Source organism: Heterocephalus glaber, unplaced genomic scaffold (genome assembly GCF_053883595.1).
Source record: "Heterocephalus glaber isolate CG9 unplaced genomic scaffold, H.glaber_assembly_v1.0 deba00001472, whole genome shotgun sequence".
NCBI classification, from domain to species: domain Eukaryota; kingdom Metazoa; phylum Chordata; class Mammalia; order Rodentia; family Bathyergidae; genus Heterocephalus; species Heterocephalus glaber.
In genome coordinates this window covers 81336248-81408336 of record NW_028258315.1, presented here as the reverse complement: position 1 = coordinate 81408336, position 72089 = coordinate 81336248, and the positions used below count along the sequence as shown (strand labels likewise).

Below are 72089 nucleotides of genomic sequence, written 5' to 3'. Positions count from 1 at the left end.
AATCTTTTTGAAGTCTAATTAAAAAGTAGTCCTACTGGGCCGGGGATGTAGCTTAGTGGCACCACGTATGCCTGGCAAGTGCAAGGTCCTGAGTTCGGTCCTCAGTACCAAAGGGAAAAAAAGAAAGTAGTTCTACTGATACAGGAGAAATATAGCTCCCAATCTGCTAGATGTCAGATGTGCCGAGTTCATGTCCCCTGAAATCAAACAATGGATTTCAAGGGACAAAGGGGGTTAAGAGTAGGAAAGATTTATTCGGGAATAGGAATAGTTGCTGAGAGACAAGAGGGGTCCTGAGTGGGTTGCCACAGAGGTCACTTCTCCAAGAATGTTTTGTAGAACAAAGACATGAGGTAGGTACAAAATCACGAAGTAGATACAATGTGGGTCAAACTATAATCAACCAATAAGATTGCAAATATAGTCACTTAGCTAACACTAATCCAGTAGGGAAGTGGAGCATGTAGCAAGGGTATATGACAGACATCATTAACCTTGGTTTATCTGTGACTTCTAAAACAGGATCATTTTGGTGAAGGGATGGGTCCAGGTGTTCTGGTCACTCACCCAGGTGTCTGATGGATGCCTGGACTTAATGGACAAGGTGGTACCAATTACAGTATAATCTCAAGTTTCCATTCATCCCTTAGGAGTCTGGCCATTGAAACTTTACCTAGAGGCCTTTCCTTCTTCAGATGCACCTCCAGCCACAGTTTTGATGTCTTCTCATCTTTTGCATTGACTTCCTTGAGAGCCTGTCCCTGTCTCCCTATTAATTTCCACCCAGCTTAGCTGCCTATAATACTACAGGAAGAGTTCACTCCTGTCCATTTCCTAGAAGGACTACTGCCAAGGACTATTTAATTTAAATTTATTTCTTTTTTTTCCCATTAAGTTTATTGGTACATTTTAGGTATACATTTTGATCACATTCATCATTGGGAATTTGTACCTGTACATGATATTTCTTGGTTCTTGTTTTTTTCCCATTTCCCTTCCTTCCCTTCCAACCCTCCATCCCTCCCTGTTTATAAAATCTTTGTTTCCGTTTTTTCCTTCTTTTCTCACATTTTTTTCTTCCCCTTCTTCCCCCCCCCCCCACTTCACCCTTCCTTTGGGACCTTTTCTTTCTATTTTACATTATCTATTATACATTTTGGTCTTCATTTACACTTTCAGTTTCTCACACCAGAGAAACTATTTGGTATTTACATGTGTGCCCTATTGATTTCACTTAAGAGTATGGCTTCAATGTGCATCCATTTAGCTATAAATGTCTCTAGTTTATCATTCTTTATGGCTGAGTAGTACAGCCCTTAAATTTATTTCTTTTGGGTAGTCTCACCTGTAAGTATGTGTTTTCAGAGAACATTTTTCTTGACAGAAAATTAAAGTATATAATTATTTCCACTTCTTCCTCCCTCTTTAAAACAGTTGATCTGACCTCCAGAAAGCCGAAGGCATTACTTTCTCTTTTTATTTGTGATTATTTGATTCAAACTTTCTTATTCAGGTCACCAAATTTTGGCTTCTGACCCAACGAAGCTTTTTAAATAGTACTATATAGGGCCCCTGGGAAAATTCCAGATCCAGAACTTGCTTGCTTTTATACATTTCTCTTTCTTGAACATTTGAGTAAGTTATAAAATTTTGGCTATACCAGTAAATTATTTATAACCTCCAAGTGTGATAAATTTTCTCCTTTAAATATGGGCACTAGTATGGGCAATAGTAGATAATCTAAAGGATGGTATGCTTTCAAATATTTGTTTCAACAACTTTTTGTATGAGTTTAAACAACCTTAAAACTATATATTTTAATCATAGATAAGTTGGTTACTTTAATGTTACATGGATAAACTCAGCATGCTTAGCTTTGTAAAGGATTCTTTGGCAGATTTCAATGAAAGGATGCCCTCACTGGCTAGTACTCAATGTTTATGTTAGTTAGCTTTCTGTTGCTGTGACAAAATAACCACAATAATCATTTTATAAGGAAGAAAGATTTATTTTGGCTCACGGTTTCAGAGGTTGTAGTCCATAGTCATTTGAACCTGTGACTCTAGGCCTGTGATGAATCAGAACATCATAGTGGGGAATGTGTGGGTGAACAGAGCTGCTCATCTGTTGGCTGAAGCAAAGAAAGGGACCAGAGTCTCAATATTCCCCTCCAGTGAATGCTCCAATGATGTCATTTCTTTCTAGGCCCCATTCCTAAGAGGTTTCACCACCTCTCAGTAGTCATAGTCTGGCAGATAAGCTTTTAACACACAGCCTTTGGGGGACAGTTAAGATCCAAAACATATCTATGTCCTTGACTGGTTCTGTCTGAATTGAAGTTTACTGTATGAAATGACTTGCAGCTCTGTCATCTCGCAAACAAATTCCATATGCTGACGATAGCTAATGTGTTTCTTTTCCCAGGCAACATCTTGCATATTAAAAGAAATTACTTCAAGACAGTGCTATCACACAAAATAGAGAGTTAAGATGTGGAATTGTTAGGCATTTCAGCAAAACTTGTATGGAGAGAAACTTTTATTTTATGTTACTTAAATTTTATCTGTAAGGCAAAGCCAATCCTAGGCATTAATACTGAGGGAGAAATGCTCAAATGCCTTTACTTATGGCCAAAAAACTTCAGTGTAATCTTTGTAGAAAAGGTGCGGATAGCTACATTCTTTCAGGTAACTTTAGGAATTAGTGGTCATAGTTAACATGTTCATTAAAATTATGCCACAATATTGACATCTAAAATAAAACTTAAATAAATTGAACTAAAGCATTACCATTCTAATCATTTTATTATTCTCCCTTTATGGACCTTGAGTAAATGAAAATGCTTCTCTTGCTCTTTAAAGATAAGCGATTTCACTTCCCAGTCTGAATAGCATGACACTGATGAGCAGCTGTGAATGAATCAAGAGCAGGGTAAATATACAAAACATCAAATGATTTTTAAGCTCAACAGCCCATGAACAATAACTGTAATTAAACTCAGTAAAGAACAAGAAAAGAGCAAAGATGTAGAGTGAAAAAAAAATCACCAGCACAACAGCAAAACCGTCTGTAAAGATTGAAGGAAACTAGCAGAGCACCCAAGATTTGCTAAAGCCCCTTTGCTTTGCATTCACCATAATCAATCATTTTACATGTCAAATCTCCTTTTCTTCCCCTTTGAGCAATATAAAGGCTAAATTCAAGGTCAATATGCCCTTGAATGTATTTTCTGGATTTTGGAGTGTATAACAAATGACTAAGAGAAATAAAGCACACCTCAAATTTTGTTCCTATCTTCTTTGGGAAGGGGTAGTCATTTTACAAGGCAATTTTCTGCATTTAATGGAAACACAGCAACTGAAAGTGCATTTCGCAAAGGTAGTTTATCATTTCCCTTGTTTGCTTCCAGCTTTTTTGTATTCAACACATTTGATTCCGACATTATTTATGTAGTGTTTTTCTCACAGATCCCATTTTCTTGTCTTCCTGTCATTCTTTGTGGAATGGACCTGACAGTTCACTGATGCTTTTGTAGAGCTGACTGTTGTGTTTTCCAGATGCAACATTGTGAGCATGGTGAGAAGTCACACGAAACATATGCACACTGCAGCGTGATTAGTTCATAAGAGTGCAAGGAAGTTGAAGGTTAACATAATCTAAGTAGCCACTTCTGTATTTTTAATATGAAAGAAAAAGCTTTTGATACTTCTGACTTCTCCATTAAGAAGCATTTTTCACAATGCAAGCTTGATCAATTTCAGGAAGGTATAATAGCCTCACTGCAACTAATGGGTGTGTGAGAAAGATGTGAACAAAAATCAAATCAGTGCAAAGCAAAGGGTGATGACCCTGTTTTGTTTATAAGCAAGGAGAAATACAAACCCACTTCTCTCTTGTATGAAGTAAATAGAGTTAATCAAATAAAGTCATTTTATATTAGCCTGTGATAATCTCTTTCTGATGTGCCCATGACATTAGCAATAATGATAGGAAAAGGAATTCAATCAAAATTGAAAACAGTTGGAACCAACAAGTATGTTGTTATTGAATTTTCTGTTTTTTTGAGAGGCTAGCACTCAACTCTGCAGTATACTGAATATCCTCCACAGATTTCTGTCTGGGTTTTGTCACCATTTTGGAGACAGTACAACAAAAAGGCCAGATCTCGAGACTTATGGCCCTATATTCAAATTCTCATGGAACCTGTGTGACTCTAGCTAAGTTATTGACAATCCTTAAGACTCTTATTGCAAAAATGAGGATGATAATAACTAGTTAGAATTCTGGAAGAGAATGCAAGATAAAAATATATGGATAGGGCCGGGGATTTAGCTCAGTGGTTCCACCGCCTGCCTCATAAGCAGAAGGACCCGAGTTCAATCCCCGGTACCAAAAAAAAAAAAAAAAAAAATATGGATCATCATTTATTACTTGTAGAGGATGCAAGGTCAAATATAGTTTATATAGTCTAAAACCTATATAGTATATTATAAATGTAACATAGAATATTTCTTGTCAAGTATTAGGGGCTCAATAAATGTTAAACCCTTGCTCTATTCACTTTCCCTGTTTGTATCCTAAAAATAAAAGCTAGTATCAATTAAAAACTTTTATGTATGCTAATTTACTTTGATTCAATTTATTTCTGAGCACAGTTAATTATTTTAGATTTTTAAGTCACTTTACTCTGTATTCACTATTACATTAACTTTCTCTGTAAAGTAGCTTGCCCAAGTATGCCCTGTGATTAAGTGCCAGATGGATAGAACTCAGATGTGCTTTCTCTGGTCTTAACCACACTTAAACTTCTTTGCTTTCCTAATTTACTGCAAAGAGATAGATTTCTTTCAGCCAAAATTATTTTCTTTTTTTCTGGGCAGTGTGTTTGTCTGATTCCTGGTCTCTATGGATGATCTTCTATCTCTCAGCACATCTGCTGCCCATTATCAGTTATCTATTGCTCTGTAACAGATTAGCATAAAATGAAATGCCTTAAAACAACATGCATTTATTATCTCACATTGTCTGTGAAAAATATTGGTGGGACTTATCTGTGTCCTCAAATTCATAGTCTCTTACAAGCCTGAGATCAAGGTATTTGCCCAAACTGTATATGAGAGTTGGTTGGGAAATGATCTACTTCCAAGCTTACTCATTGGTTGTTGGTCATATTCAATTTCTGTTTGTCTCATGGAGTGAGGGCCTTCTGTTATGGATTGAATTGTGTCTTCCTAAATTCACATGTTGAATCCCTAATTCCCAATGTGACTGTATTTGGAGGTAAGGTCTTTAAGAAGCTAATTTAAAGTTTAGTAAGGTCATAAATAGGGGGCTCTAATTCAACAGGATTAGTGTCCTTAGGAGAGGATGAAATATCAGAGAACTTGTTCGATGTGTATATTGTACAGAGATGAAGAAAGGTGGTGGCTATCTGCACCTGAAGCAGAGAGGTTTTACTAACAGCTTATTGGAACTTGTCTTTTCTACAACTTTGAAAACATAATTTAATGGTACTTAAGCCACCTACTCTGAGGACTCGATTCAATTATTTGGTTATGGCAGCCTGAACAGACTAAATGTTTAGCTATTTCTAGCTTTATATCATGTGGACCCCTCCAACATAGAAATTTGCTTTATTAAAGCATTCAAGCTGAGAGATCAGTAGAAAATCTGCTAGCAAGTCAGAATTCATAATACTGGAAACCTAATTCTGGAAGTGATCTTTCCTCCAGATTATTCCATTTTAGATGTGAAAGGCAAGTTATTTGAAAGGAAGAGGTTCCTTGAACTTTGAAATACAACAAGGTGGGGATCACTGTGGCCACCTTAGGACCTTCTTAGCACATTTCAACTCTTAGGAGCATGTGTGAACTTTTAATTATCTCTGTCATTATGGAGCTAATGGCTAACTGTGGCTCTTTGAGTGCTAGCTAGGTTTCCTCTCAATCTAACCATCTATTACTTCCTCTTTGCCTACTTTTTTTTTTTTTTTGGTACCAGGGATCGAACTTGGGTCCTTGCTCTTGCACAGCGGGCGGTGAAACCACTGAGCTAAATCCCCGGCCCCCTCTTTGCCTACTTTTTAAGAAATATCTTACAGCCTTTCCACAGGTCTTTTCTTTGAGTATGAATGAGAAAAAAAATAGAGCCATGTCTTCTCTGGTGATTCTTTTCACTTATATACTACCCTTTGGGACTTGGGCCTAGATAAAATTTGAACATGTTTTCCATTTCCACCTTTACTTCACTCTGCTCAATCTGTTAGGACTGGAAATAGCTTCTCTCTCTTTTTTTTTTTTTTCCTATTTGGGGGAAAAAATGCTACTTTGTAAGGCTCTTTGATCAAGCTGACAAGGATTTCCTCTTTATATATTGGGTAGAATAAACATTAAAAAAACCCACTCTTTTTTGACAAATCCTACCTTTCATCATTGTCTTCCTGTAGATTTTAAAAATAGTTTTAAGTGGAACAAATCAAATCTTAACTCTAGTCCTGCTGTAATTGCTGAGTTCCTGCCCCCTAGCCTCAAAGTAGCTACATGCTTTGGGGTGTCGAGGAAAAGATCAGGTATGAGGATATACAAAAATAAAAAAGCACATTAATATTTTTGAAAACATAATTTGTTGCAAGTTTCCTTAAACAGAAGGCAGAAAAGATCTATAACCTAAAATTTTGTCTAATTTTTCTTCAAACACTAGGTTTTTCTCCAGGAAAACTGGTATGTATGCAAGGCACAGCTTGGAGCACAGCCAAAGCACTCTGTTGCTGGCAGTTTAGCAGTACATCTGTCCCCAGGCTAAGAGAAGGACTTGGGCAATCATAATTTTGTATTTGAATCAATTGCAGTTTCTTAATCATTGATTAGGAAAAGGAGTGCCAGGATTTTAGTGACAGCGTTTCAGAAAGTTTGGGAGCATGTGGTCCTCCAGGCTATGTGGATATGAACCAGAACCACCAGGCCGCTCATTACCTGAAACATCCTGAGTCACCTTGGCATCACAGATGCTGGGGCACGTGACCAACACAACTGCATTGCCTTTGTGTCTGCTTCTGTACACAGGCTGAGGCAAGCTGGGTATATGTTGGCCTGCAGTCTCAGGGGAGTTTGGAGTTTTTTCTGTCCAGAAACAGGATCAAAATGGAAATTATATCTTAAAAAGATCTTTAGAGAGCTTATTTTAGGGACCTGATCTTTCCATTATCTGCTGAGTTTGAAACTTCATTAACTGACTTGCAGCATGCAGAGTTTTATTGACCCTTTGGAGCACAGTGAAGAAATGTTTCTTGGAGTCTAGGGGATGAAAAAGTATTTCATATTGCTCCATGCAATAAAGGTGAGAAATTATGAATCTAGTTACACTATGCTATGAGAATGTCACACATGTAATATTTTTCTATACTTGGACCCACTGAAGCAGAATTCACTAGAGTGTATTTATCTTTCTTGGGATTTCAGCAACATACTAATAGTGTGCTATTTCAGATGCTACCAACTGTATTCTGTCAAATTCAAAATTCAACAAAAATTTACTAAGTAGTCACTACATTCTAGATACTTTGAAAACATTCACACACATATGTACTGGATAGGAATTCTGGAATAGCAATAGTAAGGGTTCCCTAATTCTTAATTCAAAACATGATTTCTTATAAGATAGGTTCGTTAAACTATGAACTAATTATTTGCCAAAAGAAAAGATGGTAACTCTGATAATGGAAGTTTTTCTGTCAGGAAAATTTATGTAATTCTCTAACATTGGCTATTAGGTAGGTATTTCTGTAGAAAATCATCTTATCTTACAGAATCATAGGATCAAAAATGATTTTAAAGACCATTTAGTTTAGCTCTTTAGGGCAGAATTCAATAGATTCTGTGAGATTTAGTGAGAAGAGAATAGGTTCATTTTTGTTTAATTCCAGCTTATTGACTATGCCTAAACTTGACACAGTTGGATGAAAATCATCCTTGGACTATTTGTTCTCCTCTCCTCTCCTCCCCTCCCCCTCTTTTCTTTTCTTTTGATTTGTTTTTGTTTTTGTTTTTGTTTTTGTTTTTTTTCTGGTACTGCGGCTCAAACTCAGGACCTTGTGCTTGCAGGGCAGGAGTGGCACCACTGTGCTAAATTCCTGCCCCCCTCTTTTCTTTTGAGACAAAATCTTGCTTTGTAGTTCAGGCTGGACTTGAACTCACTGTGTAACCCAGGCAGGCCTCAAACTCATGATAATACTGGAAAATACTGGAATACTGGAATTATAAGTGTCTGGCTGGTCTGTAATTTTCTACCTTAAAACATTCCATTTAGGCCCTTAGGAGGAGATTTAAAAAACCAATATAACTGTCAAGAAAGAATTCACCTGATCTAACCATATCCAAAGGAATGATGTTTTGGTGTTATCCAAAGACAGCCAGCATCAATCATTTTCTTTTTTATACACATATGTTGCACTTCTTATTAAATGGTATAGTGAAGAGTGTAGGAAAAGGGTTTTGGGTAGACTTAGTGAATGCTGAACAAGTGGTGATAGTGAAAATGATGTTCTGGGATTTCCTAGGTCAAGTCATAAAATGCCTTGATACTTCTCTGTGTCTCTTGGGAGGCCTGGTCATAAGTTTTCTTTCCTCTTTGAACTCAGATTACTGTAATAAGCCTAGGCCAGAGATAGCACCCATAATCCCTCTGTAGTTCCTTTCATGGAGAGTCCTGCTGAACTTCTTACTCATAGGTGGTAGCAACTGAGTCAGCTGAGTTTTGAGCTAACTCTAGCCTTGGCTACCATTTGGCAGAAAGAACATGAAATACCCCAAGCAAGAAGTGCCAAGATGAACCAAGTCAACTCAGAAAACCTCAGAAGACAATAAATTGGTGTTTCAGACCACTAAAATTTAAGGTTGTTACCTAATTGTGTATGTGTTTTTTCTGGGTCTAATCAATAACATGGAATTAAGATTTAATCCCTCTCTCTGAATCTTAGAGAATCTATTGAAAACTAGATGACCTTTAAAGCTCTTCCAACTCTAAGGTTCTATAAGAAAGGATGATTTTCTGTAGAAATATCTCAATATCAGAATAGGTGGCCAGTGGTCTTGAGGAGTAGATCTGCCATTGTAGTGCCCATTGATCATGAATGCAATTAATTGTAGATGGAAGTGTTCTCTCAAGTTTAACAAAAGTTTTCTCATATATACAAAGATCTCAAAACACTATTTAAAAACATCACAACACATAGATCATTATCTATGGCAAAAATATGAAATCATGGTTCCTACTATGGTAAGAGACAAATTTGGGAACTGAACAAAATTCTATGTGACCAGTATTTCTTATTTATATATACTTTACTATCAAATCTAGAACTATGAAAGCCAAAATAAAATAATCAGTCTTTTATATTCTGATAGCTTTTGACTCACCATTTACAGTATTTCTAATTATATTTGTTTCTTTATTGCTTTTAGAGGGGCACCATGTAAAAGGTACTTTATGCAGATTTGATTAAAATCTCAGTTTTGAAACATCCTCATTTGTATGATTTAGGCCAATGCTTTTTTATTTCTTATAAGATGATTTTCATCAAAAGCAGAAATTGCAGTTTTGTCTCCAATGCACTTTGCTAATTCTAATTGTTGGTTTGTTATTCATAGAAACCAGGTTATCTTATAAAAACAGGATATTGCTGTAAGATTATTATGTGAATAAAACTGAGAATCTAACTGGAAACCACACTTTTTCTAGTAAACCTCAAAAATTACCATTCATAATATCATTATCACTGCTTTTCACTAAATTTTCTTGCCTTTAGATAGTGATCATTTTCTTCATATTGTTCTGACCAAATTCTAGAGGAAGCTAGAATTACTGGGTGAATTAATAACCATTTTGCCTTCTAGCATTTGACCATGAGTTGTTTTGCCCCTGCCTTGGTGTTTTCAAGACCTTACACAGTTCCTACTCAGAGTAGATATTCAGTAAATAACTCTATAATAGGTGAATGAGATGAGAGTCTAACAGAAACCATGATTAACTTACCTGGTATTTGTTACTCTTGATTAATTAATAAGACAATTTATAAGTTCCAGCATTAATTACAGCACGTGGTTTAAAAGCTCAAAATATATTTATTTCCGTATTTACTCTTTGTCTCTTTTAAAATGAATGATGTTTTATATATTTAAGAAATCATAGCAATAAATAAAAAGGTTTGGGAAAAAGGATACTTCCTGGTGCTTCTAAAATACATCATCTGGGTAGTCACCTGTTTTCTTATAGAATTAAAAAAATAAAAACATTTTTATAGGGCAACACTATTTAGCTTTGTGTTAAAACTTATAAGAAGAGGGCTGGGGCTCAGTGGTTCCAGCCCCTGCCTCTCAAGTGCAAAGTCCCGAGTTCGATCCCCGGTACCAAAAAACCAAAAAAACCCCAAAACTTATAAGAAGATAGTGTTTTGTGGTTCCACATCCATTTTGACATTTTTGTTTGCATTCATTGATAATCTTCAACAGAATGAGAATTCTAAAATATTTTTCTTTGGAAAAAGAAAAAAACAACAGCATGGTATTTTCTTTTTTTTTTCAGTATGGTATTTTCAAATGTTTAGAATAAAATAACTTAAAATATTTCTCTGTCATCAGAGTCTTTTAGAACAATAAGGTAAAGCCAATGATTCTTGTTAGGGTAGTGAATACTCTTTTAATCTCTATTACCAGATTCTTATCAAATTCATAGAAAAATCAAGCTGGTGTGGTGGGTGTTAGAAAGATCTTTTGTCCTTAGGATCAGAGATTTCTGTAAGAAATTTTTTTTCTTCATTTTTGTTGTCATAGTATATTTCTGGTAGAATCTTTACCTTCAAAGAAGCTGTTTCCTCATACCAGAGTTCTTTTTTGGAAAAATTGAATTCAATTTTGTTTCTGGAATGCCCCCTCTCGAAAAAAAAAAAAAAAAAAGATTTCTTATTTAAGGCAGTGCCATTTGCATTTAGATTTCCTCTTTTGGTTCACTACTGTACTTCTTCCAGAGCTTTGGAACTGACCTAATGTAGCTTGCAGAAAGTGGCAATTATAAATGAATGATTGTGTGAAAGTTGCAGTTTTGCCTTTCTTAGTATCATTAGAGACACTCTTAGGACAATTCATTGAGAATTGCTGGGAAAAGTAGCTTATTTCTCTTTTTTCTGTTTTGTTTCTAATCCTGGATATTTTTATCAATCAATATTGCCCTAACTGATAGCAGTATATAGACAGAAATGGGATATGTACATATATCCTTGCTGTTTCAGCAGACCTGGCCTACAAGACTGCTCATCATATAGTAATCAAAATTTCCCTCCTAGACTTTTTCTTAACAGTATTGCTGAGTTTATGGAGGAATTTGAGGCAATTATTCCACAAGCTCACATTAGTTAGTCTCATCAGGAAGAGATCCTTTGGAGAAATAGAATATTTATTTTGCATCACAGAAAAACTCTAAATATTAGTATTATGTTCAGCGTTCCTTTGCAACCCCTAATCCCTTGAGCCAGCTTACTCTCATAAACAGCTGTAGAGAAGTCTAGATGAGACTGGGTACACAATGAATTTTAGATAAAAATTTGTAGAGCCCCTCAAATAATACAAATATTCATGTAGAACAGGATTGCTATTCAATAAAGATTACTGAAGCAGAAAATAAGCAAGGACTCAGCATTTTCTCATACTGGTTGATATGTATACTGCATGCTCTCTCTCATTACGACAGAGAAAGAGAAAAGGTTTATTTTCATTTTGCAGAGTCCTGGCCTCTTTATATGTGGTCCAGATAAACCTGGAAAGTAGAAAGAACAATTTATACACATAAACCCTAACTGTTTTCTCTGATTGTGCTGAACCAACAAGACAGAATTAAGAACATAATAAATTCAGAACATTCTCTCCATGAAGGTAGAGTTGGCTGATCAGATTATGAATATATTTGATATATACACAGAACCCCGGTAGTACCAGTTATGTTGCTTCTTAAAAATCATAATCTCTTATGTTAGGCTCCTGAGAAATAGATTGAGATGGAGATAGTATGTGTGTTGGGGTTTATGGGAAAGTATTTTCAGGAAAAACATCTGTGGGATCAAGAGGCATGCGAAGGGAGAAGGTGAACTGCAATACAATAGAAAAGGGGCCCCAGGTGACCCCCTGGGGTGCTCTGCAATAGACACAACCTTTTACACAGGTCCAGAGTTGAAACAAGAGGACAGACCTTTGTGCTCTGCTTCAACTCATTGTTACTGCTGTCATCCCAAGGAAAGGGACCTGGCCTTGGTTGAGATAACTCTTGCAGAGGAACACACACTTGTGAAGGGTCTTACTCCTGAAGAGGGGCCCAGTGATGTACCACAGCACCCATTACACACATAATAAATTTTAGCCCCATGATCTAAAAGCCCAGGCGCTTTATTGGTTTAGGATACAGTTATGACTAGATGAGAGTGAATATTTGTATCATTGTTTTGATTCTGTATATTCACCCTCATCATCTGAGAAGAGAGGACTGTTATGAGGGATCTGCCCTTATCAATACTCACGTTAAACCTTTGAACAGTTTACAGTCAACCTGTCTTCCACTGGTTCTAAATGTAATGGGAATAATTAGGCATTATGGAATTATACACGTATGTATATTGTCAACCCTAAGTTACACAGTTGTGTACATGAGTTTCTTATGTGACTTATAAGGCACATATGCCAGAAATTTCAGTGTAAACGTGATACTTAGTAATTTCTATAAAATCTATATTCTACAATATATACAAGTTGACATCTACCTAGAATGTCAATAAACATCACCCTTTTCTCTTAGTTCCATATTCCATCTCTGTCTCTGGAACCCCACTGATCTGGCAGCACGCTCTGGAGGTCTGTGAGAAGCACACTCTTGAGAGTCCTACATGTATCCTGGCAGATCCAATAAAGATAGCAATGAAACTAAGGAGAAGTTGCTTGAAAGATAAGTAGGTTCTGAGTCTGCTGCATTTCCCTCTCAACTAGAGAGCAAAAGTGTTTGAATTGAGGCACAATATTTTTCTTTCTTTTCTGCATAGACTGATTAGCATTTTTTTCCCCCTAAACCAAACCTTTCTCACTCTCATTGAAAAATTTGTTCTGGCAAGCACTGACTCCTTTTTCAGTAATAAGTGGCAGCATTTTTAATAGGGCCATTTACTGTCTCTTATCAGTGAAAGACTGCATAAAAGTATTTTATGAAAATGTATAAACTACACAAAAGTAATAAATATACCTTTTGACGACAGAGACAGGAGAAATGTAAAAGGAAGTATGTGGAGCCTTTTTCTCTGCTTACTGTGCAAAGTAGATTCTGCTTGCATACAAATATTTAAATAACAAAATGAGTGTTCCTCACATATGTGTTCCTCACATACGCTCATTATTTATCAGTGAGTTACTTACAGAAGTTGGAATACAAATGGCTAATATTTTAGATATTCCAGAAATCCTGAAATATCTGTATACGCATGAGTGGATATATTAATCTATCTAACTCTGTGTCTTAAGGCTAATGTGCAAACACTGACTTTTGTCCACACTAGAAAAATTAAGAAACATTTAAATGATGGTTCTGTCTGTATGCCTTACCCTTTGCAATTAAAAAATATATATTTAATGAACATTTATGTGATGGGCAGTGTGTTAAGTTCTGACAATTACAATAATGAACAGAAGGAATTTGATACCTGTATTCAGAAAGCTTGTAAACAATGGTAATATCTTATTTTGTTGTAGTCAGGGTTATGGCAAGGGAATACATTAAATACAGGACATATAATTTATAGGATTATTTTATGATAATTACCAAAAAAGTCAAATGCAAAGGAGTGCAAGAGAGAAGATCCTCACACTAGAGGCCCAAAGAATCCAGCTGAGGGCCCGGATCCCAGCAATTTCCCACACAAGTCCAGCTAAAGGCTTAGAGTTCAAGGCAGTGTCCTCCATGAGTCCGGCCAGTGCCCTAGAGCTCACGACAGTGTCTCATGCTTGTCTGTATTGAGGATCTGCACCTGGAGGGCCCAAAGGCCAGTGGTGGAAGCAAGAAAACCTATGCCAGTGAGATGAAGGATTTGTGCCACCAAGCTGAGGGATCCACATTGGAGCCAGGAACTGATGCCCATGGTGAAGATCAGAGCTCCCCTGCCGAAAACAGCAGCCATTCCCAGTGACAGCAAGGCCCTGAGCTCCTCTGATGAGAACAGCCTAGTTCAGATCAGGAAAACTACCTGGAGCAAGCTTCTCCTAGAAAATCAACAAGCCAAGATCTTCCCCTCCAGTTCTCTTTTTATGTCTATTGGCAACAATCCTCAGGTGGATCCTCCACACCCAGACCACACTGATTCAGTTCAGTTGGGTGCTGCAAGTTGACCATTAGTTAATACACTACATATTTTAAAGGATTATAACCTTATTTGAGCACTTAACAGGCCAGGAAAAAAATGGAATGAGTTTTTACTTTTAGTACTTATTACTATCACTTTATAGCTTGGCAAAAATAAACAAAGCTGGGCATTAAAGTAGTGAAAGATATATTTTAATCAGTAATGTTATTGTGATAGGAAAAAGTTTTATGGTAACCTGAAGTGAACTTGAATTTGTAGAGAGGTGGATAGGTATTTAAAGAAAGAAGGAACAGGTAGGTTATGCAGTAAGTGAGGGCTCAGTAAAGTCAAAAAAGTGAAATTATATAGAATTATTGCAAATGCAATTGGGCCAGCTCTGTCTGCCAGCTAGCAGTGCTCCTGCTTGTAATTCATCTTCCTGCAGAGATCTGGATGCAGAGGCCCTAATCTGCATGCTCAGGTGTTGGCAGTGTTTAATTTTCACAGGCAGGACTTTTAAGAGGTGCTAGGATTTGAGTTGCTAGAAATTGTGTTAGCATTTGTTGAAGGCTTTACAGGCCAATGTTGAGGCCTGTTAAGGGGACTGAAAGAATTTGGGATTTGTTCAGGTAGAGAGTCTTTGTCAAACTGTATGCGAGATAGGCCATCCCTCTCCTTTTTGAGTTGAACATACTTGGGTAGGTAAATAGCTCCTCTCTGAATCAGTTGTTTGATCTGTACAGAAAGACTAATAGTATCTACCTGTGTATATTATTCTAAGGAAGACATATTGTATTGTATTTGAAAATTTAAAGATATTCCTTGAAGTACAAATACAAATATGTCCTGTGTATTTCTTTCCCTTTCTGCTCTGCCAGTGGTGGCTTGTAGACCATTTTTCTTTTGAAGCACCTCCAGAGACAGAAACAGATACTCAATGAAACATTTTCCCTAAGGGCTAAGTGAATATAAAGTTGCAAAGCAAAATTTTCTGCTCTCAAAGGCTATGTAATTATGAGCCTGAGAAAGAGGGAGGAAATGCAGATGGGTTTCAAGAATGTCACTGAGGGGATCTGATTCTGAGAAGGCAGAGGTGAGAGATGTTCTTTTGTCAGCTGGATAAAGGAACCAAGTAGAAGAAAAGCAGAGCCTCAGAGGTATCCTGCAGTGTGGAACCCATGTTCCCATTTTCTGTGGACAGCTCTGCCACTTACCAGCCCCGGACACCTGTATACTCTCTTTACCAGAGGTTGGCAATACGAATTTTCTTTGAAAAATGAGATGTGAAAGGAAAAACCTTATCTCCTGACCAAGGTGGAATTTAGAATTTCTCTCTGAACTGAGACAGTAAAAGATATACTACAAATGTTATAAATTCCTGAATACATGCTAAGATGTAATGAATATGCTAGAATTGTTTGATCAAACTGTGGTGGGGCTGGGGATTTAGCTCAGTGGTTTCCCCGCCTGCTGCGCAAGTGCAAGGATCCGAGTTTGATCCCTGATACCAAAAAAAAAAAACCACACACACACAAAAAACTGTGCTAATTTTGTGAAATATAATGAATATGCAGATATTATTTCAGAATAGTGTGCTTCCCCACCCCCAAGTCAGTCAACACTCTGTGTATTTGTTTACTTCAACCCCTCACAGGTCAAGCATGAACAGAACTATAGTTCACAAATATGCTGCTTGTTCTTCCCCGTCGAGGGGATCTGCCATATTTGCTCTTCACCACAGCGCCCCAGTTCTCACATGGATGGGCCACAGCACGAGTGAGCCATTTGGAGCTTATGAGCATGGGAGCTGTTTGGAACATTCAATTTAGCAGTAGCCGTCCTTGCCTCTCACAGAGACTGCCAATGAGAACAGATGGGCCATTCTACAACCCAGGCGGCCTGCCTGCTACAGATATAACTTAAAAGATTCCTTCTTGGAAATGCTTGTGCCTTGCTTTCTGAAAAACTCAGTTCCAGGTGGAAAACTGCTGCAAATCAAAAGACAGACCCTTCCTGCAGTGCTGGTAACTGGTCACCTCAATTTCTCTTTTCTCTGAGGAAGGACCCACCATCTGTTTCATGTAGCAAGTATAATACAAGAGAGACAGAACACACAAAGGGAAAATAATGTATATATAATCAAATACACACATGTTTATTTATGCATAGCTTTAAATACCCTGAGGTTTTGATCTTTCCTGAAATACTATTACACTCCAATCTCTTTGATTTATAGGGTGCCTTTTGAAATTTGTACTCATTTGAATAATTTTATTCCTATGAAGTGAGGTATAAATATCTTGTGTTTTTTTTTTTCCTTAAGGAGAGACAGTGGTGGAAAACAAAGCTACAGATGTCAATGGAAAAAATATTTTTTACAGAAAAATATTCTAGTCCTGAAAATCAAACTTTAATTTAGATTCCATAGCATGAGTTGGTGTGGATAAAACACAAAGCTTTTGTTGATTTCTATTTGCCAACTCACATAAGGACCTTGTAATGACATTCTTTCAGACCCTTCTGGTGGTCTAGCCAAGACTGCCGAAATGCTTTGGTCAGAGTTCTAATAAGAGTTAGGGACTGTGCTGCGTTGAAGACTCTGGCAGAATGTCCATTTTCTACTGTACTCTTTTGGGCAGTCATTATATGATAGAGTTTGCTAGAATTTGATTGATTTAGATGTGGCTTTGTAATTGCTTAAATTGGACATGTTCCCAGGTCTTAGCCCCAACCTAAAACAGATTTGCAGAGTATAGATTAGTCCTTTTAAGGTACAAGATTAAACAAAAAATAGGGCTATATTTATACATATAAATAATATTATAGTATTTATAATTCATCTTCCTCTGAGCATCTTGAAAATTTAAAAATTCTAGTAGAACAAAGATAAAGAATGAGCTAAATGCTTTTCTCTTCAGATTTTCATGCTGGACAACCAATAGTGCTAGTTTAGTTGATAAGTAGTTGACTGTGTTCCATGCAGCCCAGTGACTTTGGTAAAGCTATGTCTTTTTATAGTACTTATTGTCAAGCTATGTGATTATAAGTTCATAGTACAAGTAAAGGATCTAACTTTCAGAGTAATTGGAAAAAATTCAATTCAGTTTGGAATGGGAAGCTTTAAAAGATTAGCCCTGGAAGATTGTAAGAAATGGTTTAAATTTGGGATTGGCATTAGTGTGGAGAAGGATGTTTTAGACTGACAAATTCAAATGTGTTTAAAATCTCCATGTTCACTTTAAAATTAATCTTTTCTCTATAATCAGGACTTTCAACTTTCCTCCAATACTTCTCCATGATTTAGATTCTACTCCAAAAACAAATATTGGATGTCTATAACATATTTCATTTCAAACAGACCGATAACCCTTTAAGTTCAGGAATCAAAATACATTTTTATTTTGTTTTGATTTGTTTTTTGGTGCCAGGGATTGAACTCGGGTCCTTGTGCTTACGTGGCAAGTGGCGAAACAACTGAGCTAAATCCCCAGCCCCACATTTATTTTTTATACCCACAACTAGTAAGTATCTAGGTTGTAGTAAGGACACGATCAATATTTACTCAATTCAACTATCAACAGATATTCATGGGATACAGTTTGCTTGCAAAGCATAATAGGGATAAAACATAGTGCAAGTCAGGAGCTCTTCTGTTGTGTAACTTTGGAATAAAACATCAAGATTTTGTTAAACTAGTATGGAAAAATTATTTGAATTTATGATTTTAACATTATTATTATGCTAGCTCTGTAATTATTTAGATCATTTAATATTTGATAATGTCACAAGTGCCTTTATTTGGCAAGTTTTGTTGTTTCTTTTATTCCATATCATTAACTTTATTTCTACTCTTTTCTAAACCAATTTTTTACAACTTTTTCTCCATCTTGAATTTCTTCTAACTGTCCATACTTATTAACTTCCTTTATTCTCTTTATCTATTTCTTTTCTCCCCTTGTCTCTCTTTCTTTCCACATCCTTTCACATACCAAATACTATTCTTGAAAATTGTCTTTGAATTTCTCTTTCTGTTCATGAAAATCTGCATCTAAATCAACCACTAGATGTTAAGAAAAATGCATTAATCATAGTACCTCCTTTATTAAAAGCTTCAGGAATAACTGGTCTACCTGAGTGATTTAGTAAGGTAATTAGAAGTTTTTGGGTTATATTCTAGTATTGTGATGTCATTTTCCATTTCCTGATATTCTTTACTCTTGTCTGCTAGTGTGCTACTCCTAGATACCCGCTGCATTTTCATAAAGCCTACATCGTCTGTTTTCTCCAGATGTACATATTTTATATTTTAAAACATTAAACTTTTTATCTTTTATAATTAAAACATTTTTCAGATCCATATACTTGCTGCAGACTGAATTGTGCTCCTTGACAAATACGTATGTTGAAGTTTTACCCCCTAATTTCACTTAATATTTGGAGATAGAGACTTTTAAAGGTATTAAAGATAAAATGAGGTCCTAGGAATGGAGTCCAAACCCCTATAATGTAAGAACTCCTATAAGAAGAGACGTCAGAGTTCTCTCTCTCTCTCTCTCTCTCTCACTCTCATATGGGGATCACGATGAGAAAACAGCCTTATGTTAACTGGGAAGAGAGCCCTCACCAGAAATTGAATCAGGGAGCACATTGATCTTGGAGATTCCAGCCTAAAGAACTGTGAGAAGTAGCCAGGTATAGTGACACATGGCTTTACTCCCAGTACTCTTGAGAGTGAGACAAGAGGAACACAGGTTTGTGCCCAGCCTAGGCAACTTAGTAACTTAGGGAGACTCTGTCTCAACAGAATGAATGAATGAATGAATGAGGATGTAGCTCAGTGCAAAAAGCCTAATTTCAGTTTTTTTTGTTCTGAAAAAAATTGGTAAGTGAAAATAAATTTCTGTTGTTTAAGCCATCCAGTCTGTGGTCTTTGGTCATGGCAGCTTGAATTTCATGAATAATGGTCCTTTTTATTTTAATGTTATACTTTTTATTGTTTACGAATAATGTGGGTGCCCTATTGTATTTTAAATATATATGAAATCAAGCCCTATGTGGAAATTAATTGCCCTTGTGCAAGTTCCCTGACCCTTCTCTGATGTGCAAGTTGGAGGCTATCATAACACACAGAGTCCACAGTCCACTTAGCATGGGCTGTCATTCATGCTACTTAGTTTAATTTCATTTGAAATGAAGTTGGTGAATATCTTTCCATAGGAAACCCATTTCAGTGGGATAAATTGAGAAATATATTCACACTAGATGTGTTAATATAGGACACAAAAAAGTCTTGCCTTTTCACAGAGACACTAATCAACTTTCAAAGTAGATTCCCGCATTTCAAATTAGATTCCAGTATTTCTCTTTTCCTAAGCTCTCTTGAGTATTTTAATGGAGAGTCAGTCGGGAGCAAAATGATAATAATAATAATTTGATATTCATCATTGCTTATCATTTGGCAAGGACTGTAAAGTGCTTATAACACATTATTTAATCTTTATATTTTATTTGTGAGCCATATTGATACAATTATTGCTAGTCCTGTTTTATAGATGAGGATGCTAAGCCATTAAAAGGTAAACAATTTGACCTAATTCACACAATTAACAAGTGACACTGGTGAAAATTGAGTTTTATTCCTCTTTAGTCCTCTTGAATTTTATTCCATAGTCTCTCATTTTAATTATTGTCTGAAATATGTAGCATTCCCTTAATGCCAGCTCAAACAAAATATACTCCTCAACTCCCTAACAACATTTTAGTCAATGGTGAATGTGAATCATATACACAAAGATGGACCCATAAGATAACAATGGAGCAGGAATATTCCTGTTACTAGTATTATAGATAGCTAAGTTAGATAGAAATAGGCAGTCAGAGAAGTATTGGGCTCTTGAGGGAATCAGCACAGAAGATGAGACACATTGAAATTGTAGCTGAAGGTGAATCTGAAGAGGAACAGGCCTTAAGATGGAGAGACACTATGGCCAGGCCTGCAAGCTTCCCTAGAAATAAAGAGCAGCTTGAGATTATACTGTAAGTATCACCACCTGATCCAATGGGCTGAGATAGTATATCAGACACATAGGTAAGTGACCAGAACACCCTGACCCATACCTCCATTCCTTTCCAGGAATGCCTTTGTTCTTTCTAGGTTAAAAGCTATATATAATTTAAAGTTAATGATGCTTGCCATATACCCTTGCTTTGTTCCTTGCTTCCCTATTGAGCCAATCTTAGCTAAGCAACTGTACTTGTAATTGTGTCGGTTGATTATAGTTTGACCCGTGGTTACCGAACTTGTGATTTTGCTGTATAAAATATCCTTTACAAAGAGCCTTGGTGGCAACCCACTTCTGGGACCCATCTTGTTCCTCAGGAGTTTTCTCTCAATAAACCTTTCCTACTCGTAACCTTCTATGTCTTGGAATCTATTCTTTGATATTGCGAGACACAAACTCAGCACATCTGACATCTGGTTGAGAGTTACTTCCATGTCACCTCACCAAGTGACATGGTAATCACCCTAACATCACAGTGCAGTGCCTTACTAATGTGTCTGTGATTCTGGTGTAATCAAGTCTTGATTATACTATTTAGTATAAATAGTATATTTATATTAAATATACTAAATATACTCTCAAATACTAAATATACTCTCAAACTAAATATACTAAATATACTCTCAACTTCCTAGTTGAGAGCTCATGTTCTGCCAGTCATTATACTATTTATTTACTTTTCTTGTCATTAAAAATACCTGAAACACAACTTATAGGAGGAAAGCCTGAGTGGAAGAATGCTGCTTTATGTTTTCCAGGAACCAGAGAGTGAGAGAAGAAGCTGGGAGTGAGATATACTCTTCCAGGTCATGAATCCGAGGACATGACTGTTCCCACCAGATCCCACCTCCCCAAAGCACATTTATTACCCCATGATCCAGTCACCTTCAGAACACAGGAGGCTTTGGAGGCCATTTTAAATCTAAATCATAACCATGTGACATGGCATTCACTGCAGCGTCAGATAGATGCCTTTCTCATGTGTTTGTGGTGATGCCGGTGTAAAAAAACCTTCTGTACTGCCAGTCATATAAAAGTATACCATATAGAAATATGTACAGTACATAATACCTGATAATGACTGTTATTTCTTATGTATTTAATGCACTTCTTATTATTTTTGAGTGTACTGCTACTTACATTGTTTAAAAAGTCCACTGAGAAACAATGTACTGTGTTACACTGACAGCAACCTCATGCATCTCTAGTTTACTGTGTCCCTTGATTATATCATTATTGCTTGCGTTTGATTTTATGTATGTTGTTTTATTTATCATGGTCCTATGAGCAAAAAAGGGCTGTGTCATATATTTAAATATATAGCCTAGTTGTGTGGGAGGCTAAATGATGTAGGTTTGTGTAAGTACACTCTGTGATGTTTGTACAAAGATGAAATCAGCTAATAGTTGTATTTAGGGATAATACTATAGACCCTTTCTCTCAGGAATTTAACTATTATTCAGAAAAATGTCTAATGGTAAAATATAAAATAATCACAAAGAAATATTTAAGATAGAAACAGAAAGCATGTCTTTCATTGATGTCATTAGAAATACTTAGGAAGAAACTAACACTATAAAATTACAAGTCACTAAACTTCTATAGGTTTCATTCAAAGAAATAAGGCAGTTTATGCACAGTGCCAGTTTTGCTGGTGTGATGATTGACTGCTAGAAGCTGGTATGAAAATAGGCCAGGGAGAATGGTGTGCGTTTTTACTATGCTGTCATTCTTCTTCATCAGTGCAGGGTAGCCCCTTTCCCTGTGAAAGATGATGGAAAGCTTCCACTCATTCCCACTGCCTACTTCTAACTTACTTTACATGTGTCTGTTGATTAAGGTAAACATAATCTTTGAGGTATAGTAGCTTTAATTTTGGTTTGATTCACTGCCAAGTGTTTCCTAAAGAGAGAAGAAAAATTTTTTTTTGTACATTTCAGGAAATAAACCTGTTATAATAAGCTGCCTACTGTGAAACGTATTTGTTCCAGATTATATACATGCCCCTTATTTCTTAATCAGTAAAAACAAAATCCATTTTGACAAAAATTCCTGTTTAATTACAATTTCCTGATCACTTTGCTTGTCCCAGCTGCTGTGCTAAGTGGAGACACTGGTTAGGAGGGAAACAGTTTGTGGTTTCAGCTTGAACCAGTTTGAATGTTAGTTTGTCACTTCCTAGTTGAGAGCTCATGGACATCTCACTCAATTGCTCTAAATCTCCAGCTTCTCCTTTCTAAAGTGTAGATTACAAGACCTACATTTAGGTTTGTTGCCACATAAATGGATATAGACAGTCATCTGAGTGTATAGCAGGAACTTGTAAATGAACTTATTTTTCTTCTGCCTTCCATGGCACATATTTGGTATTTGGTAGTTAAAACACAAAATTTTCTAATATTAATATATGACAAATACTGATTCCCATTTAATCAGACAAGATGAATATATTTTCAAAACAAATGAGCTTTTGGGGTGGGGATGTAGCTCAACGGTGCAGCACCTGCCTGGCAAGCACGAGGCCCTGAGTTTGATTCCAGGTACAAAAAAACTCCAACAAGAAAACCAATGAATTTTTGTGTGAAACTTCAGTTGAGGAAAATTTATGTGCAATTTTGAAAAAAAAAAGTAGCCATTTCCATTATACACTGAAAGTGTAAAAACATATACTTGTTAAAGAGCTGAACTTTTTTTTTTCTGACTATATAGTGCTCTCCTATCTATATAGGAGAGAACGTAAGCACTAATTTTTGGTTGTATACCCAGAGCAATTTCCTTTCTTTCTCTCTTTTTAAAAAGACTTTTCCGTGTTCCCTGCTGCTGTTGCAGTGCTGTAATGTTTTTATAGCCCATTCATTTCATACAGGATTTCATCATATTCCATTTGACACCAAGTGTTGGAAGAACTCTCATGAGTTCACTTTGAGTCCAAGTATATAACCTGAATTTGGCAAGTCTAATTTAACATCGTCCACATCAATCTAAAAATTAAAAGGAGTCTGAGAGTGTTAAATCAACAATAGTTTTTCATCAAGGCAAGGAGACAAAGATGAAACGAAAGCTAAAGGGCTGTGTGCTTTTCAAGGAAAAAGAGTGAATTCCACAACAGAACATTTGTGTCACATAAAAATCCTCATTTGATCAAGTAAAGAGCTCTAGGGAGAAAGCACTGAAGATTTCCTCTAGGAGTATGCACTTGCCATTTGTAAAGTTCCTATAGTCTAACCATCTCTTCAGTATAAGTTTTACCTGGGTAATACATGGAGGAGTGGAAAAAGCTGGAGAAAAGTAGGACTCAAAATTTCAGTTAAATTTGTTTTCATTCATTATCTCATTCATAATCTTATAGAGTTAGTTTGTTCTTCTGTAAATTGGCTCAAACCAGCCATTATCACTAGAGACTTAATGAATATCAGAAGAGATAATGAATGAGATAATGAATATGACTGTATCTTAAGAATTTTATGTATTCTATAAATATGGTTTATAGGTAGTAAAATAGTTTTCAGACAGTAAAGTAAGTTTTTCATACACACATGTAAATATAAAATGTGTAGCAAAAATAATATCATGTCATACTGAGAATGTGGTGAGTAGAAGAGTGTAGGGCAGTGTATACTTGGAAAAAATGAAATTAATCAACTATGTCAGAACTGATCTTTAAGATGTCTGAATGCCAGGCAAGGAGACTGAGTTTTATACTGAGGATGATGATGTATTATGCAATGGTTTTGAGCAAAGAATGGAAAATTAAAACATAGTAAAGAAACTGCAGAATTTATGAAGCTTGGTGAGAAGGGTGAATCTGGTTTTTGAGTCTGGGTGGTAGACAATAACAAGTGCCTAGACAGAAATAAATGATATTCTGAATCCTGTGGCAATAGAGTAGAACAAGAGAGATTCCAAAGGAAAACCTTGCTGTGTTTTTGGTTAAATGTGACCTAGAAGCTTATGTATCTTTTTACTATGATGTCCCCAATACCTCTGGCAGTATTCAGTGTACCTGTGCTTAGTGTTCGTGTTTAGTGATGATTTTGGATGGAGGTGAAGGCATAAGAATGAAAAGAGAAAGGAGGTCCTGAGATGTTTATCTTGAGAGATTCAGAAAAAAGTTGATATAACTGATGATCTGTACAGAGAGTTGATAATTCTGAAAGAGAAACTAGCTTCAGAGAAATAAAATTTAAGGCATTTTGCATGTCAATAAGAAATGATAGAGCTGTCAAGGAAGCAGCTAAAGAAGCAAAATAGAAAAATGAGAGAATTTTGAGAATTAAGATAGAAAGCAAATTTGGTGAGATGACAAGTATAGTCCACAAAAGTCTTTTGAAATGCTTGGAATGTATAGACACAGAAGGTTTGCAGAAACCTTTAAGTAACATGAATGAAACTAGGTCTAGTTCTTGTCTTAAGCTTACCTGGGCTCTGTGAAGGTACTTTTGAAAGAAAGTCAATATTGACTTGAAATTTTCTTAGATAGCCAAAGGGGATGACATTTGTCTACAGATAATAGAATTCTCTCAAAGCTTATTTTCACTTATCTCTTCTCCAAATTCCACACAGCCCAGTAGTAGTTCCAGTTTTTCTATGCTGTCTCTTAAAATGCTCTTTTCATCTCAACTGTTTTAGTTTTTGGGATTTTTCCTTTTCTTTTCCCTTCTAGTGCTTCCTCCCCAACCCTATGGCCCTTGTCAATATTTCTTCAGTTCTCAGCATTATAAAGTGCACCACAACGAGGTCAATGTCCAAAGAAAAGGATGGTTTATCTTTAGGGACATGGAAAAGTGAAAAGATTATAAGGATTTATAGTTTAATATAATTCTTCCTGTCGTGACTGAAAATCCTACAGTGGCACTTTTGCCTTAACTCTGTGCTGAGATAAGAACAAGGAAAAAACAATAAGGAGACCAACTTCAAAGTTTTGTCAAGAAAATGGCTTTGGTTTGAGTCCAAAGTTTCACATGTAATGTGCTTTAGCAAAAGATAATATGATTGTTTTATCTTCAATATAACTTGATGATAACACCTCTAATTGCTAAAATTCCAAAATTATTATTTAAGTTATAATGGCTGCAGGTAATGGTAAACTTTCTTGGCTACCTAAAGTAAGATCCATAAAAAAAAAAAGGAAAATTCCAATTTTCCTTCTCCCTCCCTCCCTTCCTTCCCTTTTCTTCCTTCTTCCCTTGCTCCTTTTCTTCTGCTGATTGTGTTTACCAATCTAAAGTTTCTTTTTAATAATAACACTTTTAAATAAATATAATAAAGTACACAGTGGTATGAAGAAAACTAATTATATTTAAATGTAGTTATATAAATAATTTTAAAGGTTTCATGTACCTATATATAATTAACACATTAAATAAGAAGTAGTCAGTATAATATTTTGAGATAACTACACAATGACTACAAAGTGATATGAAATATTTGTGACTTTGTTGATGAAGATACTAGATACCAATGTTCCTATTATTATTATTTGCTGAAGTTTGTGAATATAGGACATTCTAGCTATCAAATATACATTGGCAAAAATCAAGATGTATTTTTCTTTCCATTTAATTTGATGAATTTTAAAATGGGAAGATTTGTATAGTCTCCAGGATGTGAACTCCATGATTTATTTATTGGCTACTTTCTAATTGCTAGAAGCTCGAGAATACTACTGCACAGGGAAGAATGGTGAGGTGCTTGTTGATTGAGATAATGACAAAAATAACGCAAACTAGGACCCATGTCTGTTTGTCACATAAATTATTCCTGGTAACAAATGACAGGCGGAAGATCAGTAATATTTTTTCTTTGGTCACACTCATAAAAATGAAAAGTTGACATGTGTAATCTGGATGGGAGACAGTGGGGTATTTGATTTAAGACTGGAACTGAGAGTTGTTTCTTTAATAGCATTAGATTGATATATGTTTACTCCATCTTACCCAGAAATGAATCATTCAGTTTTGAAATAAATTCTGAAGAATAACCATTAAGTAACTTTGGGATCAACATAACAAACTAAAACAAGTATGTATGAGTCAACTATGTGGGATTGAATCATTGCTTTTTTTTTTAATTCTGTGGATAATTGCATTGTATCATAGTTTTTAGTTTGGTAATATAAACATTATTACCTACTTCCTAGGGTTAAACAAATACCTAAAATTCTGAACAGAGTGTATAACATAGTACATGGGACTTAAGTGGTACTACTAATGTATTATTACTGTCAAAGTTTTCACAACTAATTAGCTAACTAAAAACTAAGTTCTTACTGTGTGTCAGTCACTGTGCCAAGCATCAAACTACCTCCTTATTTCAATTTATGAAGTAAAATCTATAATTATTACTAAATTACATATGAGGAATTTAAATTTTGAGACATAAAATAATTTTTTAAAAAATTTAAGCTGCACAACTAGGAAATACTAGAGTTAGAGTGTGAAACAATTTTCTCAAATTCTAAACTAACTCTCCATACCCAAACACACAAAAATTATATCCCATCATCAAATTTATGACAGTTCTGTGATGGACATGAAAGCCTTCTAATTATTAGACTATTTTTTTTTCCTTATGTTCCAGTGAAAAGTTAAAATTTGCATAAGTTGTAACATTATTTTCCAAGAATACTTATTTCACCCTGAGAATATTCAATATTTGAACATCCTGTTTCATACGTATATTAATGACAGGTTCTTTCATTTGGGTTTTTCTTTTTTTGTTCACTTAAGTTTTGAATCTTACTCCACAAATGAATTCCATTTGTTAAAATGTAGGAACAGTCTATTCTTTGGCTATTGTCATTCCACTTTGGATTTCACAAAGGGCTTTACACACAGTCACTTTTGCAAGCCTTTGGTGCAAAGCAGTGACTGCCTAATGTTATTAAGCATCTGAAGGGCAAGTAAATTGGCTGCATTTTCTTTTTTAAAAAGTTTCATTTCCATCTAGAACATGATTGCACATTGTAATATAATACAACAGAATAGTTGAAAATTTAAAAGATAAGCTTTAAAACAGAATACAGATTCATATACATCAAAGGCCATAGTTTTTAAAAAGGGAAATAAAAAGTGCATGTCAAAAGGATTTTTCTACCATAGTACTGAAAAGAACTTCGCATGTTTCTTAGGTGTTTTCAACTTTTTAAAGCTAGTTTAATCACAGCATTACTTTTATTTAACAATTTTCATGCAGTAGATTTTCAAGTTCAAAAAAAGTGTGTCTACTTTAGGAAATGAAAAATTATGAAAAAGAAAACTCAGTAAAAAGACATAAATATTGTTCAGTGGAATGTTTCATATTTTGCATGAACTATAATTGATGAGTGATAAAGATAAAGAAAGACTCTTACAAGGGTAGAAAATCACTATTTTAAAAAATACTTAAGGCCTTTCCACCACTCCCAGCCCAGAGGTGGGAGCTTGTGGGCCACCATTCCACCACTCCCAGCCCAGAGGAAGGGGCTTCCGGCCCCTGTTCCACCGCTCCCACCCCAGAGGAAGGGGTTTCCAGGCCACCATTCCACCGTCCCAGCACAGAGGTAGGGGCTTCTGGGCCACTCTTCCACCATTCCCAGTCCAGAGGAAGGGGCTTCCGGGCTGCTGATCAACCTCACAGCCCAGAGGAGATGAGCCACGCGGGCGCCAATAGCACACACACCCCAAACCCCAGCAAAATGAGAAGACACATAAACAAGTCTCTAAATGAGACTTCCAGATTACCTGCAGCAACCCCAAATGGAAATAAGATGGAACACTCTGATACTCAACCACCTGGACCCCCTCAACTGGCAATAAAGAGGATCTGGAAAAAATGAAATCAGAAATAATTTCTCAGATGCCAGCAGAAATTGTGCTCGTAGTGCAAGACATGATTAATAAATCTAGAGAGGACCTGAGGAACATGATGGAATCTCAACCTAGGAAACAAATGGAATCCATAAAACAGATACAAACAGATTTTCAGGAGATGACAAACTCCACTGAAAGTCTACACAGGAGAATAAGCCAGTGTGAGGATAGAATTTCAGATATAGAAGATAAGATTGCAATTAGTGACTAGGAAAAGAAAAATTGCTTCCACATTGTAAGGACCCACAAGAAATCAATCCAGCAACTGCTAGACAATGCAAAGAAGAATAACGTAAGACTGATTGGAGTCAATGAAGAAACAGGAGAGAGTGCAGATGACATAAAAAAGCTGTTAACAGAAGTAGTGGCAGAAAACTTCCCAAGCAGGGGAAAACAACATGACATACAGATAAGTGAAGCATATAAGACTCCAACTAGCCATGATCAAAACAGATCTACACATAGGCATATAATTGTTAAGATTCCAGAAACCAAACAGAAGAAAAAAGATCTACAAGCAGTTAGAGAAAAGAAACAAATCACATACAGAGGAAAGCCCATCAGAATCACAGCAGACTTCTCAATGCAAACCCTCAAGGCAAGAAGAGCTTGGAGTGATGTATTTCAAGCCCTAAAGAAAAATAGCCTCCAGGGCCGGGGATTTAGCTCAGTGGCTTTGCCGCTTGCTGCACAAGCGCAAGGACCGGAGTTCAATTCCCAGTACCAAAACAAAACAAAACAAAAAAAACCCCCCAAAAACCAAAAACAGCCTCCAACACAAATTGATAAACCCTGCAAAAGTATCTTTCAAAATTGATGGAGAAATAATATGCTTTCATGACATAGAGCACCTTAGGAACTTCATGAATAATAAACCAGCACTCCAAAAAATTTTAGACATTATCCTAGGAAAAGACAATGAGGATCACAACCCCAAGAAGCCCAGCAGAATTAATCCATTGGGTGTGACAAATTAAAGACAAAGGGGGAGAATCCAACAAGAAGAAAAGGTCATGACAATGATAAGTCAATATGTATGAGTTATAACCATCAATGTTAATGGTCTCAATTCATCAATCAAAAGAAATAGGCAGAATGGGTCAAGAAGCAAAATCCAACTATATGCTGCATAAAAGAAACACACTTAATTCAAAAGGAAACTCATAGACTGAAAGTTAAAGAGTGGAAAACAATACTACATGTGACGGGAACCCGAAAAAAAGCAGGAGTAGCTATCCTCTTTGCAGATCAAGTAGATTTCAAACCAACACTGATTAAGAGAGACAAAGAAGGACACTACATCCTTGTAAAGTGAACAATCCAACAGGAAGAGATGACAATCATAAATATCTATGCACCAAACACTAGTGCACCCAACTATATAAAACAAATACTAACGGACGTGACAAGTAATATATGCACTAATACAATAGTAATGGGGGACCTCAATAACCCACTGTCACAAATAGATAAACTAGACAAAAAATAAGTAATGAAATATTAGAACTCAGTCAAACTCTTGAACAAATGAACTGAACAGAAGTTTACAGTGTTCCACCCCACAGAATCAGAATACACATTCTTTTCAGCTGCACATGGTTCATTCTACAAAATAGACCACAAACTCACTCATAGAACGTGTTTAAGTAAGTGCAAAGAAATTGAAGTTATCCCCTGTATATTATCGATGAAATTGGAGAATCCATAGCAAAAGAAACTGCAATAATTTTATAAACACATGGAAATTGAACAACATATTTCTGAATAACCAATGGGTCACAGAGGAAATCAAAGAAATCAGACAGTTTCTTCAATTAAATGACAATGACAATACAACATATCGGAATCTATGGGAGACAATGAAAGCAGTCTTACGATGGAAATTCTTAGCAGTGAATACACATATTAGGAAAACAGAGTGAGCCCAATTAAACAACCTGATGCTAAACCTCAAGCTTCTACAAGAAGAAGAAGAACAGGACAAACCCAAAGCTCATAGAAGGGAGGAAATTATAAAGATCAGAGGAGAAATCAATGCAATGGAGACTAAGAGAACGATACAAAAAATCAATGAAGCCAAGAGTTGGTTCTTCAAAAGAATCAAAATTGATGAATCCTTAGCCAACCTTATCAGAAAAAGGAAAGAAAAGGCCCAAATCCCTGCAATTCGGAATGAAAAGGGTGAACTTACAACAGACTCAGCAGAAATCCAGAGGATCATCAATACTTACTTTGAGAACCTATACACCAATAAGATGGACAACACAGAAGAAACGGACAGATCCCTAGATATGTATGAATTACCAAAGTTGAACGAAGAAGACCTAAAAATTCTAAACAACCCAATATCAACCAATGAAATTGAAAATGTAATTAAAAACTTACCAACTAAGAAAAGCCCAGGTCCTCATAGGTTCATCACTGAATTCTACAAGACATTTAGAGAGGAACTACTGTCACTACTGTTTAAACTCTTCAATGCAAATGGAAGGGAAGCAGTACTCCCAAATTCATTCCTGGAAGCAAGCATCACCTTGATCCCCAAAGCAGAGAAAGACCCAACCAAAAAAGAGAACTATCGGCCAATCTCACTAATGAACATAGATGCAAAAATCCTTAGTAAGATACTGGCAAACAGAATGCAGAAGATCATCAAGAAGATCATATACCTTGACCAAGTGGGGATTCATCCCAAGGATGCAGGGATGGTTCAATGTACACAAATCAATCAATGTAATACACTATATCAATAGAGCCAAGGACAAAAACCATATGATTATCTCCACAGATGCAGAAAAAGCATTTGACAAAATCCAACACGGAGTTATGATAAAAACCCTACAAAAAATTGGAATAGATAGTCCCTACCTCAATCTGATAAAAGCCATCTATGAAAAACCAACAACCAATATCATACTAAATGGTCAAAAACTGAAACCCTTCACACTAAAATCAGGAACAAGACAAGGATGTCCAGTATCACCAGTCCTGTTCAATATAGTTTTTGGAACCATTAGCCACAGCAATTACACAAGAGAAAGAAATAAAAGGAATAAAGATAGGAAATGAAGAAGTCAAATTGTCATTATTTGCAGATGACATAATACTGTATATAGAAGACTCCAAGAACTCCACCAAAAGTCTTCTAGACTTAATAACCAAATTCAGTCAAGTAGCTGGTTACAAGGTCAACACAAAAAAATCAATAGCTTTCTTCTACACGAATGACAGACTCACTGAGAGAGAAATAGGGCAAATAATTCCTTTCACAGTAGCATCCAGAAAACTGAAATGCCTAGGAATCAACCTAACGAAACAAATCAGAGACCTCTGGGAAATTTAGCACTCTGTAAAGAGAGATTGAAGATGATATCAGAAAATTCACAGAGATCCCCTGCTCCTGGATAGGAAGGATTAATATAGTGAAAATGGCCATACTTCCAAAAATGCTATACAGATTCAGTGCAATTCCAATTGAGATCCCAGCAGCATCCTTCACAGACCTTGAGAAAACAATCCAAAAATTCATTTGGAACAAGAAGAGACCCAGAATAGCAAAAGCAATTCTAGGTAACAGAGACATGGCAGGGGGTATCACAATCCCCAACCTGCAACTCTACTACAAAGCTACTGTGATAAAAACAGCATGTTACTGGCAAAGAAACAGACCTGAGGACCAGTGGAACAGATTAGAAGATGCAGAAACAATGCCAGACATACTCAGCCATCTCCTCTTCAATAAAGGAACCAAACACCCTCACTGGAGGAAAGATAGCCTCTTTAATAAATGGTGCTGGAAAAATTGGGTTTCAATTTATGAAAGATTAAAACTAGAGCTATATCTCTCCCCATGCACTAAACTAAAATTGAAATGGATTAAAGATTAAACATTAAAACAGAAATGCTGAAACAGCTGGAACAGAGGTTAGGTAGAACTCTTGAAGACATTGGTGTAGGAAAAGATTTTATGAACAAAACCTCAGTTGCCTGTTAACTAGCACAAACAATCAACAAGTGGGATCTCTTCTTATTAAAAAGCTTCTGCACAGCAAGAGAAACCACCAGCAGTGTGAAGAGCCAACCCACAACGTGGTAAAAAAATTTTCACCTGCTGTTCCTCAGACAAAGGCCTGCTATCCCGAATCTATAAAGAACTTTAAAAAAAATCAGACTTCCCAAATTTAAAGACCCCATCCAAAAATGGGCATCTGAAATGAACAGACATTTCTCAGACAAAGAAGTAGAAATAGCAAATAAACATATGAAAAAAATGTTCAACATCACTTGGCCATTCGAGAGATACAAATGAAAGCAAGGCTGAGATTCTACCTTACTCCAGGTAGAATGGTTGCTATCATGAAATCAACCAACAACATATGCTGACGGGGCTGTGTGGAAAGAGGAACCCTGCTCCACTGCTGGTGGGAGTGTAGACTGGTGCAACCACTGTGGAAATCAGTATGAAGATACCTCAAAGAACTAGGACTGGAAGTCTCATTTGATCCTGCTATTCCCCTGCTGGGGATCTTCCCCAAATAATTAAAAGAATCATACCACAGTGATATATGTGCACCTATGTTCATAGCAGCACAGTTTGTAATAGCTAATACTTAGAAACAGCCCAAATGCCCATCAACTGGAGACTGGGTAAAGAAAATGTGATTTTTTAAAAAATGGAGTACTACTCAGCCATAAAAAATGAGAAATTAGAGACATTTGTAACCAGATGGATGCACATTGAGGCGATACTCTTTAAGTGAAATAAGTAGCACACCCATGTATAAAACCGAATAGTTTCTCTAGTGTGAGAAAGTGAAAGTGTAAATAAGGACTAAAAGGCATAATAGATAATGTGAAATAGGAAGAAAAGGGGCAAAGGGGAAGGGGAAGTGATAGGGGTAGGAGAAAGGAAAGAAGGGAATGGAATTAATATGAGAAAATGGAAAAATGGACAAAGTCTCTGTAAATAGGGAGGGATGGTGAGGTTGAAGGGAGGATAGGGGGATGGTGAAAAAATAAGAACCAAGAGAGATTATGTAAATGTGCAAATTTCCAATGATGAATGTCATTACATTGTATACCTAAAATGTTTAAAAAAAAGACAATGTAACAAAAAAAACCCTATTTTTATTTTAAAACCTATTTTTATTTTTAAATGTTTTTTACATTCTATGAGAAAACTACTATAATTTCCCAGCCTCTAAAATAAATCTTAGCCATTAATCACAAAGCATGTGTTTTTTTAAAAAATGTTTGGAAAATACAGTTTTTGACAAAGGCATTTCTTTTATTATGAGTGTTTCCTATTACAGTTCTCTTTCACTGAACCAATTCATAATGCAACTTAACAGGGTCTACGTTTTACGTTAAAAGCTAAAATGGACCTATCAGTGAACCAAATAGTCATATTACTTGTGGCTAACTGAAAATGAAATGATGTTACTAATTATGTTATCAGCATAATAAGTGTAGTTTATACATTTATTAAGGATCACACTGAGGAGTCATTGAGCCCTGTAAAAGCTATTTCTGTTTCTGTTTGTGTATTTGTTTTTTTATTCAATAGATGTATGTGTTTTGCTACTTGATAACCTGCTAGGGAAACCTTGATTTTTCCAATCTCTTGAAAGATAGGGAAAAATCTGTGTGATGCTCACTCTATCATGGTCTACCAGTGATGTAATTCTTGTTGAAGAATGTTTGAAATAACTAGGTCTTGATCCTGCCAGAAGTATCCACACCCAACGGCAAAGAAAACATCTCATTCATTTCTTTACTTGTGCACTCCAAAAATAATTATGGAGGACCTTCTACATGTGAAGCAGTGGACATGTGCCTTTGTGGAACTTATAATTTAGATTATAGGGGCTAGGCGGAGCAGACAGTCATCAATCAAAGAGTAAATTAAAAATTTAAAATGAAAATTTAAATAAGTCCAGCCTTTGAATTTCTTCTGTAGCTAGGAATATTGCAGTATAGTGCAATAAATGGTGTTAGGTTTGATTGGCACTTTATAATCTTTTAAATAATTTTTTTTGTTGTTGTTATGCAGGATTGAACTCAGGACCTTGCGCATGCAAGGCAGGTGCTGGAACCACTGAGCTAAATCCCTGGCCCAAATTTTCTTAATAGGAGATCAAAACTAATGACATGAGTGGGTTTGAGGCACACTGTGAATAAGCAGGTCATTTTTTTATAATGTGTATTAATGCATCTCTGTGAAATACATACTGTCTGATGAAGAGGCTCTGGAAATACGTGAGAACAAAAAATACACTGCACGTGCTGTCCCACATGTACTACAGGCAGAGATATTACACTGTAGAATGGCTCAAACTGTAGTCTTCCTAGCACTCCCATAGATAGGTGAAGTGCTAGTTACTGATCTGCCACACTGTAAATTCAAAATTTGAGATAAAGCATTTAGAAACTTTTTATTTTTATTTTTTAGCAATTTGTTAATGCCTACTGAATCTACAGTTTTAAAAAAAATAGGATTCCACCTTTCTGACCTTCTTCTTTATTTCATTTATCTAGTGAATCACTTTCATTTATTATGTTTTATAAAGTCAACTACAGATTACAAAGACAGATCTTTACCACAGACGGCTTAAGAAGCTCTGCTTTGGCAGACTTGGATTACCATTTTCCTTTGGTAAAATAAAGGCAGTTAGTTTACTCCTCACTCCCACTTTATTATTTACTTATTTACTTATTTATTTATTCATTTAATTCTACACTCATGAAAGAATGATAAAACATGAATATGCCCCATTGTTCCTCTTTGGCTAGTCCAGTTGAATGAAAGGAGACAGAGCTAAGGACCATTTTGAAGAGGAAGGATGGTATATGGGGTGAATCAGGCAATGGGATGAGGGAATGACCTATCAGTGAAAGAAAATGAGAAAAGAAAAATCGATAACTGCGTGTATGGATACTTTTAAATACAGATATAAGCTCAGTGTAGTACCTGAAACACAGAGAGAATGAAGTAAATATTTGCTGAATTAAAGAAGTGGTAAGTTTTATTACTGTATTGTGGGGGAACTGGTTAAAAAACAAAGTGAAGTCCAACATATCAGATGTAAATTCCTTAAGAAATTTATTTAAATTTAAAAGTCAGTCCCATCAAAACTGCAAGGAAATACCTTTGAATAAACCAAGGCCAGTTGGAATTCTGAATATTATGTCCCTGTTTGACAGGTTTTTCTATATTGTTGTGTTTATTTAACAAAGTGGTTTGAGTCAGGATATTCTCGTTCACTAATGATCTTTTTGTTGTGTACATGGGAGAAATTCAACAAGATATCAACAAAGTGATTAAGTTGCAAGCAATTGTTATGTCATGTTGACAACAACTTCAGAAATCACTTGTGATAAATGTACCAGTAGTACTTAAGTAATTTTTGTTTTATGCAAAATTTAAATGATATATTCATTCTCTGAAATTTTATGTATTTATTTTTTATATTCATTAAGTTTACTGGTACAGTTTAGGTATACATTTTTATTTCATTCATCATTGAGAAGTTGTACCTGTACATCATATATCTTGGTTCTTGATTTTTTCCATTCCCCTTTCTTCCCTCCCACCCATCCACCCCCCATTCACAAAATAGTTGTTTCCATTTTTTCCTTCTTTTCTCATATTTTTTTTTTCTCTTCCTTCCCCCCCCCCCTTACTTCCTCTTCCCTTTGGGATCTCTTCTACGTATTTTACATTATCTGTTATACATTTTAGTCTTCATTTACACTTGCAGTTTCTCACACCAGAGAAACTATTCGGTATTTACACGTGTGTCCTATTTATTTCACTGAAGAGTATTGCCTCAATATGCATCCATTTAGCTATAAATGTCTCTAATTTTTCATTCTTTATGGCTGAGTAGTACTCCATTTTATTAAAAAAAAAACCCAGATCTTCTTTATCCAATCACCAGTTGATGGGCATTTGGGCCATTTCTAAGATTTAGCTATTACAAATTGTGCTGGTATAAACATGGGCATACATATACTGCTGTGATATAGTTTTAATTCTTTAAGGAAGATACCAAGAAGGGGAATAGCTGGGTCGAATGGAACCTCTAGTTTTAATTTTTTGAAAACAAACAAACAAACACCTTTATTACATGAGCTACACCAGGAGAGAGGACTTATTTGCCTTTCTGGGCCTTGATTTTCCTCAGATAGAACTCCAGCTCCTTGCCCTCTAGCACATAGCCATCTGCTTGGCCACGTTGGCCTGGTCTTGATGCAACACAAGCAAGAAGCTTGTCCTGTTGGAACTGCTCCTCCAGAAGACTGCTGATTTTGGCATTCTTTTTCCTTTCATCATACTTCTTTTGAGTTTTCTTTGATCGTTTCTTGTTTAAAATCTCTTCCTCCTCAGGAGTCAGCTTGGCACCTTTCTTGCGGCCCAGAGGCAATGCATAGTGGGATTCGTACCACTGCGGGTACGGTGTGCTGTCAATGAGCACAATGCAGTTCTTCACCAGGGTCTTGGTGCAGATCAGCTCATTATTGGATGCATTGTAGAGAACATCAATGATCCTTGTTTTTCGAGTACAACACTCAGAGCCCCAGGAGAAGTTCCCCACATCCAGCCTCAGGGCTCAGTACTTCTTGTTGCCTCCTTGAACTCAGGACTGTGTGTATGTGGCGGATGCCAATTTTAGTGTTGGCAGCAGGGTGACCCAACTCATACTTCCGTTTCTTGTGGTAGGGCTTTCTTTTGCCCCCAGTCTTGCGGCGCTTGTGCCAGTTGTCTGAGAGATGCCCATTGCTTGGCGCTGGCTGGAAAGAGCTCTAGTTTTGATTTTTTGAGGAATCTTCACACTGATTTCCAGAGTAGTTGCACCAGTCTACACTCCCACCTACAGTGGACAAGGGTTCCTTTTTCCCCACAGCTCCATCAGCATTTATTATTGGTTGATTTCTTGATAATAGCCATTCTTTCTGGAGTGAGATGAAATCTCAGCATTGTTGTAATTTGCATCTCTTGAATGACCAGTGATGTTGAACATTTTTTCATATATTTAGTTGCCATTTGTACTTTATCTGAGAAATGTCTATTCATTAAAGATGCCCATTTTTTAATAGGGTCTTTAAATTTGGGTGGACTGATTTGTTTGAATTCTTTATATATTTTAGATATTAGTCCTTTGTCTGAGGAACAGGTGGGAAAATTTTTTTCCCACACTGTAGGTTGTCTCTTCACTCGATTGGTGATTTCTTTTGCTGTGCAAACCCTAAGATGACAGCCCTGTTATTGATTCTTTGTAATATTCCTTGTGCATTTGGAGTTTTGGTCATAATGCCTTTGCCTATACCTGTGTCTTCAAGAGTTCTACCTATTCTCTCTTCCAGCAGATTTAGAGTTTGTTTCAATATTTATATATTTCATCCATTTCAATTTTATATTAGTGCATGGTGAGAGACATGGATCTAATTTCAGTGTTTGGTGTGTGGAAAGCCAGTTTTTCTAGCACCATTTATTAAGGGGACTTTTTTTTTTTCCAGTGAAGATGTTTGGCCCCTTTGTCAAAGATAAGGTGGCTGAATGTGTTTGGAATTGTTTCTGCATCTTCTAATCTGTTCTACTGATCCTTGGGTCTGTTTTTTGCCAGTACCATGATGTTTTTATCACAGTAGCTTTGTAGTATGATTTTTTTTCAGAGACAAAAGATAGTTTATTATCCACAGCAATAGAATATCATCATTTTTCTTGAGCCAGTTCACTGAAATCTAATTTCTAGTGTAACACAAAGGTCAGGGGGATCTGTCACAGGAGAGAAACCCTGAATTTAAGGAACACAAATCTTTTTAAATGGCTAATAAGTCTGCCTGATCTTTGCCCTAATTGTAGACATTAATTTTTTTTTATTTCTTGGTCATTTCTTTTATTATGTATTTTTGAGTTGTTTTCCTAGTGGTTGCCATAGAGATTACCATTAACCTCTTAATTTATAACAATCTAGTTCAACTCCTCCTCCTTCTTTAAACTTATCACAATCACATCTTTATACAATTACATAGGCATATTTCTATAATTATTGCCTTATGAATTTTCTTTTAAATTAAATAGAAAAACCACATGATACATTACCTTTGGTAACTTTGTGTTTTCACATAGATTCAAATTACCGTCTAATGTATTTTCACCTTGGTATGTTTTGTATGTCAGACTGGCTCAGTAACAAACTCTGTTTTTGTTCATCTAGGAGTATTTTAATTCCTCGTTTGTTTCTGAAGGCTAGTTTGCTGGTTATAGAATTCTTGGTTGACCACTTTTTTCCCTTTTTAGCACTTTGAATATGCTACATCCCTGTCTTCTACTTTCTCTGGTTTCTTATGAAAAATTAACTCTTAATCTCATTTAAGATTTCTACTATTGGATGAATCACTTTTAGTTTGCAGTTTTTAAGATTCTACTGTTTGTCTTTTAAAAGTTTGATTATGATATTTTAGGTTGGATCTCTTTATCCTATTGATGTATGTTGAGCTTCTTGAATATGTAAAGTTTTCAAACATCATTTCTTCAGATATTTGTGCGTGTGTGTGTGTGTGAGAGAGAGAGAGATAGGATTGAATTCAAGGTCTCATGCATGCTAAGCAGGTGTTCTGTTACTGAGCTACATCCCCAGCCCTTTTTATACTTTAATTTTGATAGAGGGCCTTGCTAAATTGTCCAGGCTGGCTTTGAACTTGGAATCCTTTTGCCTCAGCCTTCTGAATAGCTGGGATTAGAGACATAGGCCCCCATGCCTGGATTCAAACATTCTTTACTCCTTCCTTCTCCTTCTTTTACTTCCATTATGCATATGTTAATAGGCTTGATGATGTACCATAGGTCTCTGAAGCTCTGTTAATTTCTCTTCATTGTTCTTCATTATTTATGTTCCTTACTGGGCAATCTCAATGGGCTTACCTTCAAGTTCACTGTCTTTCTTTTGGCTGTTCATCTGATGTTGAGCTCTAGTGAATTCTCATTTCACTTATTGCTCTTTTCAATACCATACTTTCTATTTGTTTCTTTTAAAAATACTTCCTCATCCTTATTCATATTCTCTACTTGGTGACATATGTTAATAGTTTCCTTTAGTTCTTTAGACATGTTTTCCTTTAGTCTTTGAACACATTTAAAATACCTGATTTAGGGTGGAGATTTAGCTCAGTGGTTTCGCCGCCTGCTGTGCAAGCGCAGGGACTCAAGTTTGATCCCCAGTACCAAAAAAAAAAAAAAAAAAACCTGATTTAAAGTCTCATTAAGTCCAACATCTAGGCTTCTTCAAGAACAGTGATTGCTTTTGTTCCTATCTATAGGTCATATGTTCTTAAACCTTTATATGTTTTGCAACTTTTTGCTGTTGAAAACCAGACATTTAAATAATATAATGTTCCAGCTCTGGAAATCAGGTTTCTACCCATGTACTTGTTTCTGATGTTGCTCTATAAAAAATACTCAGAGCAGGACTTCCAGGAAGATGTTAAGGAACAACAAATCAATCTCTTCAAGATTTGGAATCCAGACACTGGAAAATAACAACAAAGTAAGACTTTACCCCGGGTTCAATTCTAACATGACACTGCCTCTTTTTCTTGATGTTCTTAGAGCTTCTGTTGCTTCACTAGTCAGTTTTTTCCTTACTAGTAAAAGTCAAGTCCAGAGTATTTATTCCTTCAATTTCCTCCTCAGTCTTCGAAGAAATGAAATTATCAGAGAGGCAAAGAATGTTACAAATTCTTACCTTTGAGCAGAATGAAACTTTCAACAGACATTGCAATTGTTGTACAGTACTTCCTTTCCCCCAACTTGTATCTGTGCTGACTTTGTGACTGGAGTTGGAAAAGCAGCATCTAGATGGTCCATGTGGTTAGGTGGCACGCAACATTTTCCTATGTGCATTTCACCTGCATGTTTTTCTCTTTATCTTGGTTTTCATTACCTCTGTCCTTGGGTTTCTAGATACCCTTATTAGTGAAATTTATGAAGTCAGGAAACATTCATAGCATTCTATGTCTGGTGCTTTTCTAGGTGCAAGAAGTTCATTCAGCTCCTAAGCCAGTCACCCGATGGGGTCTTGGACTTGAACAAGGCAGCAGAGGTGCTCAAAGGGCAAAAGAGGAGGATCTATGATATCACCAAGGTGCTGGAAGGCATCCACCTAAAAAAAAACATTTCTCATCGTCACAGTTCAATGTTCAGAAAAATAGATGATTAGTTCCACAAAAAAGCACCTGTTTATTCAGTAGTCTCTATTTATGTGGTGCTTGCCACCTCAAGTGGTAACTATAATTCATTCTGTTCTGGTTAAGGGACTGTGATCTACTCTCCTCTGGCCCAGGAATCTTCATTGTTCACAGGGTTTGAGTAGGATCCTTCTGTTCTTCTGTTTTATAACTGTTTCTTTTGCTGACTAGCTATTCTGCTTTTCCTTTCATCAACAAGGTGAGAAGAGGGAGAGGGTTCCTGGGGTCAGGGTTGAAAAGGAAGGCAAAACGTATTCTCAAGAGTTGAGGAGCTGAGGCCACCTCAGGTAGGGAGACCACCCTAGGGCACAGCGAGGAGGGACAGTCTCTCCTGCGCAGTCCGCTCTCGCCCAGAAGGGTAAGCACCTCGGAGCCGGCTGCGGCGCACCATCACGTGATGGGAAGGGGCGGAGCTGGCGCACCAGGGGCGGGGTCTTTTGTAGTATAATTTAAAGTCAGGAATTCTGATGCCTCCTGCCTTACTTTTGTTGCCCGGAATTGGTTTTGCTATTCTAGGTCTCTTCTGGTTCCAAATGAATTTTAGGATTGTTTTCTCTGGTTCTGTTAGGTATGCTATTGGTATTTTGCTTGGGATTGCATTAAATCTGTATAACAACTTTGGGAGTATGGCCATTTTCACTATGTTGGTTCTTCCTACCCAAGAACAAGGGATATCTTTCCATATTTTAATATCCTTTTTGATCTCCTTTTACAAAGTACTATAGTTTTCAATGTAAATATCTTTTACTTCCTTTGTTAGATTGATTCCTAAGTATTTCATTTTTTTCAATGTGTTATGAAAAGTGTTGTTTCCCTAATTTCTCTTTCAGTGAGTTTGTTGTTTTCGTACAGGAATGCTATTGATTTTTAAGAGTCAACTTTGTATCCAGCTAAGCAACTGAATTTAGTTGTAATTTTTCATTTGAATGAGACTTTTGATCCTACTTGTTGCATTTTTAAAAATAATAAAAAGTGAAGGAAGAGCAGTGTCTGATCTGAGTTGTTCTTTACATAAGAAAAAGGGAAAATTAAGAGATCTGGAAAGAAAATCTAGTCTAGCACAGTCCAATCAAAATATAATGCAAACCTCATATGAATTAAGTTTTCTGATAGCTTCAATATAAAAATGAAAATAAATGAATAAATTTTAATAATATATTTTATTTAAAACAATATATCAAAAAAGAAGATAAAATGATTTCTCATGTTTATGGATTAGAAAAATTAATGTTGTGAAATGGCCATATTATCGAAAGTGTTCTGGAGATTCAGTACAATCTTTATCATAATACCAGTGACATTCTTCACAGAACTAAAAAAGTAATCTTAAAATTCATATGAAAATACAAAAGATTCAGAATAGCCAAAGCAATACTCAGGCCGGGGATTTAGCTCAATGGTTTCGCCGCCTGCTGCACGAGGGTCCAAGTTCGATCCCTGGTACCAAAAAAAGCAATACTAAGTTAAAATTATACTACAAAGCCATAATAACAAACCAGTATGATACTGGTACAAAAATAGGCATGTAGATCAGTGGAACGGAATGGAGAACAGAGACCTTTGAGGCCTGGGTTTTTGCTCAGTGGTGCCGCCACCTGCCTCACAAACATAAGTTTGATCCCCAGTACCCAAAAAGAAAAAAAAGAGAGAGAGAGAACAGAGACCCAATCCCATGCAAGTACAGCATCTGATTATGGACAGTGGAGCCACAAGTGTATTTTGGAGAAAAGACAGCCTTTTTTAACAAATGCTGCTGGGAAAACTGGATATTCACATGAAGAAGATTAAAACTACATCCCTGTAGCTCATTTGTACAAAAGTCATTTCAAAAGGGACCAGAAATCTAGGTCTAAGACCTGAAACTTTGAAAACATAGGAGAAACACTTGCAGTCATAGACACAGGCAAAGACTTTCTGAATAGGATTCCAGTAGCACAGGAAATAATAGCAAGACTCAACAAAGGGGGTTCTACCATATTAAAAGTCTCTGCACAGCAAGGGAAAACAACAAACAGAGTAAAGAGCCTATAGAGTGTGATACAGTCTTTACCAGCTACTTTTCTGACAGTGGATTAATATCTAGAAATATAGTGAACTCAAAAAACTTAAAAGCAAACAGCCCAATCATAAATGGACAAGTGAATTGAACAGACACATCTTTTTAAAAAAAATTTTTTATTAATTTTTAAATTTTTATTTTAGTTCATTAGTATATATATGTAGTACATAATGTTTACATTCCTTGTGTGAACATAATTCTTTCTTTAAGAGTAGGAAAAGTTTATCAAGAGAAAGAAAACTTCTGTCTAGGAGAGACAGAAGAGGGACTGGAAAATAGGTTGCCCACTCACCCAACTTCTCAAAGGTATTTTATGGGACAAAGCCATGAGATGAGGTGGGTTCAAGGTGGGACAAAACTATAGTCAATTAGTAGTTGCTTATGTAATACTGATCCAATGAGAAATCACAAGGTGGACAAAACAATAAACAACCAATAAGATTATGACAAGCATATTCCCTTAGGTAATATTGATTAAATAAGGATCCAATGAGGAAGCAAGTCACATAGCAAGTAAGGAATGAGCAAGGAGTGGTAAGGGTTGGGTCAGGGATCTTTCTCAGAAGATCTTGTTCCCACCCAGGTGATTTATATGTATTTAGAATATCAGTCACTGTTATTCATGCTATGTGGATGTGGTAATGTCTCTTCTTTTACAATGCTGACTTTCAGTGAATGTGTCTGGATTGTCCTCCATGTTGGTTCCATTATCCTCTATGTTAGCTCCCCAAGGGCTGGCCTGGTCTAACTATTACAAGATATCTAATTAACTCACCTATCTACAATATTCCCTCCTCTGAAGAAGTACCCCTAACTGCTGTGAGGGGGCAAAGGGCCATGACTGTTCTGGCTACTTCTGGCTGAAGAGGGTTGTAGTTGTGATCAGCAGTCAGTTACTCTACAGAGGGTCTATCTAAAGGCCCTTGATAGGTTCCAGGCATTATCATCTTGAGGAGGCATATCGCTTGAGTCTGGGGGAAACAATGCCAAAGATATTTGTATTCTTTATTGTTACAGTAACATTAAACAAGCAGTCTTATGACTAATCCCATATGCTCATCTCTGATAATTTCCTTAGGCTAGATTCCAGGAAGTGAATGACATGGAATCAATGGTTTTGAAAACATGTACATCTTTTGTAATATGCCTTCAAATTTATTCCAAAAGATTATGAAGTGCACAATAAGACAAAGTTTACAGCAGTATATTTCTTAAATAATTATATTTTTGATGCGCGAAATGGCATATTATCACTATTGTTACTGTTTTATTTTTCAAGTTTTCAGTACTTACAATGATGAACATTTCTCCTTGGTATTTTTGATCATATTTGGTCCAGTTTATTTTTCTGAACTGTTTGTTTGTATCTCGCACCTATAGGCTACATCTACTTTTAATTAGATTCCCGTGATTCCTGTTCACCCTGGGACAATGGGAGTACAGAAGGGAATGCCATGAAGAGGGCCTGCTGCTGGTCCTCAGAGATCTCTTAACTGGACCATGATCATAATAAAACATACTACATTTACAGTCAGTTACATTTTGGTAAGCAACTACGTTAACTTTTGGAATAAATCCATATACCCCTAAGATCTATCTGTTATAATAACACTAGTAAAAAGTAGACAAATACTTTGAGTTTTATAATTTAAGCTTTGTTATCCCCTTAGAAAACCAATGCCATTCTGAAAATCTATCTGTCTGCAAGGAGCCTTAGGGCCTGAATCCTCTTTTTTTTTTTTACATTTAACCAGCTATTAAAAAGTCCCTCAGAAGCTATGACCTGCACAGATTCAATCTGCTCTGGCTAGTAAATCAGTTAAGACTGGAAATTCTCTATGATTTCTTAAAGATACACTGGAGATTCTAAAAGTAATTCTTCCATTTTGGTGGAGGAAAGAAAAATAAAAGTGGTTCATATACAGCCATAATCTGGCCAGCATGACTCTGACCACTGTTCCCTGCCTGAACCAGCTTACTTGTTTACCAGTTAGTACTTGTGTGCCTGCTCTGATCCCTGTAGTGTATTAAGAAAGGGAGTAAACTATTTCTGCCCTCAATAATTCAAATTTGGTGAAATAAAAATACTTGTAAACAAATATAATATTAGATGACAAGTGTTACAGTACAATTGTGGTCCATATCTATAAGAACATAAAGGGAAAAAATAATCCTACAGATTGGGAAGGATTTTTCAAGGAAGTTGATATTTGAGCTTAGTTTTAAGATATGAATTCACTGAGAAAGAAGCAAGGGGAAAAAGGAGAAGGCAGATCTGTCAGAGAAAAAAGGAGAAATGCCCTTGTAGTGAAGGGTGTATTAGAGGATTTTAAATGGAGAAATGACAGTGATCAGAACACGTCAGACTCCTGTCTCTCCTTGGTTGCTATCACTACCTGGCGTGTTATTTTATGTTTCATATATACTCTGGAAACGCTTGTGTGCCAGCTTAACAAGAAAGCACATTGTCCAATTTATATACTAATGCAAATTAAGAAGAAGTAAAAAAAGAAGGTCCCTGAGCTCCCAGTGACATGAAGGACTGCTGCTATCTCATAGCGTATATTCCTGCCATGATGAATATAAATGAAAAAGGCACATTTGTATAATTAGTATGCTGAACATTTCTCAGGACTTGAATGCTTTCTGCTGTGTAGTATTTGAAATTTTCAAACCAACACACGACAGCAACCAGACAGGAAAAATGGGATTGGGCAAGAATGTGATGTTTACAGCACTGCAAGTGCAATTTTGAAGTTATGTCTTCTGAACTGGAATCTAATGGGATTTGGCTAATAATTCCCATGAAAATGATATCAGAATGTTTTGTTAGCTTTTGATAGATTCTCAAGTACACAGGCAGTATAATCTTGAGCACAAAAGAGCCAGTTTTTTACATGGGAGAAATAAAGCATAATGTAGAACTTTGACAACCTTGAAGGTGACTTTTCCAAGCCATTGATTAGCAGGTCCATGCCCTGAAATTCAAGTCAGGGCAATTCATTACAGTTCTTTCAGTCACTAGAGTATTAAAACCAAAATGCATCATTAACTCAGAAGTGGGGTATGCCATTTGGCAATGAGGATCATCTTGACTTTGGTGACAAAGCCATCTGTGCAGATTCTTTGGACTTCAACACAAAAGGAAATAATTACTTTTTGCATTAAAGATAAAGGCAATCATTTTTCTACTATTATTCATGTTTATCTTATCAAAAAATATAAACTTCTGGGATAAACCTTGGCATAGATCAGCTTAAATGAACAAAAGCAGTTTTGAATTTTCTCCATGAAAGAAGTTCAGCAGATTTTCATGATCTACCAAGAAGTTTAAAGGGAATTTGAGGAGTTGGGAAAGTTAGGGAATGGAGTGGGCAGTAGAAGGTACACAAAACAATTACTATTTCCTTCTCTTTCTGTTGCCTGAAAACTATCACAGGCCTTAACTATATGTACTTTTCTGTTTGATTTTGTCTTAGCATTAAAAATAGCATTTAAATAGTAGCATTAGTATCAATAACATTGCTTTTCAAAAAGTAAATAAAGCTGGTCAATAAGAGTCTTTAAAAGTAATTCAAATGTAGTCTGACAGTGTGATCCTTTACCTCTGAAGAATTTTTCATGTGGTGGGCAGGAAGATCAGCCGAGTAGTCTGTCTACATTTGGAATGAGATGCCTGCATCTCCTGCTCACTTAAGTAAACCACATTATTTCAAGGAAGCCAAGGTTTTAGTCAGATTTTATGAGCCTCACAGTTTCTCCACCTGTGCAAAAGATGATGATCGAATTATTCTTCCTGTTTATCAAATAAATGGCTTCAAGTATTAATTTCAGTAATGAAAATATGTGTCTGTTATAACCTCTTAATCTATAGGGGTAATCCTCATAATTTAAAAAAATTGTTTTCTTATTGTAGGTTTGTAATATGTAATCCTCAAACTTAAAAGAATACTTTTTTATTTTTAAGTAATCACAATTACTGCTTATATGTTGAGTATAATACAGTTGCTTGAATCTTGGATTCTTATTGATCACTGCCACCTCATTTTTTTTCACGTGTGGCTATCACAGTAACTGCTGAAAACTCAGATTCACAAAGATATGGCATCATTGAAAGGAATGTAGCATGATCTAATACTGAAATTTTGAACCATCTCATGGTAATAGTGCATATAATATCTAACATAATTCACTGTATTTTTCACAATAAAAAATTTAAAATATCTCCAAGTGCTACTTTGGTGCTCTGCCATAGGTAGCTTATTTTACAAACCATGAGAATAATATAAAAAGCTACTCTACCACAGTCCACATTTTGAGAGAATTCTTTGAGATTTCTATAAACAGGGCACTCTTCTGAAATGAACTTGATAAGGTCTGCCATAATATTTTAAAAGATATAGTCCCAAATGTGTAGTGCTAGGTAACCAGAAAGAAGCCATTTGGGCTTCATTTGGCCTTAATCAGAGTCCCTTAATTCTGGCTCAAGAATAGCTGTTTCAGAAACTTTCAGCACAAGAGCCCCATTGGCATTCCTTCCCTTAACAGGCTTGATACATGGTCTTGCACCCTGGACTATATCTTTTCACAGGGATGATGTCCATCACTGGCCCAAAGGACAAAGTGCACATAGTCCTATCCTCCCTAGCCTTTGTTCTCATGTTCTTGGGTTCAAGTTGCTCCTTCCTTCCAGCTTATACTTTTTCTTTTAAAAAGAATACCAACCCTCCTTTCTTGCACAGACCTCCCTTTGTCTCACTGCTGTCCCTCTTGACAGTGTACTGTTATTTAAATAACCCCTTCTCTTCATAGGTACTCTGGTCTTGGTAAATTCTTTTACCATTCAAATCATCACGCTGTCTTCCACAGCACTAAAGAAATTGGAAGATGAGAAAATGAGCGTGTGCACTCAGATGCAGAATGTGAAAGACTGAAATACATTTTCACATAGAACATGAAATCTGTACTTTTACCAGGAATCCATCAATTTGTAGGAAAAAAGAAAATACTTTAAAGCAATATTTGTTCCTGTATGTCTACTTGGTAATATTTATGACTTTAAAAATAATAGCTATGTATAATTCCTATATCTTTATATCATAAGAGTAATATGTTGGTAGAACAATGAAAAAGACAATATGAGTGGCCAGAAATAGCTCTGTTCACTTCATGATCCAAACTTCCAGAGATTTAATACTAGCTAGGCTCAAGAACCTTCTACATATTCCTTAAACTTTTTAGACATTAGTTCCCTTGCTGTAAGTAGAATGATGACTTTGATTATGGATCAAATCCTCACTTTTCCATAATTTTTGAAAGTGCCATTTTGTTAGACCCATTTTTCAGATCTCTTCCATAAGTATTCATGAGGACAATTCCAGTCTCCCAAAGTTACATGAGCAAACTAATTCTTTTACAGTAGTATACGCTATCTTTTCATATTAGACTGTTGTGCATTTCTGAAACACAAACATAAAAACTCGTTTTGGAAGGACAAAATTTAGGAGTACATTTTCTTGGAATAAGTGTATGTCAGTCTAGTAATGTTTCCTTGGTTTGGAGAGATAGATGATTTAATTGTTCTTCAATCCATTGTGCAGTTGTGCGAATTATTCTGCATTGTGAAAATCTGATGTGTAGAATTTTCTCTTTTATAATCTCCTGTGAGGAAAAGAAATTATTTTTTATCAAACATAGAAACTAGAAAGGTAACAAATTCATAGATTCAGCTACTTTCATAGATCATAGAAGTATCTCTAATAAAAATGAATAAAATATGCTGCTGATATTAACTGAAAAGAAGCAAAAGAGGAAATATTTGCTGGCTTTGAGACTAAGGTGTTTATTCATGGCCTATCTCAGCATTTTACCACAGTTATTTATTACAACCATTGCTAGTGTCCTCAGTTCTGTGATAAATGTTCTTTATCAACTGTATGGGTGAAATACAATCAAAACTGTTGATTTTTTATAAAGCAGGAGGTAATCCTTTCTATGAACTCCAGACTTGTATTTAACTTCCACCAATTTCTGAACTTTTCTATCCCAAAGTAATGTCTGTGCATGTGTTTGTGTATGTATATGTGGCACCTGTTTAGCGTTTTTCACTAAGATGTTTACAGAGCTCCATGTAAATTATTCCATTCTTTATTTTATTTTTAGAGTCACATAAATATTTATTGAGCTCTTGTGCTAGGAACATTGGAGATACCAAGATATGGGAAACACATTATGGTTGGGGAGAGGGGTATGTAAAATGACTGACATAAAGTGCACAGAAGGGCTTGTTGGAGAGAAGGGTAAGGAGCCTGACTAAAATTTGGTTGAGCAAAGAATCTGCTACAAGATACTGAAATCACCTCACAGAAGATAATCATTCTTATAAGGAGATACAATCATTATTTATTCATAGTTAAGATTAGAGTTCTAATCCTTTTTAAACTAATAGTCATTGAACATTAATGGGAATAATTACAAATAAGGCTTGTATAATAATTGATAAATTTTATTTAAATTCTTCCCCTTCCCTCTGGTGTCAGAGCATGCTTCCCTGTCCAGACCTTGGATTTGGAGTTCAGCTATGGGATTTGCTTTGCTTTGGAAATAATCAGATATGACTCAAGTTAAGACTTTAAATGTGCTGACCTATTCAGCTTGCCTCATCATAAAATTGGTATAACAGATAAAGAACCCCAAAGGGTAGCTACTGGTCTAGAGAGTAACAGACCTGGACCTAGTCAAAGCCAGCAATACCCCACCCGAACCCAAACTGTCCCAGCCGACTCAGAGATTGGTAAGAGAGGGAAAAAACCAAACTTCTTTTTGTAGGTCATTGTGCTTTGGAATGATTTGTTGTGTAATTATAGCTAACTAATTTAGCCATAATGTCTAGTCTGTGCATACTGTACAAAATCTTGAATTTTAGATTGTGGTACTTTTCAGTTTATTAAATATAAAAGGGCTTTTAAAACAGTCCTTACAAACAGTTCACTTAATGTGAAGAAGTGTATAAATGGGATCCAGGTCTCATAAAGAATAAATAATTTAAATGCATATAGGTGCACCTTTCTGAGCCATACCTAAATGATAAGAACTATTGGCCTGAAGTGTATGAAAAAGAGTTAATGCTCAACCTCAGTAAAAGTCAGTTTGCTAAGAGTGTAGCACAGATGCAGTGCTGCCAGTCTAAGAAAGAAAGTATTACCAGAATCTACACTGTAGATAATTATTAGCATAAGTAAAAATAGAAGAAAAAATGACAGGAATAAAATGTATTCAAGAAGCTTTACTATTTGAAGAAGTCTACACTATCTGATGTGGCAGCTGATGAAATCATGAGGGTAACTCAAAGAGTCTTGAGTCATTGAGGCTGTTGATGGTTGTCAGACTGATGATGCCATTCTCAAAAATGATAAAGTCAGAGGAAGATAAGTAGGTAGTTTTCATAGTGGAGAAGTAATGAGTTTCATTTTTAACACACTGAACTTGAAATTCCGGCAAGGATTTGTGGAATTGGCATAAAAGAAAGAACCTCAGTCTCCATCTACCCTATTGTCAACGTCCTTTAAATGAATAATGGCATTCAAACACAGATTTTTAAAAAAGTGATCTCACATCATATTTCCAACTCGAGTGAGAAATTTTCTTGAGAGATTTTTTTTTTGGGGGGTGGGTGGGTACAGGGGATCAAACTTGGGACCTTGTGCTTGCAAGGCAGGTGCTGGAACCACTGAGCTAAATCCCCAGCCCTCCAGTGAGAAATTTTAAGAAGTAAGATCAATGGACAACTACTGAAATCCAAGAATGTTATATTAAGAATTTGGTTTTGGGGGCCGAGAATTTAGCTTAGTTGTACCACCACTGCCTACCTCACAAGCGCAAGGTCTCGAATTTGATCCTTGGTACCAAAAAAAAAAAAAAAAGAATTTGGTTTTTATTGAAATCCTGTTGCCCTAATACCAGCAATTTCTTTCGTCAGAGGGGGAGTAATTTGACCATCATTGGTCATGGAGCTAATGGAAAAGTTTCAGAATCCATATACTTCATCATAGCAATCAAACTTTCAAATTAGTTTTAATTTAAATGTGAAAATACAATGCTAAAATATACAGATTGTTCAGTTATTAGTAGATGATAATCATTTACTATATATATAATCATTTACACAGATTTACTAAGACATTTTTACAAGTGATCTCCAGTAGCCTGAAAGTGCATCTCCAGTAGCCTGAATGTTTTGTTTCTGTATTAATTCAAAAGTTCAAAGTTTCATCTGAGACCTGAGGAAAACTATTTACAGTTATGAGCCTGTAAAGCAAAACCAAGTTATCTATTTTCAGTATACAATAGTGAAACAGGCATAGGGTATACATTTCCATTCTAAAAGGAAGACATAGATAAGTAGAAAGAAACACTTAGCTCAAAGAAGACATTAAATCCAGAAGTTCCAGATCCAGCATCTTGTGAACACTGCTGAGAGTGGTGGACCCCAGAGTCTTGGGCTACCTATCCATATAGCTTTTCTTCCAAATGGCTGTTCTCTCGGGCTGTAAACTTATACTGATGATTTCTATGGGTAAGTGTGACCCATTGCTAGTCATTCTTTCTCTCTGGGGTCCCTGTGTGGCTTTATTGCTCCACTAGATTTTACCCCATTGGTCATTACATGCAGGTACTCTGACCCCACAGCATACTTTTCCCTGGACCCCAAGATTTCCTTTGATAGCAGCCATCAAGACCCTATAACATACGCATTCTCTGTGCCTATAAAACCAGTATCATATAAATGCCTAGGTCTGCCACACAAAATATCTTATCAATGTTCACATTTCCCCAGTTGTTTTATATTTTACTGTTATTTGTGTGAATAGACCAGTGGTGGTGAACCTATGGTATGCATGTTATTTGTATTACTTTTAAGACAAAAGATGCTACATTGAGTTGTTTTTTCTAAACCAAAACCTCAGTATTCAGATTTAATTGCAGTGTTGACACTTTGCCATAAATAAGTGGGTTTTGGGTTGCAGTTTGGGATCTTATCTCTAAAAAGGTTGGCTATCCCTGGAATTGACTTTAATAGAGTATTTGGAGCAAAGGGCTTATGGACACAATGTGCTAAGAGTAGACTGAAAATAACAAGAATAGCCTGTGGGGTGGCAAGAAAAGAAGCAGGAAGAAGAGTTGGAAGTTGTTGCAGTCATCCAGGAAAGAAGTATGATGGTTCACACTAGGATCATAGCTTGGAGCTGCTTTCTAGATATATTTATTTAAAACTTTTCTAATTTAGAAGTTTAATTTAAAATTTGAGACAGTAGATTTTCCAAAGACTTGGATGCAAGATATGTGAGAGTAGAATGGGAAGTGACTTCCACGGCTTTTGGTTATGCAGGGTGATAGGGTTAGCAGATTTGCAGGAGATGAAGGGTTAATTTTGTGTGTGTTGGATTGGGGTAGCACTGGGCCATTCAGCACTGGACATAGACATTAAATTCATCAGCATATTGTTGATGTATTGAGATATGAGACTGGATGAGATGGCCAAATTGAAAATGAAAGATACCAAAAAAAAAAGAACAAAACATCCCTGGAGCATTGCAGGGTTTTGAGTTGCTGGTAAGAGGAAAAACAAGCAAAGAATATTGAGAAAGTGAACAATGAACCAATTGTTCTAGAAGCCAAATGGAGGAAATGGCTTATGGAAGAGGCACAATCCACAGTGCCAAAATCTGTTGTTAAATCAAATAAAGTGAATGCATGCAATACAGTATATGATAAGATTACTTATTAGCTTATATAATTATACTTATTTTAAAATTATTTATTGCTTACCTATGTTCCAGCCACTGTGTTAGACAATGCTGGTAAAGATGAAAATGGAACAGAATTTCTACCTGAGGGAATCTTATTTATCTAGGATCTAGGCACTTAGAAAAAATGATGAAATAGTTATAATTTGCTTATCTTTTTTATGGTCCAATTGTTTCACCCATCAAATAGGGCTTACCTGTACCCTATCATATGTTGCTGTATTAAGTAATATCATGTCTTATAAGGATGTGAACAAAAGTATTTCCTAGCATTACTTGCTTAAACACCCCTCATTAGGAAAAATAACTATATACTTGTGGTAAGGTAACCCGAGTTTAAGTTTAATTAACAAAAAACAATTTTTAGTACTTAGGTTTAGAAAGAAAAGAAAACTACATCTCTGAAGAGATGAAGACTTTGGAAGGTATATGAGAATGCTCAAAGTATAAATAAATAGATGGAAGATGAAGTCACAGGTTGAAGAAAGGCTAAAAGAAGGAAGGCTCAGCATTTTGTAGTTGAAACAAGATTTAGGGGCAACAAACAGCTAAGTGGAAATTGCACTTAAATTTAGAATTGAATCAATGTAAGATTCAAGGGCATAGGAACCAGTTCTTTAAACTCATAAAAATTAAGAAGACAGTGAAATACTCTTCTAGGCTATAGGATGGGGGTTCAGTTCCATCCAAGAAAGACCTCATGAGTCCAAAGTGCTGAACTTACTTACATCTGAGCTAAATAGGTAGAGAATTTAACAGAGGAAGTATTCAGTAAATGGCAGCAACAGTCATCACCTACCTCCCCCTAAAACAAAGTCTGTATGCCCAAGTGTTGGAGTAGCTTGCTTTTTTTTTTTTTTTCTTTTGGTATGGGGGATCAAACTCAGGACCTTGTGCTTGCCAGGCAGGCATGGCACCAATGAGCTACATCCCAGGCCCTGGAGTAGCTTGCTTTTTACATTCTTTGTGATTTTTTGTTCTTAATTTTGCTGAAAGAAGTCCATATTTTTAAATAAGAAAAAAATACTGAAAACTATATTGGAAGAGAAATAAAACCTAGCCATACAGACTTATCTAGCCTTTATGGAGCCATCTGAAAGGGAAAATGAATAGGACTGGTACTCAGCTTGAATGAAATTTTCTAACAGGACCAAAACACCAAGGCCTTCCAGACATACTGATGACACCAACTCCAGTGGCATTACTGAGTCAGATGATCTGATATTTTCTGTTTCCATGTGTTATGGTTTGGGTCTAGGTGTCCCCCCAAAGCCTCATGTGATGATAGGCTTGATCTAGAGTGTGTGAAGCTGGAATTGATTCATGAGGCAATGCTAGGCTCAAGGGCACTAGGATAAAAAGTTGAGTGCTACCCGCCCTAAGTAGTCTGGATAAGATAAAAAGGGCAGGGAAACATTCTTAAATTTCACTTGTTGCCTTTGCTGCCTGGTATGTACCATGTTGTTTCTTATCTGTGATGGTTGTTTGCCATCCCAGCCTCAGAGCCAGTTGATTATGGACTAAAACCTCTATGAACTGTAAGCCAAATAAACCCTTTCCCCTCTAACTTTGGGTGCTGCATATTTTGTCTCAGCAATGAGAGGAAAGTAACTCACACAGCATGTAATTCTAAGAACTTATGTATATTTGTAAATACAGTCACAATCTCCCCATTTGTGTATTATAACAACCCTGATTTTGATGTTTTATGTTGTTTTTTAATCACCTATTTGCAAAACATTTCTTATGGAAAGAGTTACATAAATGTATACAATTTTAAAATACTCTAAACTTAAAATATAACATTCATAAAAGCAATACTTGAAGAGATAATTCAGTTCAACTTAAATGCACTTGCAGTGAGCTGTGTTGAGTGCTGGGAATTTAGATGTATACGAAACTGGGAATAACCCTTATGTGGAGAGAAAGAGGAATTCCTTGAAACTCCAAGTTTAAGAATGCTTATGTTTTAGTGTTAGCTCTCAAACATCCTCCTGAAGATCCAAAATTAAGAACTCCAGTCAGGGTCATTAATAAATTCAGTACTTGCTGGGAAGGAGTGAATCGGGTATCAGAACATGAGTTGTGTGAGTTTAACCAACAGAGATTGAACCCAGAGAGCCCTTTGTATGATACAGAAGAACTTGGTGTAGTCTCTTTAGCAAAGTGGAGAGAAATGTTAGGAGGATCATTTGAGGGGGCAACATGGTATATGAGCTGGGGGAGGATGTTATACAACAAGATGACTATCAAAAACCTGTAAGTAAAGCAATGAGATATGCACATAGAGTCTGGAAAAGGAATGGAGTATAGAATTTCAGCAATTTGCAGAAGATTCAGGGAGATATGAATGCTGTGATAGGTGATTAGAACAAATGGCAAAGTACTAGGGCAGTGATGGCAAACCTTTTAGCAAGCTTTCAATGATAACAAGCAGCCTGCTGTGGCATGTGTGCCATAGGTTCGCCACCACTGTACTAGGGGATTCTGGATAGGAGAGGATGCTTTTCAGGGAGAAAATTATGTGAGTAGGGTTGAGAAAAGCCTTCAAAGCTTAAACAGAGGAAGTGTGTAAGGAACTAAAAGGGAAGCTGCAGTGATAGATTTAGGGGAATTTAAGAATTTAAGAGACCACTTAGTACTTTGTAACATTCTTAAATGTTTTATGACTCAAGAGGGCTGAAAAAAAGCACTGGAAGGAAAAAATAAAAGCCAGTTCATTGGTTTAAATGAAAGAATGCCATAAAAATTTCTTCAAAACTTCAGCCCTTACAGATATTTTACAGAGTTCCTGTGCTCAGAACCTGCACCCTTTTGTGTCTGTAACATGAGTGTGTAAGGTATTATACCTACTCTTCAGAACCTTATCCTATTCTTGGGTTATCAGATATATAAATTAACACTGATGCAACATTCTCAGTGATAGATTTGAAAATATCCCCAAGTCTGTGAATGAATTAATTCAATTACTGTAGTATATTATTGAGGAAGTAGCCATGAATTATCTTGTGTCATTGGCTTAACCACATCTCATGATCACAATACACTTGTAAGATGATATACTTACCTGGTCTATGAAAAAAGATGGAATATCTAGTAGAAGTGTGGCTTAAATGTTATCTACCTATTTGCATTACTTGAAAAGTAATTTAAAGCAAATATCATATGATTAAAGTATAATGGATTGTATTAGTCAGTAAAACAATAGCCATTGCTTTGATTGGATGTGTTCTCCAAAGTTCTATAGTGAAAATTTAATCCCTGGTGCAGGATGTTGGGAGGTGGGGTCTACTAAAAGAAGATGAGGTCAATAGTACTCAGCCTTCATAAATGGATTAACGACCTTATTTCAGGAGTGGGTTATTTATTGCCAGAGTCACTTATTATAAAAGCAAGCTTGGCCTTCCCTGTCTTTTTGCTCTTTCTGTGTTTGGAGTTTCTTATATAAGAAAAAGCATACAGTATTTAAGCTTGCATGTTGTACCACAATAAAGTGGAGAAATTGCTTTAAAGTCTTGAAGGCAGAATTGTTTAACCTAATATTGTATATCCCACAAAAATCTTAAGTATGAAAAAGAAAGGTATTTTTGGAAGAAAAATAATTTGAGGTATGCACTTACAGTTAACCTAAATCCAAGCAGGATATTATTAGGAACAATTACTTGAGTAAATGCTTTAATTAAGAATTTATATGATTTTTGTGGCACAGCGAAACCACAAATGTCATGTATGGAAATATTACAATCCCATCAAATGTACACTTAATAAAAATAGGTATTAAAAGTAACCTTTCAAACTTCTCACCAATAAACCTAAACCTTGCCTGCATGCACAGCCACTTTTTCCTTGCATGTGTTGCATTTGGTAAAGACGTCCTTCCTATTTCTTGAGACAGTCGCTCTCTATACTCTGTATTGCATCCCCTTCTACTTCTGGAAGGTCTGCTTCCACCATCACCTCCATGTTCTACTCTACCTGCAGCTTTCCTTCCACACTGCCTCCTCACATCAGCCTCCGAACACTCATGGATCATCTCAATCAAGACAGCCTCCAGTCCACTTCCTCTAGTAGCTGTTCTCCATATTGCTCACCTTCCCTTTGTGGTTACTTCTACAGAGGGCTGTCTATACTTTTGTCTCCATTTCTCACTTACATTAATTTTATACACCACTTATGAAACAAATACTTATTTCATGTTATATAATGCATATTATTGATTACTTTGTAAAGTACTAAACATGAAGTGTTGTAGCTTGCTTTATTTGCTTAACTATCTTGGAAGCAGTATGTAAAGGGCAGTTTTAGCTATGCCATGCATGCCTTTATATGATCATACTGTAATTTATCTAGCCAGTTTCCTATTGTACATCATTTAGGTTGCTTTCAGCCCTAAATTATTATAAACATCAACGCAAAGTATACTAAAGTCCATATATCATTTTGTGTATATATGCCTATATAGAGAGAGTAAATTTCTGATGAGCTAAATCACAATTTGAAACATGTATGAATTCTTAATATTGACAAAACTCCTGCCATGGATATTATTCCAATGGCTGTTCCCACCAGGAGGGTATGAGAGAACTGTTTCTCACACTTTCCTACTCTGGTGATGACTCTCTGAGTTCTCCCTTCTTCCCCTTTCTCCTCCTGTCCTGTATCCTTTATAATGCTGTCTTTCTCTTTCTTTAATTATTGCTGTTTCTTAGTCTCTCTCCAGGACCTTACATTCTTCTCAGTGAACACCTTTTCCGTATGCAATGTCATTCTTTTACGGGGGATGACTCAGGTTTAACGGTCCCAAGTCCTTACCTCCAATCCTGAAGACTCTTGTGATCTAGTTGTTCATTTGCCTCAACAAGATGCCTTTCAGGCATTTCAAACTTAACAAGTCTGCAACTAAGCTCATGGCCCTTGTGAGGCCATCTTGCTTCTAGTGTCCTTTTGAAGATTTTATGTTTTTACTATATTCTCTTTAGACTCTAGACCTAATAGTATTCCTTGAATCCTACTTTTCTTTCTCACCTCTTCTCTTCATTCCCTGTCCAAAATGTCCACTAAGGATTGATGTTCAACTGATTCTATTTTCCAAATATCTCTCCAATCAGTGTTTCCCTATACTGTCTCTGCTACTGCTCTCTTCCCACCCACCACTAACTCTGGTGAAATGCTTTTTCAGAGCTCCCTACTTAAATATCTGCCTTTAGTTCTCTGCTTCTATCCTAATTGGAGTGTTTTTTAAGGACATGAATCTAGTCATTTCACCAGGCACAAAATCTTTGAATCACTTCCCAGTTTCCTTTGGCTAAGGTACTTCTCCATTCTCCCATTACTTTACCAGGAGAAATAGCCAAATTGGACTTTATACCTTCTCTCATGGGTTAATGTGCATGCTATTTTTTCTGCCTAGATCACACTCTTCATCATAAAAATCAAAGCTGAAGTTCATCTCCTAAGAGAGACATTTGCTTTTTTCTATAATATGTGAGGTCTCCCAGAACTTTCTCCATCACAGTGCTTTAACAGCTGATTATAAAGACTTGTATAATGTCTGTATTCCATTTTAGAGTATGTTTTGTGGCTTCAAGGATGATTTTTGTCATCCTTACTTATGACAGTTTCTCACACCTAATAAATGTTTCTTAAAATATATGAATGAAAAAATGATTACACATGTTGCTAGACATAAAGTAATCAGGCAAAAAAATAGAAACTGAGCTATTTCCTCAGACGTGGGTAGAGTCATGTTGATCTGTTGAATTTTTCAGTGTCCCATGATTGACAGCAAAAATTTTTATGATGCCCGGTGGGAGGTAGCCTTGGAACATAGTGGGATAGCAAGTTCATTGTGGGTAAACTCATGACCTTACCTTCATTAACATACTCCGTAAGGAAATTGGCATATACCCACAGTCCTTTTCTTTTTTTTGGTACCGGGGATCGAACTCGGGTCCTTGAGCTTGCACAGCAGGCGGCGAAACCACTGAGCTAAATCCCCGGCCCTAAGTCCTTTTTATCTTTTATTTTGAGAGAGGGTCTCGAAAAGTTGCTGGGCTAGCCTGGAACGTGCCACCTTAGCCTCATGAGGAGTTGGAATTACAGACATGTGCACCAGGCTCACAGCTATAAATTTTTGAGAAGTAAAATTTGTGTAAACTTTGGTGAACTATATGCGAAAAAAATTCCCATGTGACTTTTGATGATTATGACTGCAATTGCTCAATTTAAATAAACTCCAAAGAAAAACTCAAGAATCCCTAATTTGACCAACTCTTGTAGTCAGGTAATGTTTTTTTCTTTTCTATAGTGCCTGCCAAAAGTGACAAAGTAAAAATTTTGGATTAGCTAGCATTTATTTGGGTAAACAGCATTTCATTTTTACACAGAGTATGACCTTAACATCTGGGATGTAGGTAAGTATTCTGTGAATTCTGCAGAGAAGCGAATGAAATCATAGTGGCCTGAAAGTTTGCCAAGGTCACCTAACAAGTCAGTGTCAGGACTGGGAGTAATACTCAGGAATATTTTGACTGTGAATCTTCTACTCAACTGAACTGCACTCATAAAGAAAAGGCACCCTGAGAATATATTTCTGTTATGTTTCCTATCAAACCTTGATATCCCAGTCATCTCAGAGATTTTATGGAACTCTCTGTGGTGGTCTCTCTGGGATTCTCGGGGAGGACTCCTAAGGTCTCCTGGGGTCTCTATTGAGGACTCTGTGGAGATCTCTATGGGGATTTGATGGTATGGGCTTCTGAGGCAGGCTGTCCAGGGGTCTCCATGGAAGACTTTGTAGGTTCTCCTTGTTGCTGGCCTTCTGCCTCTCAGGAAGCACAGGATGGTGGCAGCAGAAGGGACAGAAACTTGCTCCCTTCTGCTTCTGTCTGGTCCATTGGGATGGCCCTTGTAGAACTTTTCTCCTCTGAAGTTCTGGGATCCATATCCAGGTTCCCACCCTGAAGTTGACTTTTGGGACTCAACAGAGGCAGGCTCAGAACCCTCACTCTGCTCTTGTTGCTAGGCCACCGTGAAAGCTGACATGGACCTTAGGTGAGACAGAATCTTCATCAAGACAGGTCTGGGGGCCTGATACCCACACTGAGGAGCTACTCAGTTCTATATGTGGGGGACTGGCCCATCCCATGTTGTCTGCCTTGGTGGTACTTCTGCTGTGGGACTCTCCAGCAAGGAACATATTGAGGCCCCTAGAGTGGTGTCCACAACCTCACAACCAGTGGGGCACAGCATGGGACACTAGAGAAATGGCTTCTTATGACAGTTAATCTTGATTGTCAACATGAATGGAATAATTGATGTCTAGAGAGGTGATTGTACTGTGAGGGCAACAGCATCACCAATGAATGAACCCATCGATCAGTTCATAGTTGAATGGGCCATTAGCAGATGTGACCTAGCTGGAGGAAGTGCATTATTGGAGGTAAGACTCTGAAAGGTATATCTAGCCATGAGATGAGTAGTTCTTCTCCACCATGCCCTCCTGCCATGTTTCTGCTTTGGAGCCAGATGATGAACCAATGCCTCTGGCACCGTGACACAAATAAAACTTTTTTCCTTTCAGTTGTTTTTCCTCAAGAAATTGGTCACAGCAACCAAAAGCAGAGCAACACATTCCTCCTGTCCCTCTTTTGGGGCCCTCCTGCTTTCCCATGTGGATGGGCTCTGGGGAGAGGAAACCTGGCCTGGAAGTAGAATGAGATGCAGTAAGTGCTTGTTTTTGGCCCATCTGCCTCGCCTATGAAGTTCCTGAGTTTTGGACAGGTCATTCCTTGCGTGTCTACAAATCTTGTCAGATTCACCTATTCCTTCTGGTCTACAGGACAAGCCAGTGCTGGAGCCAGGAACTTACTTTGTGACCAAGGCCAGTCCCTTGGTCATTTAAAGTCCTGATCTCTTCTCTGGAGAAAGTGCTGAAGCCATGTGAAAGTGTAACAATCACTAGGCTGCAAGTGGCATCCATAATTCCCTGGCCCTGTTTTTTCCAGCATTTGCTAATTGGTCCTTTTTGGAATTCAAGAGGTGATGACATACAGACTTATGCAGTATTCTGCTGGGTGATTAACCTTACCTGCTTGCAGGCTTTGCTTCCTCTTAGATCTGTGTTGGAGCTAAAGGGGCTTCTCCAGGCCTATGACCTGGCAGGCAAAGTGGGAGAGCCCTGGCATGAGGACAGGGTAAGCAGCTCAGCCTGTGACATCTGCCTTTCTCCAGGGTGGTTAATGGCATTGGTGGGCAGGAACTTCCAAAGCTCAGTGCCCTTTATGACACCCACATGTCACTCTGACTCCTTCCTTGCTAAAACTTTTGCAATTATTCTCTTAACCTCTAACCCAGGGTTCACCATGCCCCATCTTGGGATGGTTCCTGCACACACAGCCATGTCCCAAATGGAAGGCAGGTGACCTTGGGCATGGGCAACACAGCCTTCAGCAGTTGTCCTGAATGGAGGCTTGAAAGTTCCCTCCTGGCTCTTGCTCCAGAGAGCAAGGAAGGCAGAAGAAAGAGCAGTGACATTGCTACATCATCAAGGATGATGTAAGAGGCTCTGGCGATGCCCATGCCCACATAGCCTCCATCTGGCAGAGCAGATGTGACATGTGAAGCTACTGGGCCCTCTGGTGCCTCTGCACACCCATCCCTACAGCTGTGCTGTATTCAAGCTTGAGGGAAAGACAGGTTGAGCTGAGGGTCAGTAGGGTTGACTCTTCCTGAGAGGTCTCAACAGGTTTGTGTTGTTGGTTTCGGTAAGGACTGAATGATGAACACTCGAGGGGCAGGTAGGGAAAAAGGGTGTGTGTACATCTTCAGTGCCACTGTCACATCCCTGTAGGCCCAGTCCCTTCTGTGAAGAAGAGCATATACTAACCCCTTCCCATGCCCCAGTGAACACAGACAGGAGCCACCACATCTGATGAGAAAAATATGTATTAGAAAGCAATAAATGTGTGAGTAGAAAAAGACACTGGCACAAAAGATGTGCTCACAAGGGACACAACAATTTATATGTACTCTTATTTTTTGTAGAACATTTTGTCTCATAACACAAGGTGTGAGAAAGCTTATTTGGTTGAGCAGAGAATCTTGTGGGGTGACAATGAAGTGTGTGGGATGGTCACGAAGAAGATCTGAGGCACCTGGCCTTCTTGGCCTTTGTTGACCATTACTGGTGGGGAGAACTGGCTCTTTGGGCAGCAAGGTCAGGTTGCTGCCCACACTGCTGACAAAATTGCTGTGGTCCTTGGGGCTGGGTTGGTGACCATAGGCCATAGATGTCATCTCTCTCCTTCGAAGTGGGCTGAGAGGAACCTTGTAGTGGCAGAAACACCTACCCCCTTTGTTTCAGTATGATTCTGATAGAGGACTTACGTGGCAAAGCCACAGTTTGTCCACCAGGGTTTGCCCAATTGTCATGAGTGCATGGACCTCAGCTGCCCCACTGTCCATGAACAGTTGGGTTGTTTTTGATATCCACCATTGGGCAGTAGTCGATAGAAGCTTGCCTTTTAGCAGGGAGTCTTCCTGAGGTCTGCCTTTTTTCTTAGGATTAAGAAATTGCAGAAAGTGATTCACATTTTCATTGCAGTGGCTGGCTGGAGGAGCCTGTCCCTTCTCTGACTGGTTTAGGGAGGACTTCCTCCCAGTAGTGTCTGTTTCCCTGACCTGGGTAGGAGGGATTGTCTCACAGGTATGGGAGGATCTTGGTCCTCTAAATTTCTCTTCCTGATCTCCTGGTCTAGGGTTCTCACAGTCCTGTCTGCTTGGTTTGACCATACCTCTTTCTATTACTCTTTGATGAGACCTGGAGTTTGAGGATCCTGGGGTCCTGCTGTCCTTGGCTGTTTCCTTCCCTTAATGAGAGATCACATGGGTCAGACAGTTGGCATGCTCCTCTTGAGTATGTACTGGGAGCTGGACAAAGAGGCCTGAGGATGCAAGGTATCTGTGCTTTGGGACTCCTTGGCATGGAAGTCTTGAAGGGTGCCAGGGGCCAGGTCCTGAGGCTGGTACTCTGCCCCTCCTTTTTCTCCGAGCTTTGCCACACTAGCCAGTTGGGCATTCAGGTCTGGAGCGCCTAGGTCCTGGGAAATAGGAACTGTCAAGGGGCAGGGCTGTCTGCTGGTGCCCAGAGATCCTAAACTAAGATTGACATTGATATTATGGGAGTTTGCCATCATACTGGCTCTAGTAGCTATTCCCTTTGCAAGGGTCTTCTTCGCCTTTGTCTCCATGGTGTCTTTGGCCATCAACAATTGAGACCCTACTTTGAGCTCTGGCTTTACCTAACTATGGCAGGTGACTTCAGATGGCATCATTTTACTGCCTTCCGGTGGCTTGTGCCTGGAAATTCCTGAGCTTAGACCAAGACCCAGCTTTGGGGCAGTAGTGCTGTGCCAGGTTTTTTTCAGGCACATGTCAGTGCAAGGGAGAGAATGAAGTTCACCCTGCTGTGTAGTTGGCAGGGCCTCTGAGGGCCCATGGCTGTGATAAACTGGGGTCTCACTGCAGGCCCTCTGCATTTCCTTATGTGCAGCTGACAAGGCAAGGGGAGGACTCTGTAAGGTGGTAAGTGACATGTATGTTATCTTCTCCTGTTCTGGAACTTTCTGAGGAAGTTCTTCAAGGATAGTTCCAGTTTTGGCAATTAGGTTGTCCCTGGAGTCCCAGGAGGCTGAGGAGGGAAAGGTAGGCTGTGGAGAGGGTGAGGCTAGAGCCTCACCTTTGTGTACATTTCTGGTTTGGGGGGTCTTTAAATGTCGCCTTAATCTAGATGTTTTTATATGTGCGTCCAATAACAGGCAAGTTTTTGGATCGAGAAAAGGAAGCTCCTGAGAAGTATCCACAAGGGTTTTCTGGACCTTGGAGAAAGCTAGCTTTCTGGGTTGTACATGGGTGTTGGAATTGGGGAAGGTGTGACTGGCAGCAAGCCAAGATCTTAGCACTCTTACAGGTATTAGGCCCTCATGGAGTTGCTCCAACTCCCTGCCTAGATGTTCTTGCAGCATTTTCTCTTGATGTTTCTTATCTATACTCCTAGAAAAGTGAATTCCTGAGTCACCCTTCTCAGGCCTCTTGATGTCACTTTCTAAATCACTCTTATCTTTCCTTTGAACTTTTCGGGACCTGATTCCTGAACTCTGCAATTGATCTTCTGTTTCCCTATCTGGTTCTTGCTGTAAAACATCTCTTGGGTTATCTAGTGGGAAGATAATTAAGCCTTTTAAAAAGATGCTGTGGGAGTTCCCAGACCCTGTGTCCAGAACTCCTTTGCTGCTCTCACAAGCAGGTGGTAAGGGCTGTATGGCTCCTGGCTTCTCCTGTGTCTGGTTCTTAGGATACACAGTGAATATGGAGGCTGACTTAGGGGTCTGGGAAGCCTGGCTGCACTGAAGATGATTGAGAATAGATTGGCTAATGGCTTCCTGAGCTTTCTGAAGCACAGAGGTTAAAACTACTCTCTGTTTCAGTGACTTTTGCAAGTGCCACTCCAGGTACTTATCTTCCATTGAGATGAAGGACTGTTCCTTTGGCTGGGATATTGTTCTACAGGCCCTAATCTGGGATGGGGAAGAAGGTAGTCGGTTTGGGAGGGAGCATAGGATTTGGGCCTGAGTCTGGACTTGAAATTTGGGCACATTTTGGGTCAAAAGTTGGAGTTGGTTCACATTGGAGAGTAAGGTCTTTGTGTGGGAAATCTGTAGAGTTCCCACAGCCTGAGATTGAAGTAGGAAATGGGTATGAGCTTCAATAAATTTAAAAGATGGAAGTCCTGAAGAGGAAGGCCTTTTGGGGATGCAGCCAGTAGGCACCAGGGACTCACTGTACATACAGAGCAGGCTCCAGGAGAGCTGGCTGCATCTCTGATCTAAATGGCCATCCAAGACCATGCAGTAAGAGAGCTGGTGAAAGCTGAGAAGCCACTCTGGTTGGCCATTTACATTCCAGAAGGGCTGTGCCATGGTACCTTGCTTGTCACCAATGGATTTAACATGACCCCCAGAAAATCCAGGGGATAGGGTAGACTCACAGGTTATTATTTCCACTCTCTCAGTGATTAGTATCACCAGCAGCTTCTGGCTATTTGGCTTGATGAAAGAGAGGCCCCAAACCTCTCCTTGCCAGCGGGGGGGGTCTCCCCAGAACAAAGCACGTGGTGGGTTATAGGAATGATGTCCTTGCTGGACTTTGCCCTGTGCCAAGGTGGTGAAAAGTAAGGTGTTATCAGTTGCACATGACCATGAGAAGAACAAAATGAAACCTTGAGAGTGAACAGGGCCAGAGATGGCCGAGTTGAGAGATGGTAAATAGGAGTTGCTAGGAAGGAAGCTCTGAGGGTCACTGCCCAGCAGGTATCTCATGCAGATGAACTGGTCTTTTTGAGCTCCTCCTGATGGGCTGGAGGCCAGAGGCAGAAGGTGCTGGTTCTTAGGAGCCAGGGAAGCCTACAGGGACATGGTGGTAGGAGTAGGATCTTCCATGCAGTGTCCATGTGGCTAGTGGGCTCTAGCAGGCCCTGGTTTGAACACCTCACCTGAGACAGCTACATTTGAGTGTTGCTGAACTCTTCCTTTGTCACAGAACTCCTGTAGATGACTGTAGGAAACAGGAGGCACAAGCTTTAGACAGCAGCAGACTGAGCCAGCAAGCCAGGCAGGATGGGCAGGGATGGCCACTTGTGGCCCACAGACCCTCCATGTCCTCCCAACGTCAGAAGGCTCTTGTTACCCCCTCCAAGAGCTTCAGTCATGAGTCACTGGAACTTGGAGTCCTCCGCTCCCCCTCAGTTGACATCAGAGATCCTGGCAGGAAGAACAACCCAGAAGTGAGAAGTCCCTCACCTTTGTAGAAGTAAAGCTGGGTCCTGAGTGTCTTCCACTTCATTCAGGCTGTCCTGGCCAGAAATGAAAAGTAGGTCACACTGGAGAAGAGAGGGTCTTGAGTGGGATGCTCCTAAGAGGACACCACACAGGGTTAGAACTGGAGTCCAAGCGTCTGTGCCCAAGGACACATGGCCTCTGACAGTGTAAACAAGGCACAGGGAGAGGCTTCCACAACCACCAACCCCTACAATCACCTTTGGTAGGGTGAAAGAGCAGGTCATTTTAAAGAGGAGGCTGCTCTAGTGAAGTGAACAAGCTGTCCACAGACCTTAGAGATCCCTCTCCAAATCCAGGCAGTATTTCTCCACCACCACTCACACTGTTTCCTTCTGTACACTCCTCATTTCCTTGTCCATCACAACTTCCTTACAAGCACACAGCCTGAGAAGTGTCCCCAGTTCAGATTTCCTTCCCAGGAGCCGCCCACACAGGCCTCCCCACCTGACATCCTCAGAGTTGAGGACAGGTGAGCTCAGGTCACCCCTGGGGTGGAAGGACAGATCCTTACCTTTCAGAGTACAGCTCTTCTTGCTCTTGCTCCATCTCTTCTGCACGTGGTGCTAAAAGACAAGGAAGAAAGAGAAGCTTTGGCCCAGTTCTCCTGCTCATCTCCCTGGACTTTATAGACCATTTTCCTGAACACTTTGAGTTTTTCCCATTAGCAAACAGCCCATGTTTAAAGTGGCTAAAAATATTTTCAGTTTTTCTTGTTTGGAAATCACAAAAGACTTTTTCTGTGAGCTCTACCATGCATGTCTTGAGTCACAATTCCTCTGCTTAGGCTGAGATCTACCATGCCTCTCAGCCAGATAGGATTTTGCTTCCTGAAGCCAGAAGCAACTCCAGCCAGCCCTCAGGGGCTCAGTACAGCCCACAGATCAGACCAGCACTGAGAATAGGTGAAGCCCAAAGGCACCCAGTGCTGGACCCTGTCCTTCCCCAGAGGTCCCCAGCTTTCTTGGGAATCCAGTCTTTGGCCGCAGAGTCAGTGTTTGATTTTACCCTGGCACCTCCAGCTCACACACAGATGATCTGAGAGTCTGAGACAGGTGTTCCTAGTGCCCACCCGCACCCCTGCCCTGAGACTTGTGCCAAAAGAATTATGTTGTAATCTTTTCTGAGATTTCCCCTCTCGTAAATTTCTGTACTTGATTTGAAAAAGTGGAAAGAAGAGTAGAAAAAGGAAAGAATCAACATCTGTTGGTTTGACCAAGAGTTTCTTACCTTTCTGGTGGTCTTTTTCCCAGTTATTGGGGTAGACTGATTAATCCAGAGCTGAGGGATTAATAGAAGGAAGTGTACCAATCCATACTCAAAGGCAAGAGTAGCATCTGTTGCCCAGGTAGAACTGGGGCACTTCCAGGCATTAAGAATACATTTTGAAAGAAAGAGAAACTTCTTCATCATCTGAGCAGTACTGTGGCCTTCAGGCAACTGACGTCCCTTGAAGACAGGAGTTGGGACCCAGTCCTCATCACAAAGGACTCCTGAGTGAGGGGGAGGGGCGGCAGGAGACAGCCCAGCCACTGCCCCTCCTCCACCCCCACCTCAGCAAATTCCTGCTCTGCTTGGGTCTTTCAGATCCCTCCTTCCAACTCCACCTGCTCAACCTGGCAGCGTGTTTGTCCAGGATCCCAGGTCTTGTTGCTTCCTTGGGGATGTCTGCCTGAGCCCTATCAGTTTCATAGATACGGGAAATGTGCAGTTGTTTCTGGAATTGTTGTATTTCACAGGAATTATCATGCTCAAGAGCTCCAATTTCTACAACTCTAACTTTCCCTCTTGCATTGCATATACTTGTTTAGAACTGGAACTTCTTTTATACTTAACTGGCATAAAACAAATTTTGTATAATTTTTTTAGTTATTTTGCAATCTTTAGCTAGAAGGTATGAACTTCCAGAAAAACTAAATCAATACATTATTAAAAATTCACAACTCTAAATATGTATAACAGTTGAAACAAACTTTGAAATAATATTATTTTGTGGTTCTAGTATTTTTGCTTCTGAAATCAATGAATATTAAACTGCAGAAGAAATTTTAGGGAAATTTACACATACGTGTGCGTACATACATAAACCCTCTGACAAGTGATCCAAGAATAAACTTTTTCTTGCCATTATTTCTTGTAAGGCAGAACTACTGGCAACAAATTATCTCAGGTGTCTTGATCTGGGAATATGCTTGCTGTTTCTTCATTATTAAAGAATAGATTTTCTGGAGTTGGAATTCTTGTTTGAAATTGTTTTATCGTTAACCTCTTTGAATATGTCACCCTACCACTTTCCTCCCACTGTTTCTGAGTGGAAGTCAGTGGTCAGTCTCATAGCAGGCCCTTGGTACATGAGTTTTTCTTTGCTGTTCTTAAGATTCTCTAGCTTTCCAGTTTGACTGTGATACGTCTAGGAATGGATATGTCTCTTTATTTGTTAAGAGAGAAAATGTATAGACTAGTGTTTTGCATGAAATATCTAAGTGTTCAGCCATTATTTCTACAAGTATTTTTGTTTCTCCTTTTCACTTCCTTCTTTCTGAGACTCTCCTTCCATGTGTGCTCATCTGCTTGATGGTGAGGGTATCTGGGTGTCACAGCACTGTTTGCTCATTGCGTGGCATTACTTTTGTTCCTGTATTATAGATCAGTTGGCCATATTTATGTGGGTCTATTTTCATTCCATGAATATATTTGTCTATTATTTCTCTAGCACCCTACTGTCATGATTACTATTGCTTTATAGAGACTCTTGAAGTGGAGTACTTTGAGTCCTCCTATTTATTTTTTCTCTAACATTTTTTTGACTATTTGGGGTCCTTGACTTACCTTATAAATTTCAAAAATAAATTTCTGGTATCTACTAATGACTTTGCTGGAGATTTGTTGGAATTTCATTAAATCTAGAGAGCAAGTTGTGAGAACTAACATCTTAACAATATTGAGTCTTCCTCTGTATGAATGTGAAATATCTCCCCATTTATTTTGTTCTTTGATTTATTCCATCACAGTTATATAGTTTTCCTTATGTAAATTCCATAGATATTTTGTTAGGTTTTTATTTGATGATTTCATTTTTGGAGCTAATATAAATATGTTTTAAATTTCATATTCCATTTAATTTCTTGTATATATGGAAGATATAGATTTTTGTATATTAATTTTATACCTTGCAATTTTTGTGCAATTATTTATTCATTTAAGATTTTTTTTGTTGATTTTGTTGGCTTTTCTGTGTAGACAATCTTGTCAACAGCAAAGACAGTTTTGTTTCTCCTTTCTAAGCCTGTATACTTTTCATTTGTTTTTTCTTATCTTACTACATTAGCTACAACTTCTACTGTGATAATGAAGAAAAATTGTGAGAAGAGAAATCTTTGCCCTATTTCTGATCTCAGCAAGAAAAATTTGAGCTTCTTATCATGCACAGTGGTGGTATCCATCAGTGTCTTGTAGATGTTTTTTCAAGGTGAGGATTTTCAATTCAATTTCCAGTATACTTAGTGTTTTTTTTTTATTATTATGAGTGAGTGTTTAGATTTTTCAGATGCTTTTTTCAGCATCTGTTGGTATGATCATGTAATTTTTTTCTTTAGCCTGCTGATATGATAGGTTATATTAGATGGTTTATCAGTGTTGAACCAGTCTTCCATATCAGAGATCAATGCCCTTCATTGTGCTATATAATTTATATTTTGTTGAGTTTTGTTTCATGTATGCTCATGAGAGGTATTGGTGTATAGTTTTCTCTTCTTGTAATATTTCTGTCTGATTTGAGTATTAGAGTAATGCTGACCTCATAGAATGAGCTACTAAGACATAGTCCCTCTCTGTGTCTATCTTCTGGAAGATATTATACAGAATTAATATAATTTACCCCTTAAAAGTTTGATTTGATTAATGGGATACCCACTTCAGCCTCATTATTTCTGTTTTGGAAGGTTATTAATTATTGATTCTATTTTTTGATAGGCATACTACTGAGAATGTCCATTAATGGAATGTTGCTCCAAGAATGATGCAGACAGGGTCAGCTGAAGAAGCCATGATGCAGCCAGACTCATGGCCCCTAATATTGAAGATATTTGAAGTGTTTATATTCTGAGATGGTTCATTATGCAGTGATAATTGAACCAGGATGATGATTTCTGCGAAGGTATGGCTTCAGCATTCCTAATTAGAATAGAGTGTAAATAAATCAAGTTTAATATTTAAATCATTCCTGAAAGTTCATATAATCTCATGTATTTTACTCAAATGCCTCTGCTAAGATAAAATATTTTGGATTATTTCTGCTGTCTTTTATTTCTCGAGATTAGGTTTCCTTGTGGATTAATGTTTCTGTATCTTAAATTAACATTTCTGATTTAGTGAGTAGCTCTTAAAGATAAAATCTTACAACTCTTTTCTCTGCTCTGGAATAATGATAGACATCAGGACCTGGGAGTGAGGGGAGGACAAGGAGCTATGCTGCTGCCTCTTGGACATCAGAGAGCCCCTGTGATGGAGGTGCGGAAGCCACACCAGCCCCATGCACAGGTATGTCCCAGGCCTGGCTGCTGATGCATGAAATGCCACCTTCAGGTGTTGTTAGAGAGGAAATGGTGAGAAGAAATGGAAACTCTTGTACAGGAAATATTATATATTGCATAATTGGTCTCTGTAAGCATAGCATGTAACTATGTGTTTATATTAGTTTATATCTGTTTGGTAGTACTTTAAATCTTGAAATATTGCCTTTAGGAAGCCAAAAAAGATATTTCTCAACAACTCTTACACTTTTCATTCTGAGGTGTCAGTGCCACATAACATCTAATCCCTTCCCCAATGCAATAGGCTCTTGATCCGTCTTGGATATTAAATTTGTGGATAGCTGTTTTGGGTCCTTTCTAGGAGGTGTCTCTGTCTCTGTTTCTGTCTCTCTATTTTCCTCTCCCTGTCCCTTTTTCTCACTCTCTCTTTCTCTCTCTCTCCCATTTCCTCTGTCTTTCTTTACCTTAAAATTTATTTCAATCCATGGAGACTTTACAGGATTCCCTTTAAAGAAAATCCTTATGATTATAATGTGAATGACATTCCAGTCAAATAAGTACCACATTTTGTATTTCTAAATACCATTTTGTAGTATGTATTGCTTGAGTCTGATTGTGTAAATCAGAAGTATAAGAGAACACTCATCTTTGAAAAAAAATTTCGGCACAATTGCTTAGACATTTATACTGTAAGACTAGGGTAACATAAAATAAATTGCTGGGCTAGGGGTGTCATTCACTGGTATAGCACTTGCCTAGCATGTGGGATGCCCTGGGTTTCACCCCCAACATCACAAAATAAATAAATGAGTAAAAATAAAAATAGATTTAGTTTAAGCCAAATATAATGAACCCCCACCCCCCCGTTCTATTTTTCATTAGTTCTTCCTGATTCATTAAAGTTCATTGTGGAAAGAAAGTTGTCCAGGATGGTCATGGAAAGCACTGAGGTGGAAGAGGGTAGGCAAATGGTTAAGAGTCAGGACTCCAGTACTGGGTTTTTAGCTCCACTTCTGCAGCTAGGCCTACTTTGATGTCCTCATCTGTTAAATGGGCATAAAGACAGACTCCACCTTGTGCACTATGGTGAGAAATTAATGAGTTAGTCTATATGAAGCTTATAGAAAGGTGCCTGGCACAATATTAATTAGTATTAATACTCACTATGGAGTGTAACCATTACATTATTATCAGTTATTAATATTTCTTGGGGTATAATTACAATGGTCTGTATTTCTAAAATGTCTTAGATGAGATAAATGTTTATATGATACAGAGAAAATGAAATGCTGAAGAGGAAAACTTGTTGTTAGAAGAGGAAAGAGACAGAGCACAGTGCAGATTGGCAGAAGGCCAGGTTCCCACTTGTAGTTTATTTCTGCAGCATTTCCATAAACTTCCCTGGACTACAATGACAAACTGTGTAAAATTATCCTGCTGTCTTTGAATGAGCCCACAGCACAAGGGAATTCTCAAAGGAGAATTGAAGAGGCTGGCTAAGAATGTGTGGCTACTTTTCCCTCACAGGATGAATGCACAAACATGTGGGCGCATCATTTTTAGCATATTTTAAAATTACTCTCACACATTAGGCAAATTTGCTAAACATTTGTCTGGGGGAGGGAAATGATGGCTGTTCTTCTCATTGTATTGTGAAAGCCTGGTGGAGGAGCCCCTTTTTTCTGTCACCTAGGGGGTGGTGAGCTGCAGGGAAGTGCTTGCTAATCAGTGAGAGCTTTGGAGTGTGGATGCTTTCAGAGCACAATTTGATTCCCCAAAGCCTGCTCTAATGGAGAGAAAGCATATATTTTTGACTCAGTGGTCATCTATATCCTAAATAGTTACTAATACAATTCTAAATTTGGGGTTGTGATTAAAATTTTAGATATCATCTGAAGCAAGGACATAGAAAATAAACTGGAAAGTATTTAGTGTAGCAAACATGGGAAAACATCCTGAGAAAACCTCTAACATCTACTTAAATCTATAATGTTATGTAACTTCAAAAATAATGAAACTAGGGAAATGGAAAAAAATAAGAATGGAGATAATGTTGGGTACAGGTACAAATTCTGTATGATGAATGTGATCATTGTGTACACCTAAATTGTACCAGTAAACTCAATGAATTAAAAAAAATAATGAAACTTAGAAGTTTCAGTCCATTTTCAATATCAGATACACGTTAGCTGACATCTTTTTGAGTTTTGTCTGTCCTTATAAACATGGATTCCATTTCCTTTGAAACATGGATTTCAGTGAGGCAGAACAGAGTG

The 72089-nt window shown here is 37.5% G+C and overlaps 1 protein-coding gene and 1 pseudogene across 1 annotated transcript; both read right to left on the bottom strand.

The window, feature by feature from the left end:
- Positions 1 to 36393: 36393 nt before the first annotated feature.
- On the bottom strand, positions 36394 to 62180 carry LOC101712125 (small ribosomal subunit protein eS8 pseudogene; annotated as a pseudogene).
- A 509-nt stretch (positions 62181 to 62689) lies between these two features.
- LOC147826437 (spermatogenesis-associated protein 31E1-like) lies at positions 62690 to 64765 on the bottom strand. Its single transcript, XM_087181088.1, has one exon. The coding sequence runs from the start codon at positions 64763 to 64765 to the stop codon at positions 62690 to 62692; it is 2076 nt and encodes a 691-aa protein (XP_087037214.1).
- Between the last annotated feature and the right edge of the window lie 7324 nt (positions 64766 to 72089).

What these genes read in the sequence shown, in the direction of transcription:
- LOC147826437 (XM_087181088.1), bottom strand. Translation starts at nt 64,765, where the DNA reads ATGAGATACCTGCTGGGCAGTGACCCTCAGAGCTTCCTTCCTAGCAAC.